At 43.1% G+C, this 72,089-nt stretch overlaps 1 protein-coding gene across 2 annotated transcripts; it reads right to left on the bottom strand.

Annotated features, from left to right (window-relative positions):
- Positions 1-14,862: 14,862 nt before the first annotated feature.
- Positions 14,863-62,092, bottom strand: LOC115472760 (cytochrome c-type heme lyase). 2 transcript variants are annotated; one of them, XM_030207156.1, is made up of 7 exons: positions 62,071-62,092; positions 50,809-50,943; positions 46,603-46,757; positions 43,619-43,767; positions 32,564-32,683; positions 29,684-29,770; positions 14,863-15,145 (listed from the first exon to the last, which is right to left on the bottom strand). In XM_030207156.1, exons 2-7 carry the CDS (start codon positions 50,921-50,923, stop codon positions 14,947-14,949), a joined length of 825 nt encoding a protein of 274 aa, XP_030063016.1. In that variant the 5' UTR covers positions 50,924-50,943; positions 62,071-62,092; the 3' UTR covers positions 14,863-14,946. The 2 variants fall into 2 exon arrangements, with proteins under 2 accessions (XP_030063016.1, XP_030063015.1); XM_030207155.1 differs by having other exon boundaries at positions 61,976-62,071.
- Between the last annotated feature and the right edge of the window lie 9,997 nt (positions 62,093-72,089).

Below are 72,089 nucleotides of genomic sequence, written 5' to 3'. Positions count from 1 at the left end.
TGAAAAAATGAACAGGTTTGCCCAGTATGTTATTTGATTGATAGATGATTGGACGTATAACAACTTTTTGAAATTAAATAATAAAAAAATCCAAATTGGCTTGTTTTGGGAATTCAGATGGGATTATCAGAAGGAAGATTGTGCTGAACTCTGGGGAGGTGCTTGATATAGAGGTCCAAAGTTTTGGGGTATCTCTTGATTCTAAATTATCTTTTGAGATACAGATAAATGAACTATTAAGGAAAACTTTTTTTCAATTGCATCAGTATGTTCATATTTCCGACAGTTTTTGGCAATCATTTTACCTCAATTAGATTATTGCAATTTTTTGTATGCTGGGATTACAACAAAACTGTGGGCTAGACTGCAGCTGCTCCAAAATACAGCAGCTCATCTAATTTTTGGAGCTAAACAAAATATGATCGGTTTACTCCACTTTTGCAACACTTGCATTGGCTCCCTATTAAGGAAAGAGTTGATTTTAAATTGGTAACATTAATATATAAAACTTTATATGGTATGAGTCCAGAAGGTTTGGTTCACTAGCTCTCATTTCCCAATTAACCGTACAAATTTCCGCTACCAATTTCCTTCAGTAAAATCTGTTCATTTAAAAATCATTAATTGATAATGCTTTTGGATATCAGGAACTAAGCAGTGGAATAATCTTTCAGTGGATTTAAGACAAATTTCATCTCATTTTCTTTTTCAAAAAGTTATTTTTGTTATTATGATGCAATTGCCTAAACTGTAATCGATGTTTGTTGTAAATGTCTATATCTGGTTGGATGTCTATAGTTTATCATCTGCCTAGAATCTATTGATGAGATTAGTGCGGACTATAAATCACAAGAATAGAATAGCTTTTTATTTTTCCATTCACGTTGGTTCCATTCTCTTCTGTTTTCCTGTTTCTCTTTTCCTCATTCTCTTTCCAAGATCCATTTGCCATTTCACCTCTCTCTCCCATTTTGTTCTGCTTCCAGCATTTATCTTTTCCTTTCAACTTTTCCCTTGTTTCTTTCTGCCTATCCACGCAAATTTTACCCCTTCTTCTCACCCTTCAATTCTTAGTCTCCCTCTTTTTATCTTTCACCTATCAACTTTCCATCTCCCCACTCATACACTCACCTTAGCTCTCCAATTCCTTCTTCAGCTCATTCCTTTCTTTCACCCACTCCACATTACCATATTTCCACCTGCTTTATTCACTCTCTCCCAAACTCTTATCTACTTTCCTCTGTCTCATTCCTGGGAGTTTGATGGGGATACTGCATGAGATTTCTCTCTGTGCACAAAGTAATGTAGTGAATTTGGGGTAAACAGCCATGAGGTAGGAGTGGTAGTATATTTTTATTTATTTAGATTTTGCTCACACCTTTTCAGTAGTAGTTCAAGGTGAGTTACATTCAGGTACACTGGGTGTTTCTCTGGAGGGCTCACAATCTAATTTTGTACCTGAGGCAATGGAGGGATAAGTGACTTGCCCAAGATCACAAGAAGCAGCAGTGGGATTCGAACCGGCCACCGCTGGATGGCAAGACCAGTGCTCTAACCTCTAGGCCACTCTTCCATTGTTGGATAAGTGGCAAGCACAAGCAGTTAAGAGGGGGGGAGAGGAGGAGTTTCTGGAGAGGAGGGGGAATATAATGCAGGAAGAAGTGTGGGGCAGAACTATATGGGCTAGGAATGAAGAGGAACTGTGGTGGGGAAGGGAGGATGAGATAGCCAGAAAAGAAAAAATTGGTAGAATTCTGTGACAGTAAATGCTCCCACATTAACTTTTTGCAAGTCCCACATCCTAATGGAAAAAAATAACATGGGGCCTGCAAAACAAAAACAAAAATCCTTAAAATACCTGGCACCTTAAATATGGGCTTAGCAGATGGGATAGTCCCGCATTAAAATGTGCTAAGCCCATATTTTACCAAGTTTTATTAGTTATTTATGATCTTTTATTTTTGTGTATCTAATATATGATTGAGTCTTTCATGGATTTTTATTATTCATTGTTTAGTGGGCAGTATCGTCTGTTTCATTTTTATATATTTTAAGTAATTTATATGAATTATATTTTAGATACTATTATATGCCCCTGATACAAATGTACACTGTCAAGCAGTTTATCAATAAAGGAAAGCCAGGGCTACCACAGGGCCTGTGAGAATGCACTAAATCACATCCATACTAATGATGCCATTGCAGTTTGAAGATTTCTACCACAGTAGTGGTTCTTATCAGCTGTTTGAGCTCTACTGGTTGACTAGCCCAGTCCCCCACCCCACTGTGAAGGAGCCACTTGGGTGCTTATGCCACTATTACAAACACATCTCATTACATTACAGTACAGCTGTTCATCTCATAATATATTCCATTAAAAAATTAACTGGAACATTTGTACTAAAAATAACATATAGGAAAAAATAGGAGATATGATTTTTTATTATTTGTTATAGCTGTAAAAATTTCAGCCTGAGGCTGTAGCTGAAATGACTCTATAAATAAAGGTGAATCACTATTTCAGTGCCTCCAGGTATGGATAAAACAATATTTTATATTCAGAATGAATATCTGGAATCATGATTGCTATTTTGGTAATCAACTATGGCATCCTGCATAGAACAAGCATTCTCAGAGCCTCCATGTACACCCGCCCTAGGCTTAAATCCAGCTGGAATACATTTATCTAAATCAAGGGTACAAAACTGAGATTTCCATCCAAGATCAGTGGCAGCATTCCAGGAGCTGAACCAGTCATCCCATGTTTTGAAGCAGATATATTAAGACCCTGACTATACTGCAGATCAAAAATGCCCATTTCTTCTCTCAAAGTGCCACTTATGGGTCTCAGTGCAAGTCTTGGTACAGGCAAACACAGTATCTTCCAAACAATTTTGTAGCAACATAATTGAACTTAAAAGATTTATAAATTTTAAGTACATATATTGGATTTACATTCCTGTTTGCAATTGAAGCATTCTGCATGCACACAGCTCTAGCTGAGAATACATCATTCATGCATTTTCAGCTCTAGGCTTAAATCCTAAAATGCATGTTGGAATTCACAAAAATAGTAGAAAAACACCCCTAATTTCAGTAGTATCAGTATCAACATGCTACCCAAGCCAAAATTACAGTACAGTAAAATTTCAGTGAAAGAATTAGTGTTTACATTTAACAAAAGTGAGAACAGGTGGCAACAGTAGTGGTTTTCCCATATCAGTATGCCCTACCCCAAAGGAATGTAAGTACCAAAACATATCCAACTGATTTCAAGGTAAGTCTTTTATCTTTAATAGGGGATACAAGCAGAGGAGGGGCAGAAGTTGGATACTTAAAACCTTGCAGTTGAACTGAAAATCATGGAGACTGTGCTAAGACTAAAAGTGCTCTTATTTGACATTGTAACTTCTCATAATTATGTTGCATTCCATGCCTATACATTATCAATATGTTATGTTCCTAAATTTTTAATAGTATTTTTTTTATTGCCTGGAAGTTATGATTATCCATTATTAAAAATTTGCTCACATTTCTTTAGCAAAACTTCTTCTGTATGTTCTCTGCTACATGTTCAAATGGGGTAAAAAAAAATAAAACTAAGTCAATTATAAAGCCATTTAACTAGACACTGTCACAGGGCAATGAAACCCCGTGAATGCTGGCATTTGGAAAGCCATTAAGACATTATAATGTCACAATGATATTTGTCACACTAGGAAAATAGCAGCTTTCTGTCAAAGATCTAAATTTCATCTCACGCACATACATTTCCATGTACTCTAAGACTATTGAAAATGTAAAATATTTACATTTGAAATAAACTACTCTAGTTACAGCTTGACCTTTGCCATTCATCATTAAATGGGTATTCGGACTTTTCACACATTTCATCAAATGCTACATCTCAGTGTTTGATGGGGTGGACTAAACTATCGTGCTCCTTGGAGTGCCTTGCACAGAGGAACGAGATAGTCACCTGAGGTTTCCTGAAAGGATGTGTCAAAATAATTTTAAACTTTGAAAGTGAAAACATGGCTTTTCCCCCAAAAAGTATATATTTGACTTCCAAGTATGGCTGGAAAATCATATTTTAATGGGCAAACAGAACTGTACTACTAAACCCAGTGACCCCACACAAACATTTAAACTGTCACATTGATTTACATATATTTATAGCACCTGCCATTAAGTATAGTAACAGATAAAGGACAAAGCCTACCACGAGAACACATAACCAACTATAACACAACACCTAGCCACCTTCATTTAGAATGTATCTCTCTAAAACTCCTGACCAAAACTTCTTCTTGTCTTCCTTGACATCTTTGCAACATCAACTGTATTCTTTATCCTGGCATGTCTACGCCATAACAGGTTTTTGTAAGCCACACTGAGCCTGCAAATAGGTGGGAAAATGTGGGATACAAGTGCAATAAATAAATAAATAAAAGTTAACATACCCAAAACTAACTCACTTGGAGAAATTGCTCCCATTCACTCTGCCCAGTAAAGTGGTCAGTGTTGTAGCTGCCGCTGTGAGGTTACCCCCAATGTCTCACAGCAAATGTGTAGCCATTAGTTAAACCATCTACACGGCAGAATTTAGTTACCTGGGCTCCAAATGGTGGAACTTGATACCAAAAGCCACAAGAAGCATCACTATCTTCAGTTCAGAAAAGAACTGAAAACCTACCTCTTCAAAAAATTCTACAACTAACCACATAAACTATCATTGTCACTTCCTCTTCCCAACTGTAAAACATTATTATAACTTCACCTAACTGTAGATTGTAAGCCACTTTGAACCAAAACTTGCTTTTGGAAAACAGTGGGATACAAGAATAAGCATTAATATTTAATTGTAATGCACAAGTGGCCGAGAATATAATCAAAATAAAATTTGCCAAAGGTTGAAAACGAGCCTCTTTATCTGCTATTTTGAGGCTCTAATCTAGGGCTCACTTTCTAAAGAGAAAAAAACATCCAAAAAGTGCCATAAAGAACCATTTGGATGAATTTCTTCTCAAAATGTCGAAATTGGTATTTTCAAAACCTGTTTTGCAGTCATCTATCTATGCATTTCATCTGCGGGTGTGTCCAAATCACAAGTGTGTGTGTGTGGGGGGGGGGGGGGGGGGCAGGAGCATTTCAAAGGTGGGAGTAGGGCGGGCTTAGGGTATGCCTAACACTTGGACATTTTAGAGCCATAATAGAACAAAACTAAAACATCTAGGATGAAAACTTCCAACATTTTGGAAAACGTTTTTGAAACAGATATAAAAAGGTGCCCTAAATACCCAGATGATCACGGGAGGGATTCAGGGATGACCCCCCCCCCCCCCTTACTTCCCCATTGATCACTGACCCCCTCCCACCCCCAAAAATGTTAATAAAAATAGTACTCACCAGCCTCAGATGTTATAGCCAGTCCATTAGAGCAGCATGCAGGTCCCTGAGTAGCGGTGGGTACAGTGCACTGTAAACCCAGGCCCATACCTCCCCCTATCTTTTACATTTGTAGTGGAAACTGTGAGCCAGAAACCCACTGTACCACATATAGGTGCTCCCTTCATGCATAAGGACTGTTGTAGTGGTGTACAGTTGAGGGTAGTCGGTTTTGGGGTGCTCAGCGGACAAGGTAAGGGAGCAATGGTGAGATGTGTACCTGGGAATATTTATATGAAGTCCATAGCAGTGCCCCCTAGCGTGCCCCACTGCTCTCCTGAGATGTCTAGGGGACCAGTCTGCTAAAAATGCTGGCCCCCCTCCTACATCCCAATGGCTTGATTTTCTATGTTTTTCACTTGTGCGGGGATTTTGTTTTCCAAAAATGGCCTGAAAAGAAATACACAGAGCACAAAGCCTTGTTACAAATGGCATTAAAAAAAAAAAAAAAAGACATTTTGCTTTTTTGAAAATGATCACATTTGCTATTCGGATTTGGGATGTTTAGTGCAAAATGTCCAAAGTCTGACTTAGATGTCATACCAGAAATGTCCCTCCATGGAACTTTTTAATTTTCTGTGCTTTGAAAATGAACACCAAGCCACCAAGAATATGGCTGCCAGACCTCCAGTGTCATTCAAGTTTATTTTATTCTTGATATACCGCCCTAGAGCACACTATCTGAGCAGTTTACAATATAATAAAATCAAAGGGAAAAAAATTAAAAGAAATACAAATGTTGATAGGAAAGAAATAGACAAGAACATGAGAAAAGGATAGAGGAGGAGGAGCAGCATTTACAAATTTACAATAGTAGACTACTGGTGGCAAGTGCCTTCATCCCTAGCGAAGGGGGAACCCAAACTGCTTTAAGTCATTTCAAATAGAGAAAGCATCTTGAAATAGGAACGTTTGTAAAACGATTCCGACTTAAATGAGGAATGAGAGAGCTCTGTTCTTTGAGATAAAGGCAGTGAATTCCATAAGGTGGGGTGTCACACTGAAAATCTGAGCATGGATAGCACCTGGTCATATGTAGTGAAAAGAAAGGAATCATTAGGCAATGCTGTTGCGATGACCAGAGAGATTGTGTAGGAGTGTAGGGCGTCAAGAGTCGTGAGAGATACACTGGTTGTGCAGAGCGGTGAATTTTATGGGTAAGGGCTAAGATTTTGTAAATTATCCAACCGATGAGCTACAGGCAGCCAGTGTTCCTGATATAGTAAAGGGATTACATGATCATATTTATGGGAATTGGTGGCTATCTTGACCGCCATATTTTGTACAATGTGTAAGAGTCAAATTTCAGATAAGCAACTGCCATGTAGGAGTGTGTTATGGTAGTCAAATTTGCTAATGACAAAGGCATGTCAAAGAGCTTCTTGTGAAAATAAGTGTCTAACAGAGTAATGCATACATAGTTTAAGAAAGCAGGAGCTTATGACTGCAGAGATTTGTGGCCTAAAGTTTAGGTGTTGATCTAAGACAACACCTAAAACTTCAACAGTGGGCTGAAGTTCTACAGCGGACCCCAAGATACTAACAGTAGTTATAGGTTTAGGATCACGTTTCCATGAAACTAAGACACGGTGGGTTTCACTCATGTCCCAGACCACTTATTGGTTGCTTCTGAAGTAGCTTCCAATTAGATTCTGGGCATGACAAACAAAAAACCCCAAATCAAAATTCAACCAGATCTCAGCCTCTGACTTTGATTCACTGTTACAAACATAAAACATTTCACATTAGGAAGGCTACCCTCTTCACAACTGGGTTTGAGTCTCAAGTCAACCAATGCTGAGGCTGCAACAAGAGCAGAAATGTGTCCTATCACCTCCACACCTACTAGTCAAAGAGATTCACACACAAGCAGCAGACACCTCTCAGTTTGAAAGCAGAGCACTTTACTCTCCCCACTGTTGCTCAATTACAGAAAAATATCCAACAGTTTTAATTCTTGCATACACTGTCACCTATTAGTCTTCCCTGAAATATCAGAATGATCACACTGGCTGCCCAGGCACAAAGGTCTCACCGAATACCTGACCAGAATTTTACCTGAAAAGGGCAGGTCAGTGGTAGATGTGGTGAGGCCTAGGATATAAAATCAGAAAGGGGCCACAAAGCCTGCTTGTAGGGCAGAGGTTTTCCACCCAGTCTTCGGGGCACATCCAGCCAGTCTGGGTTTTCAGGATATCAATTCAATGGGGATATCCTGAAAACCCTGACTGGCTGGATGCTCTGAGGACTGGGTTGAAAACCTCTATTGTTGGGTAGGACTCCAAAAGCTTCAGGCTGGCTTGGAGCCTGTTGTGATATGGTTGCTCAGGGAAGTTGCCCCTCCACCCCCTCAAACACCAGCTCTGCAACAGCATTTAAGCCTGCCAGGTCCCACAGGGAACCCAGTCAATAGCCCAAAAATTACACTAAATACCAAACAAAAACAAGTTCCTGTCTGTATTTAGTCAGAAAGCTGAATCTAACTTAACAGAAAATATTTCTAAAATAAAAGTCATACTAAGTGCACATTTATCATCAATAAATAATTCAAAATTGAGCCACACCTTACACACTGTATGGCTCAATCTGAGTGATCCAAGGGTTTTTGGTTTTTTTTTAATCAGGTAGAATCTCCTCTACCTGTGCCCATTTTACTTTTGAAGCACTCAGAAGAAACATAAGAACAGAGAAAATGAAGGCAGATATAGATGAGCAGACTGGATAGGCCATATCCTTTCCTCTCCCTTAGAGCTCTATGTACTTTACCTAAATTCAAGAAAGCTTGGGTCGTGTCTTGGTCTCCACCAACTCCAGTAAGAGGCCATTCCATGAATTCACCACTCTTGTCATGAAGAAGTATTTCTTTAGGTAACTCTGTCCTTTTTCACCTTCATCCTATGCCCTTACTTTCAATTGAATGAGACTCACCTGCTCTGTATTTATGGACCAACTCCATCCTGTTTGTATCTTTTAAAGGTGCAGTCATCAGTACGCTAAATGACATCTCATCAGAAACTTATACTGAAGCATTATCACCTCCTTTGTCCTCTCCTTATGTATCCAAGCATCCTTCTGGCTTTTGCTGTCACCTTTTCTACCTGTTGGCCACCTTAAGATCATCATATATGATCACCCAAGTCCCACTCCTCTTTGAAGCAGAGCAGTACTTCACCCCCTACACTATACTGCTCTCTCACGTTTTTGTAGCCCAGATGTATGACCCTGCATTTTTTAGCATTAAATCTTAGCTGCCAAATTCTGGACCAAGCTTCACCAGGTCTTTCCTCATATTATCCACATCATCAGGGGTGTCTACCCTACTGCAGATTTTAGTGTCATCTGCAAAGAGGCAAACCTTACTAAATGGCCCATCAACAAAATCGCTTACAAAAATGTTAAAGAACCAGCCCAAGAACTGAACCTTGTAGCACCCCACTGGTGAGCTCCATTACCACTATCCTTTGTCACCTTCTGCTCAACCAGTTCCTAATCCAGCCAGTCACTCACTTAAGGACCCATATCAAGAGCACTCAGTTTGTGTATGACAATATTGTATGTGATATATTTGTCAAGTATTGTGTATGTTTTTTCTGTAACCCACCCAGAACTGTGGATGAAGTGGGATATAAATTTGTTAAAATAAATAGAAAGTTACCTATGTGGAACTGTGTCAAAGACTTTGTTAAAATCTAAGTACACCACCTCTAGCACTCTCCCTGGTCACCCAGACAAAGAAGTCAATCAAATTTATCTGACAAGACCTGCCTCTAGTATAGCCATGCTGTCTCAAGTCCTGCAATCCATTGGATTCCAGAAATCTTCCTATTCTGTTTTTGAGGCATTTGCTTACTACAGAGGACAAACTAAACAGACTGTAGTTCCCAACCCTCCTCCTCCTGCTTTTGTGGAGTGGGACCACATCTGCCCTTCTCCATTCCTTTGGGACCACTCCTGACTCTAGAGAAGTATTGAAAAGGTCAGCCAGCGTTGCCACCAAAACTTCCCTCAGTTCCTTCAATACCCTTGGATGAAAGTCATCTGGACCCATTGATTTGTCTAGCCTTAGTTTAACTAGTTCCTCGCAAACAAAAGCCTCTGACAATTTTTCCAAGGTCTACCGCACTTCCATTCCTATTTGTTAAGCAATACCGCCCTATTCATATCAGCTTCTACACATTCTTTTTGCCACTGCTTTTCTACTTCTCTCTGATGGTCTCATCCAGCTAGCAGCTCCTTGAGGTATTCCCCTCTGTCAAAAAAAAATTAGTTTTTTTTTTTTTAGTCTAGAGCCTTTACTTGTGAATCAATCTTCTCTACATCTATCTTAATATTGAACCACACCATCCAGTGATCACTGGATACAAGATAATCACCTACTATAACATCAGAAACACACTCCCCATTCGTAAGAACTAGGTCAGGTATGACTCCACCCCACATGGGTTCCAGATCCCACATAAAGGCTGCCCCAATCAACATCTGGTATATTAAGATCACCTATTAGTAGTACTTCCCCTTTCATAGCTATACTTTGAAAGTTTTATGCTGTCTACTTCTGTCTGTGAAGGAGGCCTGTATATTATACCAATGTAAATTAAATTTCCATTCCCTGTTCCCAGATTAATCAACAGTGCCTCTTCCTTAGCCTACAAGTCCTGCAATTCTGTCACTTTAATGGCGTCTTTAACATATAATGCCACTCCTATTCCCTTTCTTCCACCCTGTCCTTCCTGTATAGATTGTAGCCCGGTATAACTATATCCCAAGTCACGGTTCCCAGTAAACCACATCTCTGTGACTGCCACTAAATTAAAGTCAGCCTCTTCCATATCGGTCTCTAGATCCAGAGCCTTGAGGCTGTGAGCCATGAGCATCCAAATGGCATTTTAAAAAAATGTTTTAATGTTTTATTTTTTAACTTGTTTCTCCCCTGAACTCAACAACCTCAGCCCTGTACTACATAAATTACATTATGTATGTTCCTCTTCTGACATGTATTATGTATTTTCCTATCTAATCCAGACTAAAATGTCAAAGGAAAAAAAATCATGCTGCTCAAACAAAAACTAAAAAACGAATTTGAGCAATACATATTTTTGCATACTTTCTCGAGAAAACTGTAGAAAAGCAGGCAAGATGCTATAGTCTGCTTCTGTAGGTATGTTAAAAGGCAGATTTTAAAAAGAAAGTACCAACATATATCCCAGCAGTATTTTACAAAAGGATCTACCTAAAGGCTTTTCTAAAATACATGTAGGAATGCTCATGTATGTAATTTCCAGCGGCAGCAGCAGCACTCATTCTGCAACTGTCAATCTCTATGTTATCAATGGAGGCAACAGCAACATACATGTCTGAGTATTGAAACATACACGTGTTGGTATGTCAGGCCCTACTCTAGGAGCAAAGCAAGCACTATGAGGCACTATATACAAATCTGTATGTTTCTAAATGGCAAAATATATGGATTCCTGAATACATGGCACTACTGACTTGACATTCATCTGCAGCCTCAGACTTTCCATCACTAAAGCATGTATTTGATGACGCCTCAACCTTGTATGTAGACAAAAACTGCTGACACAAGATTTTCAGAATTGACATCATGACTCTTGGAATTATTCTTGTAGGTGGAGAGACGCTGTGGCTGGCACAACCGCACATTATTTATGAAATATTGGCTCTTAGTCAAAGTGCCCCTGAAAGTGGTGTCAATGAGACAATCATGCCACTCCTGAAGTCACAACAATGTTATGTGTATGTCAACCACAAGGCCACAAACTGTGTTAACAGTACAGCTGCAGCTTGTGATTTCTCTATAAAAAGGGGCTCTTATCAGAGATAGGGGGCTGATGTGTTTACATTCCATCTGAGAAGACATGCATCAGAATACACTTATCTGCATCAGGTCGTATGTGCCATGTACCTTTGTAGTAGTGCTTTGTGGGAATAGGGTAGTCTGACTGATTAGAATTCAGGGTAAAGTGCATTTACTCAAAGCCATTTCTGTAATGAAATTGGCTTTATCTTCATTCCTGCCTTTCTTATATTTGCTGCCATTATAAATAAAAAAAATTGCCCTATTTATACTTGGGTCTGGAGTTAGTTCTTTCTATTATTTTGGCACAGTGGACTTGGATCTAAGGACACGGGGGAACACATTTACTTCTGACACTTCACTCACTAATGTTAGTATAAATTCTGAAAGAAATGTGTCCCAAATGAGACTGTCAGGTACCCCCAATAACACTCAAAAGTGTGTTATCTGTATTGCACCTACATTACATGAGCGAGTGCCAATACTTACAATATGTATGTCTGCCATTTTAGAAATCTACATGCTTATGTTTTCCCAGTAGTTACAGGACCCACAATCATTTTGCTCTATCAATTTTGGGGGGAGAATTTAAAACAATGGGAGATTATGCGATGATTTCCCCTAATCCTTTCTGTAGAGTGACACCCCATGGAGATCACAGACATGCATTATCCTTCTAAAATAGGAACTACACATTTAGTTTTTGGATATTCACTAGACCAAGCCAAATCACAGCACCTTGCCATATGCATGTACTTCGGATTTACACATGCAAAAATCAGCTTTTCTATGCATATTTGACAAATGTGTATATGGCAGTATTGCAAATTTAAGTCAAAAACAGGGCTTCTAAAATAAACTACCTTAATCTAACCAGCAAGAATTTTTAGCACAGAGACCACAATTGTTTTATACATCTCTATCAATGAAATAGTGGGAAGCCAAGATGCTAATTTTACAAGGATTTAAACTTCCTTTGTCTAATAAAAGGGAGATAGCCTTTATGAAGGTTTCAACATTATCTTCCACCACAGTTAGTTATTTTACTTATCACTTGTTGAAAAATATCCTGTTGTGAAGAGAACCATCTAACCTCTACTTAATCTCTCTCATTTAACCTAACAGAGACCACTTCAGACAAACCAAGCCTTCCCAAAGTGTCTCAGAATTTAAAGTCTTACTTCTCTCATCAGTGCCAAACCACCAGAAAAGGACTCCAGCAGAACATGAGTAAATCCGTCTGCAACAGTCTCCTAACATCTACCTCCTAGTAATAAATCCTGATGTGCCATCTCCAAAATCTCCACCTCACCCTTGCATTGTCAAAATCTTCCTCTTGGATAGGAGGGAGAGTGCAGAGTCAGCGCTCCTACCATTGTTACGTCTGGTTTCCTTGCAGTCGCTCCAGAGGTCATCACCACTCTGGGCTGAAGATGTCATCACGCTCCAGAGATGCCAGAGAGCCAAGAAAGGTATCCACTGGCCCAGACATAGGAGCTGGCTTCAAGGAGGTACTCTGTATTTTTGCTTATATAGGATATGAACACCAAGGGGAAAATCAACAGGTGTGCTGCATAGCCTGATCTCTCTATGCCACCATCTTGGATTAAAGCTCTGTTTTTAATGATAATATCTGCAGTAACTACAACATTTATGATGCAATAAGAGAATGGATGTGGCATTTTAAAAAGCTGAATCCTTCTAGAGTTTAAGACACCTGAAATTTTCAAGACTTAATTGAACCATGCAGTTTGTCAATGAGTTCTTCTCAATCAGACACAGCAAGATCTTAGCAGTGCTGATCTCTATTACAAAATTCACTCCAAGTATAATCACATACTTAGTTGGAATGAATAGGCAGACTGAATAGGAAGTATGGTCTTTATCTGCTGTCAGTTTCTTATATTTCTGTGTGTTTCGGACAAGGCCAGCTTAAGTGAAGAGGCACTGGCTCAGGGCACCAGAGCTTAAGAGTACCAAAAGCCTGCCTCACCAGCTCACTCTTCGCAGCAGTAAGAGCACCCACTGCAGTGCCCTTCATCTGCAGCACTGCTAAAGGCATGTTTGACCCTGCTTGCCTGGCAGTGAGACTCAAGAAATGGTACACTTATGGGAGCAAAGAACAAGCTCCTGCCATTCTGTTTATGATTCATGTTAAGTGCTGGTACATAGAAGAGGACTAGGAGAAAGGTGCTAATGCTTTGGGCTGATGCTGGGACAATGAAGAGGAGGACAGATGCTATGGAAGTATGGCAGGGATCAATGAATAGTGGAGAAGTAGACAAATGCAGGGAAAAGGGGAGAAAGACACAGGAGGGTAACTACTGGGGGGGGGGGGGGGGGGGGGGGGCGGAGAGCATTGGGATGCATGAAAGCAGGGACTCTAGACACTGGGTGGGAAGTGAAAAACCAAAACGACAAATGTTAATGATGTGCTGGGTACTGGGAATGCAAGTAGGGGGACTCAGGGCTTGGGTAGGATTGTGAAACTGGGTAAGGAAGAAGAACATGAACAAAAGCTGAGCAGAGATTGGGAAGATAACAGGAACTAGGTGCTTGGGTGAAAGGTATGAGTGGGGCTGTGCGACAAGAGCAAAAAGGTGGGGCAGGGAGATTATATGAAGGGCCTAGAAAGTTTGGTAAGCTGTTGAAAGGAAAAGAGGGCCATGGAGGTGGTGAGAGAAAGTAAGGGGACAAGTCTTTAAAGGAGGTGAGAAGTGATGAAAATGGGAGAGGGGAAAAAGAGGGACTAGAATCCTGGACTGGGAGTAAAACATATGAAAGTAACTAGAGGTGGAAAAGGGGTATGAGGCAGAAGTACCTAGATGAGGATGGGAATAAAGTTTGGGAAAGAAATGAGAAGATGAGGGATGGGAGGACTACTGATGTAAGAGTAGGAAATGGAAACCTGGTAAGGCAATGAAAGGTGAAAAAGGGGAGACTGAAGACTAGAGGGGAAAGAGGAGGAATGAAATCTAGTGACATAAATAAAAAGCTAGATGACAAAAATGGAGGGAAAAAAGATGAAACAATCAATGTCAGATATATATAGGGGAGGAAGAGAAGAGAAGAAAAGGATCACAAAGAAACAAAACATGGAAATGAGATCTTGGAAAAGAGCTTAGGAGCAAACCAACAAGAGGAAGTGGTAGAGAGAGGACCAGGAACAAGCCGACTGTTCAAATAAAATGATTAGACAAAAGTTATCTTCTGGTGTAGAGCTATTCTCATGGTATGAGACCTAACATGTACGTGGTTCATACCACAAGACTGGTCCCACGATAGAAGTGCAAAAGCAAAAGTTGGCTCAGGACATCAGGGCATCACAGTCCTTCGAGCTGGTCCTGATTTCTGAATTTGTATGTCTGTCCCCTTAATTTAGCCTCCAAAGAGGCATATCAATTCAGTATTGGAAGTTGCCTAAAATCAAAAGAAAAAACATATTGCTTCCCTTATTTTGAGATAATAAAACAAGATACACATTAAAAAAAATAAAAAAAAAAAGCATATACAGAATGTCAGACTTACAACATTCAGCCTATTAGGAGAAGCAAAGCAAAAAAAAAAAAAGAAGAAGAAACCCACTTACAATGCAATGGCTTATTGGGAACTTTATTTGCATCCCCAGCTTACATCTCAAATAAAAAATTATTTTATAACACAAGAATGAATGTAGTCAGTTATGACGTCCAACGCCACCAGGCAACTTTCATTCTATCCCAGACAGCAGTTAAAGAATCAAATGCAGGACGGACATCCAGGATGGCAAACTGAAAGTCTTCATTTATTTTTCCTCCATCATAATAATCAATAACATAGCGTACTTGTGTTCCACAGCGATCAACAATCCAATCGTGCCTGTCAAAAGGTAACTCATACCTGCAAAAAAAAATATTGAACAGTAAATCTGTGCCTTTTCTAATGACAAAGCTTGACATCTTTGACAGAAGCATACAAGGGATGAATATGTGGTATGATTAAAAACTGTTGACAGCAAAGAGCTTTCATCTCCTGATCAGAAAATGTCCCCAGGGAAGGCGCATACTGTATGACAGTGCTTTGCAACTGACTTCAATGCCCTCCTTCCCTGTTATAAGACTTCCTCTGGCCCTTCCTCTCATACCATAACATGAATCATTCTTTCTGCATATAAATTAGCTGATTCAAACACACGTTTCTGTCTTCTTTTTCATTAGACATTATCAGATTTGGCAGACCTCAGTTAAGGACCCTTGACATAAGAGCTGTGTTAGCTGACTTGATACTAAAAATTCTACTAGGAAAGGATCTGGGGACTTAAGAGTGCTGCCACAGTCGTGAGTAAAAGTAATGATTATAACAAAATGCTAGGATCTATTCAGAGCTCAGTCTAGAACTCTGCTTCTAAAATTCCACTTTACTATGTCAAGCTGACATTTTGCTGTGATTGTGTAGTTTCAATAGCAATGACAGTGAAATAAGGAAATAAGGATAGCAGCAGATCGGGGCTTACCGTTTTTTTCAAAAGGAACAGCATTTGTAAATCTTCAAAAAGTATAGACAATGCCTTCTTTTTATATGTAATACTTGCACTGTGTTCTGTAGCTGGGTGTCCAGTTCAGGTCATTGCTTTGAATATCCTACAGGCATCATATGTTTTATTCTGTAGCATTCAAATGTAGTAAGTCCTATGTCTGAGGTTGACTTGTAAATAAATTAGCAAACACTTAAAATCAATCCTGTACTTGGCATTACTGGACAGCTAATGCTAAAAAGCTTCTAATACCTAGTGTAAGAGAAATTCCTACCTGCCCATGAAAATATCAGCATTATGGTCGATTTGACAATGGCTTATATGAAAATTACAGAACTCCTCTGAAGTAGAATGGCATTCTCAAAAGTCTAATTCTCCAGACTTGTTAGGCTTGTGTGAATTTTGAGCTAATGATGTGATACGTCTACTATTCCTGAAAGCAACCATTTTATATAAGAAGCAGGCCATCATTTTCACCAGCAACCTCTTTGTGATACTGTTAAGACTATAGCAGTGGAAAGCTTTTCAGGATAAGGTAGCTCACAATCCACTTTTGTCCAGAATGGCGCATTTCAGTATGTGGGGATGGAGTCCTTACACCTGGATAACAATAAGCTACCTTGAATTTCCCCTTTAAGGAAGGAATCATTTGGTGTTTCCTGTACAAACTGTATGAATATTTTGAGAAAAAAAATCCACATGTGCTAAAAAACTGGCAGAAGTATATCACCACACTTTTAGGTTCAATAAGGAAAAGAAACAAGTTCCAGACAGAATCAAAAGAAATGCACACTTTCCAGGATGTGTATGCATACATTTGCATGCCATACATTCATTCCCTTGTAAAATTCTTCTCACACCGATATGTTTTTCACATTCTGTTGTCTACAAAATTAAATTCAAAACACAGTAAGCAGAAATGAGATCTTACTAATTTTCTTTCCTTTGTGTCCAAACTTGGCCCTCTCTCAGTTAGGTTTTTAGGATTTCTACAATGAATATGCATAAGATCTATTTAGGGAAATCCTAAAAACCCAACTGGGTTGCAACCCTCGAGAACCGAGGTTGGACACCCCTGCTTTAACCTGTGGATTACATCCGTTGACCAGTGAAATAGGTTACCGTGCAGCCTTAGATACTATTTCGACTGACAAAGTAATTGTGTAGCTTTGGCTTTCTTCACTTCAGATGTCACACTTAAAAGTCCCTTGTTACCAGGCTGATTAAAAACAATTTGGAAAGGCAAAACACTGTCGGAGACAACTGAACCTGAGAAGAAACCTGACAGCATATAACTTCACTGAGACGATTAAATTAGAAAAGGCAAAGCAGTCTAATAACCATAGAAATTTTTAACGTGGATTACTGGACTGGTGTGGTAAGATTATAGGAAAGAAAGTTAGCAGGTAAGATCTAATTTCTCCTTCCTTAGCATCCTCATCAAACCTGTCCAGTCCAGAACCTGTGGGATATAGCAAAACAGTCCTCAAATGGGAGGAAGATGCAAATCCTTGCTAGGATAATGTTAAATGTGAGCATAATGAACACTCACTGTGCCAAAAGATAGCCAAAAAGTCCATCGGATGGAAAAGAAACTACCACATGCCATTCTGATGCAATGAATGGAAGGTAGAGGCCGACCAAATTTTGATTTCTTTGCTGAAAAGTGCCCAAAATCTGGATTCAGCCACGCTTTAGTTTTGGCCAAAAATGCATGACCACTCTGTCTCCCCAAGCCAGCTCCCCCCCAGTAGAAAACTCGTCCCCTTAGGCCACCCACCAACTCTGCCCTCTTCCCACCTGTAAGCCCTCTCTGGCCTACATTTGGAAAGCCCTGGTGGTGATCTAGTGGCCTCTTCGGATCAGGAACAATCCCAAGTTGCTCATGGCCCCTCTGGCTCAATAGTCAAAATGGCTGCTGCTTCGAGTATCTCAAGAGTTCGGATCATGTGACCAACCCGAATTTCCTGTACTGTGCAACTCAAACTCGCAAAAAGCCAGAGTTGCAGTGGGAAAGTCGGAATTGTGCTTTTCTGATGTAGAGGTGTGGGCCAGATAACAGCATTTGGCAGGCCAGGTTCTGACCTCCGGACCAAAGGTAGGATAAGCCTGCTCTAAGGGTACCTAGAAGGTTTCAGCAGATTATTGCTCACAGCGAGAAATCCAGAGCTGTGTGTTTTGATGCAGCTGAAGTAAGATAAATTGGGGGGGGGGGGGGGCAGGAGTAGCGTACATCATAGAGGTACAAAGACAGCAACAGACACTGGGTGAAGGCTGGGAAGGATGCAATGTGGTATTCTGCCACTATTCAATGAAGCATGTGTTAAAACACAACAGTGTATGTTTTGGCCCTCCAGTATAATGTGACCCCTGATAGAAAAAGGCTGGGCAAGCCTCCCTTAGAGCAAGGTGGAACTACATATGATAGATAGTGAAGGAGTAGACTGCAGTAGTATGTTAAGATCTTTAAAACAAGGCTACTTTCGTCAACAAGGAAGACTGAACTGGCACTCGATATCTAAGAGATCCATAAGAAAACTGTTAAGAGCCTGAAAAGAACAGGTTACCTTCCTCAGGATGATATGTCTGACGAGAAAAAAGGTTAAGCATGCAGAACACTAGCAACAAATGCTACTGATAAAGCTAGAGAGGGCTCTCTTCCTAAATAGAAGCACTTGCCTGTGATGCTGCCCCAAGAGAGGAAGAGAGCTTAAAAACTTGGAAAAGGACCAACTCTTCTTAGTTCCGAAAGCTGAAAAGCTGGAAGGATGACCATAAACCCTACAATAATCAGCAGTAGAGTAGGGAAGCTTCACTTGTACAGAGGGAGACTACTAGTTTAGTAGGCTGTTCCCACTATTGCTACCTTAGCTGTGAAGGATTGGAGCCAGAGCAAGAAGATAAAATAATAATGGATTAATACAGATTAATACAGATCTTACTTCCACACAAAGGAGATGCACTGCCCTGGAATGAGAACAGTAACTAGAGCAGAATACTTATAATAAGCTTCAGGGACTAAGATGTGGACTGGGAACTGGTTAAAAGACAGAAAACAAAAGACTTAAAAAGGACAATTCTCTCAATGGAGAAGAGAGAACAGTGGAGTGCCACAGGGAACTATACCAGGAGCGTGGCTTTTTAACATACCTGAAAATGATCTGGAAATGAGAACCACAAGCAAGGTGATCAAATTTGCAGATAACAAAAAATCAAAACTGTTAAAATCACATGCAGACTGAGAAATAGCAGAACCCTGTGAGTCTAGAAAACTCAGCATCAAAGTGGCAGATAAAATTTAATGTGGACAAGTGCAAAATTATGAACATTGGGAAAAATAACCCAAATTATAGCTATACAAAGCTAGGTTCTGCATTAGAAAAAGTTTAGATGTCACCAACCAAGAAAAGGTGTCACATTGACAATATGTTGAAATTTTCGGTTAAGTGTGTGACAGTGGCCAAAAAAGCAGTGTTAGGAATTATTAGAAAAGGAATAGAGAACAAAACAAAGAATATCATAATGCCTCTCATTATTTATTTATTACATTTGCATCCCGCGCTTTCCCGCTCATCGCAGGCTCAATGTGGCTTACATAGTAACAAGAGAATACAATCTGTAGTATCTGAATCAACAAAGGAGGTATGTGGTAGGACAAATGAACAAGGGTAAATGGGATAAAAGAGGTATGAGAGAAAGGATAGGGATAGGTAAGGAAGTGGAGCGATGAAGAAGAGGTAGGGGAAGAGCATGGAGGGTAAGAAGATTGGTAGGAGGTAATTTCTGAGCCATTGTTGTTAATGATTAGATGAACCGGTAAATGGATGGGTTGCTTATGTTTGCTTATGGTAGGTCAAGTCATTAGGCATAGTACAATCACATTGGAAAAAAGAAATTGTCAAACCAATACTTAAAAATCCTTCATTTGACCCCAAGGTCCCAGCTCATTATAGACCTATTTTTAATCTCTGCATTGCGTCATAAATCACAGAGACAATAGTCTTTGAGCAACTTCTAATGCACGTTGAGAAACTTTAGGTACTTCATCCAGGGTGAACAGGATTTAGATTTAGATCCATTCATAGAACTGAACCCACCGTTGCAGCTCTTATGAACTTGAAACATTCTATATTAGATAAAGGAAATACCACTTTCCTTGTCTTATTAGATCTTTCCGCAGCCTTCAATCTCTGTTAAGAGAGAACCTTCACTGGCTACCACTCAAAGAATGCATCGAATTCAAGATATGCACGATCGTACACAAGATCATTCACGCAGATGCCCCTCTTTACATGTCTAACCTAGTGGACCTACCGCCCAGAAATGCCAAGAGATCAGCCCGCAAATTCCTCAACTTGAACTTCCCTAGCTGTAAAGGGCTTAAATACAAGCAAGCACACGCCACCACCTTCTCGTATAGAAGCACACAGCTATGGAATGCGCTACCCCCAACCTTAAAAACCATGGACAATCTAAATAACTTTCGCAAATCCTTGAAGACACATCTCTTCAACAGAGCCTACAAAAAGAACCTCTAAAAACACAAATCACTATACAACCCACCCACACAACCAATTACACCTCCTACATCACCCTACTTAACACCCTCTTCTCTTTCTCTAAATATCTTCATCCTACCACTGACTATATCTACTATTCTCTCATGAATATGTCATAACAACACTCTGTAAGCCACATTGAGCCTGCAAATAGGTGGGATAATGTGGGGTACAAATGTAACAAATAAATAAATAAATAAATCTACAAGCTTCAGGCTTGGTTGATACAATTTTGGATTGATTTGTTTCTTTTTTGTCTGCACATTCCTTCCGTATATCCTCCACTACCTCTTCCTCTGCTGAATTCCTTCTTAACTGCGGAATCCCACAGGGCTTGATTCTTTCCCCTCTTTTATTCAATATTCTTCTGAGCCCATTAGCAATACTCCTACAAGATTATAACATCCATTTCTTTTTTTACAATACTATTCTCATAATATTTCCAATCTCTCCTTATTCACCAGACTAAGATCTCTTTCAAGATGCCCTTGAAACCCTATCCAACTGGCTTTTGGCTCATAAATTAATTCTAAATAAATCAAAAACAGACTGTTGGATTACTGGATTTCATCAAAAGCCAGTACTGATCCCAATTCTGTTTAACGTTTCATTGCCTACTGTAGAGTCTTTTCGATACTTGGGTATAATAATACATTCTCAACTTTCCTTTGATCTCTAAGTCTCACAGGTTGTCAAAAAAGGTTTTTTTTTGCTCCTCTGTCTCCGTTCTATTAGAAGATTTCTGGATTTTGCATCTCATCATACCTTGATTCATGCATTTATTATTTCTAGCTTAGACTATCGTAAAATGTTGCATATTCTGGTTATTTCTCAATATCATTTTCATCATTTACAAACCCTCCAGAATTCAGCAGCATGTTTATTATTTGGAGCAAAGAAATACAACCATGTTATTCCTTTGCTAATTCAGTTCCATTTGTTACCAATAAAACACCAATTCCAGTTCAAATTTTTACATGTTAGAAACCCCCTTCACCTGGATTCCTTAGTTATTCCATAGTCACCAACATTTATTTATTTATTTTAGGGCTGTTCATTCAACGTGATTAATCGAGGGGGGAAATGTGTTTTTTTTTAATTAACTCGTACTAATAATTTTAACTCGATTAAGCGCATCATGCTGCTCTCTCCTATAAGGAGGAAGAAAAATGCCATAAAGTTGAATGTGAAAGATGTTATAGAGGAAGAAGTGAAGAAGAGAGGAGGAGAAAAAAGAAATAGTGAGGAGACAGCAAGCCCTGAAAATAGAGTTCAGAGCACAGACAGAGGAACAGAACCAGATACAGGGAAAAAAGATGATTAGAAAAATAATATCACAGGACAACAAAGGTAACAAAAATGATTTTATTTTCAGTTTAGTAACTGAAGTACAATATGTCAGTTTTGAGAATTGACATCTGCAGTCTATATTTTGCACTATACAGGTGAAAACGTGAGGGGGACACTTAATGCAATCAATCACACGATTTTAATAGTAGCTCAAGGACAGTTACATTCAGGTACAATGGGTATTTCTCTGTCACTGGAGGGCTAACAATCTAAGTTTGTACCTGAGGCAAGGCATGTACCCTTACATCTCTCAACGCTAATCATCTGGTTCTGCCAGCTCCAAAGAATGCTCATTATGAGTCTACTAGACCTTTTTTTTACTTGTCACCTTGCCTCTGGAAGACTTTCCCCCTAACATTAGCTTTCCCTGCCCAAATTAAAGACATTACTAAAAACATGGATTGTTGTTATTGTTTGATTTTTCCTTTCTGTTTTGTGCTTGAAAAACCTTAATAAAAATATGAAACAAAAAAAAAACCCATATTAATTTCAGCTTGCTTTTAATCTCTCATTTACTTCGATGTGCTGTGCACAGCCTGTAAAGTTTCCTAGAGCCACCGTATCTTCATTGTATGTTGTTGTTGTTATATCCTTAGAATGAATGCGTTCTTCCCTATTTTAATGGATTTTGAAAACCACCTTGGACTTTTATTAGAAAAGGCGGTATATCAAGTTTTAAATAAACAAATGTATTGCTCTATGGTGCAACTGCACCTTGAGTATTGTGTGCAATTCTGGTTAAAAAAGGTATAGTGGAATTAATAAAAGGTACAGAGAAGAACAACCAAAATGATTAAAATGAGGAAAGGCTAAGAGATTAGGGCTCTTCAGCTTAGAGAAGGATGAGGGGAGATATAATAGAGGTCTATATCCATTCAATCCACTCAGGATTTTAAATGCAAAGCGACTGTTTGCTATTCTAAAAATTACAAAAAGACAAGGGGACATGCCATGAGGTTACATAATACATCCAAAACATGTAGAAGAAAATACATTTCATTTAGAACTCATTGCCAGAGAATGTGGTAAAAACAGTTACATGTAGCTGTGTTTAAAAACAGATCTGGACAAATTTATGGAGGTAAAGGCTATCCATTAAGACAGACCCGGGGAAAGTCAATGCTTATCCTGGGGGTTAGTAACATGGAATCTTGCTACTTTTTGAGATTCTGACAGGCACTTTTGACCTTAATTGGCCACTATTAGAAACAGGATACTGGGCTAGATGGACCTCTGGTCTGACCCAATATGACATTTCTCATGTTCTTAATAGAAAGTTTTGTTCTTCATTCAGGAATATTCAAATCAGCTCAGCTTCTTGACTGGACACAGACGAGCTCTAGCTTGTTATGGGCTTTTTTTTGAAGAAGTTTTTGGAAACAGAGCTAATTAGAGCTGGCTATGAAAAAAAGAATCCAACTTATGCAATCAACTTATTCTTGTTTTTTTTTTATATGAAAGTTTCTATACAGCGAATGCTACATACCTGTAGAAGGTATTCTCCGAGGACAGCAGGCTGATTGTTCTCACTGATGGGTTGACGTCCTCGGCAGCCCCCTCCATCGGAAAGTTTACTAGCAAAGGCCTTTGCTAGTCCTCGCGCGCCCATGCGCACCGCGCATGCGCGGCCGTCTTCCCGCCCGAAACCGGCTCGAGCCGGCCAGTCCAGTATGTAGCAAGACAATACACTTCAAGGGAAGACTCAACTCCAAAGGGGAGGCAGGCGGGTTTGTGAGAACAATCAGCCTGCTGTCCTCGGAGAATACCTTCTACAGGTATGTAGCATTCGCTTTCTCCGAGGACAAGCAGGCTGCTTGTTCTCACTGATGGGGTATCCCTAGCCCCCAGGCTCACTCAAAACAACAACCATGGTCAATTGGGCCTCGCAACGGCGAGGACAAACTGAGATTGACCTAAAAAATTTACCAACTAACTGAGAGTGCAGCCTGGAACAGAACAAACAGGGCCCTCGGGGGGTGGAGTTGGATCCTAAAGCCCAAACAGGTTCTGAAGAACTGACTGCCCGAACCGACTGTCGCGTCGGGTATCCTGCTGCAGGCAGTAATGAGATGTGAATGTGTGGACAGATGACCACGTCGCAGCTTTGCAAATTTCTTCAATGGAGGCTGACTTCAAGTGGGCTACCGACGCAGCCATGGCTCTAACATTATGAGCCGTGACATGACCCTCAAGAGCCAGCCCCGCCTGGGCGTAAGTGAAGGAAATGCAATCTGCTAGCCAATTGGATATGGTGCGTTTCCCTACAGCCACTCCCCTCCTATTGGGATCAAAAGAAACAAACAATTGGGCGGACTGTCTGTGGGGCTGTGTCCGCTCCAGGTAGAAGGCCAATGCTCTCTTGCAGTCCAATGTGTGCAGCTGACGTTCAGCAGGGCAGGAATGAGGACGGGGAAAGAATGTTGGCAAGACAATTGACTGGTTCAGATGGAACTCCGACACGACCTTTGGCAGGAACTTAGGGTGAGTGCGGAGGACTACTCTGTTATGATGAAATTTGGTGTAAGGAGCCTGGGCTACCGGGGCCTGAAGCTCACTGACTACGAGCTGAAGTAACTGCCACCAAGAAAATGACCTTCCAAGTCAAGTACTTCAGATGGCAGGAATTCAGTGGCTCAAAAGGAGGTTTCATCAGCTGGGTGAGAACGACATTGAGATCCCATGACACTGTAGGAGGCTTGACAGGGGGCTTTGACAAAAGCAAGCCTCTCATGAAGCGAACAACTAAAGGCTGTCCTGAGATCGGCTTACCTTCCACATGATAATGGTAAGCACTAATTGCACTAAGGTGACCCCTTACAGAGTTGGTCTTGAGACCAGACTCAGACAAGTGCAGAAGGTATTCAAGCAGGGTCTGTGTAGGACAAGAGCGAGGATCTAGGGCCTTGCTGTCACACCAGACGGCAAACCTCCTCCAATGGAAGAAGTAACTTCTCTTAGTGGAATCTTTCCTGGAAGCAAGCAAGATGCGGGAGACACCCTCTGACAGACCCAAAGAGGCAAAGTCTACGCCCTCAACATCCAGGCCGTAAGAGCCAGCGACTGGAGGCTGGGATGCAGAAGTGCCCCTTCGTCCTGTGTGATGAGGGTCGGAAAACACTCCAATCTCCACGGTTCTTCGGAGGACAACTCCAGAAGAAGAGGGAACCAGATCTGACGCGGCCAAAAAGGAGCAATCAGAATCATGGTGCCTTGGTCTTGCTTGAGTTTCAACAAAGTCTTCCCCACCAGAGGTATGGGAGGATAAGCATACAGCAGACCCTCCCCCCAGTCCAGGAGGAAGGCATCCGATGCCAGTCTGCCGTGGGCCTGAAGCCTGGAACAGAACTGAGGGACTTTGTGGTTCACTCGAGATGCGAAGAGATCTACCAAGGGGGTGCCCCACACCTGGAAGATCTGTCGTACCACACGGGAATTGAGCGACCACTCGTGAGGTTGCATAATCCTGCTCAACCTGTCGGCCAGACTGTTGTTTACGCCTGCCAGATATGTGGCTTGGAGCACCATGTCGTGACGGCGAGCCCAGAGCCACATGCTGACGGCTTCCTGACACAGGGGGCGAGATCCGGTGCCCCCCTGCTTGTTGACATAGTACATGGCAACCTGGTTGTCTGTCTGAATTTGAATAATTTGGTGGGACAGCCGATCTCTGAAAGCCTTCAGAGCGTTCCAGATCGCTCGTAACTCCAGAAGATTGATCTGCAGATCGCGTTCCTGGAGGGACCAGCTTCCTTGGGTGTGAAGCCCATCGACATGAGCTCCCCATCCCAGGAGGGACGCATCCGTGGTCAGCACCTTTTGTGGCTGAAGAATTTGGAAGGGACGTCCCAGAGTCAAATTGGAGCAAATCGTCCACCAATATAGGGATTTGAGAAAACTCGTGGACAGGTGGATCACGTCCTCTAGACCCCAGGCGGCCTGATACCACTGGGAGGCTAGGGTCCATTGAGCAGATCTCATGTGAAGGCGGGCCATGGGAGTCACATGAACTGTGGAGGCCATGTGGCCCAGCAATCTCAACATCTGCCGAGCTGTGATCTGCTGGGACGCTCGCACCCGCGAGACGAGGGACAAGTTGTTGGCCCTCGTCTCTGGGAGATAGGCGCGAGCCGTCCGAGAATCCAGCAGAGCTCCTATGAATTCGAGTCTCTGCATTGGGAGAAGATGGGACTTTGGATAATTTATCACAAACCCCAGTAGCTCCAGTAGGCGAATAGTCATCTGCATGGACTGCAGGGCTCCTGCCTCGGATGTGTTCTTCACCAGCCAATCGTCGAGATATGGGAACACATGCACCCCCAGCCTGCGAAGTGCCGCTGCTACCACAGCTAGGCACTTTGTGAACACCCTGGGCGCAGAGGCGAGCCCAAAGGGTAGCACACAGTACTGGAAGTGGCGTGTGCCCAGCTGAAATCGCAGATACTGTCTGTGAGCTGGCAGTATCGGGATGTGAGTGTAGGCATCCTTCAAGTCCAGAGAGCATAGCCAATCGTTTTGCTGAATCATGGGGAGGAGGGTGCCCAGGGAAAGCATCCTGAACTTTTCTTTTACGAGATATTTGTTCATGGCCCTTAGGTCTAGGATGGGACGCATCCCCCCTGTTTTCTTTTCCACAAGGAAGTACCTGGAATAGAATCCCAGCCCTTCCTGCCCGGAAGGCACGGGCTCGACCGCATTGGCGCTGAGAAGGGCGGAGAGTTCCTCTGCAAGTACCTGCTTGTGCTGGAAGCTGTAAGACTGAGCTCCCGGTGGACAATTTGGAGGTTTTGAGGCCAAATTGAGGGTGTATCCCTGCCGGACTATTTGCAGAACCCACTGATCGGAGGTTATGAGAGGCCACCTTTGGTGAAAAGCTATCAACCTCCCTCCAACCGGCAGGTCGCCCGGCACTGACACTGGGATGTCGGCTATGCTCTGCTGGAGCCAGTCAAAAGCTCGCCCCTTGCTTTTGCTGGGGAGCCGCGGGGCCTTGCTGAGGCGCACGCTGCTGACGAGAGCGAGCGCGCTGGGGCTTAGCCTGGGCCGCAGGCTGTCGGGAAGGAGGATTGTACCTACGCTTACCAGAAGCATAGGGACCAGTCTTCCTTCCCCCGAAAAATCTTCTACCTGTAGAGGTAGAGGCTGAAGGCTGCCGGCAGGAGAACTTGTCGAATGCGGTGTCCCGCTGGTGGAGAGACTCTACCACCTGCTCGACTTTTTCCCCAAAAATGTTGTCCGCACGGCAAGGCGAGTCCGCAATCCGCTGCTGGAGTCTATTCTCCAGGTCGGCGGCACGCAGCCATGAGAGCCTGCGCATCACCACACCTTGAGCAGCGGCCCTGGACGCAACATCAAAAGTGTCATAAACTCCTCTGGCCAGGAATTTTCTGCACGCCTTCAGCTGCCTGACCACCTCCTGAAAAGGCTTGGCTTGCTCAGGGGGAAGAGCATCAACCAAGCCCGCCAACTGCCGCACATTGTTCCGCATGTGTATGCTCGTGTAGAGCTGGTAAGACTGGATCTTGGCCACGAGCATAGAAGAATGGTAGGCCTGCCTCCCAAAGGAGTCTAAGGTTCTAGGGTCTTTGCCCGGGGGCGCCGAAGCATGCTCCCTAGAACTCTTAGCCTTCTTTAGGGCCAAATCCACAACTCCAGAGTCATGAGGCAACTGAGTGCGCATCAGCTCTGGGTCCCCATGGATCCGGTACTGGGACTCGATCTTCTTGGGAATGTGGGGATTACTTAATGGCTTGGTCCAGTTCGCAAGCAATGTCTTTTTCAGGACATGGTGCAAGGGAACAGTGGACGCTTCCTTAGGTGGAGAAGGATAGTCCAGGAGCTCAAACATTTCAGCCCTGGGCTCGTCCTCCACAACCACCGGGAAGGGGATGGCCGTAGACATCTCCCGGACAAAGGAAGCGAAAGACAGACTCTCAGGAGGAGAAAGCTGCCTTTCAGGAGAGGGAGTGGGATCAGAAGGAAGACCCTCAGACTCCTCGTCAGAGAAATATCTGGGGTCTTCTTCGTCCTCCCACGAGGCCTCACCCTCGGTGTCAGACACAAGTTCACGGACCTGTGTCTGCAACCTCGCCCGGCTCGACTCCGTGGAGCCACGTCCACGATGGGGGCGTCGAGAGGTAGACTCCCTCGCCCGCATCGGCGAAGCTCCCTCCGCCGACGTAGTCGGGGAGCCTTCCTGGGAGGTGGCCGCGGTCGGCACCGCACGCGGTACCGACGTCGGGGACCTCAACCTGGGCGATGGACCAGCCGGCGCCACGCTCGACGGTACCGGAGGCGCAAGCACCGCCGGTACCGGAGGGGTAGGGCGCAACAGCTCTCCCAGAATCTCTGGGAGAACGGCCCGGAGGCTCTCGTTCAGAGTGGCTGCAGAAAAAGGCTGAGAGGTCGATGCAGGCGTCGACGTCAGAACCTGTTCCGGGCGAGGAGGCTGTTCCGGGCTGTCCAGAGTGGAGCACATCGACACCTCCTGAACAGAGGGTGAGCGGTCCTCTCGGTGCCGATGCCTGCTGGGTGCCGAATCCCTCGGCGACCCAGAGCTCTCGGTGCCGACATGGGGAGGAGACCGGTGTCGATGCTTCTTCGACTTCTTCCGAAGCATGTCACCGGAGCTCCCCGGCACCGACGAGGAGGACGTAGAATCCATCCGTCGCTTCCTCGGGGCCGAGACCGAAGAGGGTCGATCCCGGGGGGGCTGTACCGCAGGAGCCCTCAGGGTAGGAGGAGACCCACCCGAAGGCTCACCGCCACCAGCAGGGGAATGGACAGCCCTCACCTGCACTCCTGACGATGCACCTCCGTCCGACGACATCAGCAGACGAAGTCTCGGTACCACCGACGTCGATGCAGTCGCCCGATGCCTCGGCGCCGATGCAGAGGTCCGATGCCTCGATGCAGTCGATGGAGCGGCAGCCAAGGAAGATGGTCCGGACGCTGACGACGTCGATGCACTCGATGCCTCCGGTGCCGATGTCGACGAAGAGCCCGAGAACAAAACGTTCCACTGGGCTAATCTCGCTACCTGAGTCCGCCTTTGTAACAGGGAACACAGACTGCAGTTCTGAGGGCGGTGCTGGGCCCCTAGACACTGAAGACACGCAGAGTGCCTATCAGTGAGCGAGATTACCCGGGCGCACTGGGTGCACTTCTTGAAGCCGCTGGAAGGCTTCGATGTCATGGGCGGAAAAATCACGCCGGCGAAATCAAAGGCCGAAATGGCGAAAATTGAAGCACCAAAATTTAAAGGGAGAAAAATCTCGACCGAGGCCAAACTAGGCCTACCCCGACAACGAAAGAAAACTTACGGGGCAAAAGCTGTGAAAACTACGGGAAGGGCAGAAAACCCGAAAGGGTCTTCCGGAACACTTCCGGAGCGCTTCCCGAACTTTTTTAAGAAAAACAAGGAAAAAAATACGTCGAAAAGGACGCGCGAGGTTGACTCTCTGGGGCACGAACGGCGTAACACGACCGTACCGAGCGCGGACGAAAGAAGACTGGCCGGCTCGAGCCGGTTTCGGGCGGGAAGACGGCCGCGCATGCGCGGTGCGCATGGGCGCGCGAGGACTAGCAAAGGCCTTTGCTAGTAAACTTTCCGATGGAGGGGGCTGCCGAGGACGTCAACCCATCAGTGAGAACAAGCAGCCTGCTTGTCCTCGGAGAATTGTACATTATATTGCTTAGACCAGTGAAACATGTCCAGTATGAAAGAACAAATTCCTACTTAAACATATTTTGAATTGTATTTTTAAACAGCAGAATGTGAGTGTGAAAATTTCTATAAGGCACTGTGTATGCCTGCAACACAAAAAAATCCTCACCTGTTAGAGGGGTTTCATAATACCCCTGACATGTCCTGAAATTTGATGCAGACAGGACACCAAAACAAAAGCTTTTAGAAATCCACACACAGACACATAGCAATCTCATCAGCCTCCTTTTCATTCTGAAAATAGTCTAAAAATACAAAAATTTCACACCTACCCCATCCAAGAGCGAATTCTGGCCCTGGGAGAATACTCTTTAGCTTTACCTCCAAAGCGGATCAATGTTGGCCCACAAGGACATTCTCTAGACGAATTATCAAAAATTATCAATTAAAACCTATTTCACTGTTCAAGGAAGAATAATTACTAAAGAAATGGGAAAACTCTTATATCATGGAAAATACATAAAACATTTACTTTGGTAACAGACACTTCAACTTTGGCAGGCTCAAACTGGCCAACTAGAAGATCCCTTCTACTACACACTACCAAAATATGTAACCAATATATTGTATTAAATAATTACAGGCCCTTTCAACAGTGTGCGCTATATGCCATTGCAACCATAGGAATATAACGGGCAGTGGCAGCAGCATACTACTACTACTACTATTTAGCATTTCTATAGTGCTACAAGGCGTACGCAGCGCTGCACAAACATAGAAGAAAGACAGTCCCTGCTCAAAGAGCTTACAATCTAATAGACAAAAAATAAATAAAGTAAGCAAATCAAATCAATTAATGTGAACGGGAAGGAAGAGAGGAGGGTAGGTGGAGGTGAGTGGTTACAAGTGGTTACGAGTCAAAAGCAATGTTAAAGAGGTGGGCTTTCAGTCTAGATTTAAAGGTGGCCAAGGATGGGGCAAGACGTAGGGGCTCAGGAACTTTATTCCAGGCGTAGGGTGCAGCGAGACAGAAGGCGCGAAGTCTAGAGTTGGCAGTAGTGGAGAAGGGAACAGATAAGAAGGATTTATCCATGGAGCGGAGTGCACGGGAAGGGGTGTAGGGAAGGATGAGTGTGGAGAGATACTGGGGAGCAGCAGAGTGAATACATTTATAGGTTAGTAGAAGAAGTTTGAACAGGATGCGAAAACGGATAGGGAGCCAGTGAAGGGTCTTGAGGAGGGGGTAGTATGAGTAAAGCGACCCTGGCGGAAGATGAGACGGGCAGCAGAGTTTTGAACCGACTGGAGAGGGGAGAGGTGACTAAGTGGGAGGCCAGCAAGAAGCAGATTGCAGTAGTCTAAACGAGAGGTGACATGTTAGCACATGTTAAATATTAGTAAAAGGGGTCTTAAGTTATCCTTCTCCATATCTTAACAGTTTCTTCCAGGTGTGCAATGGCCGCTTTTGCCCCACCAGCTGGGTCCATCATACAGGCAGTACAAGCGCACAGGTTGACTGAATATTGCTAGAGATGATACTAACACCTATCTAACAGGTAAATAACTAATTTTTTTAAAAGCCAATTGTCTCCATTAAGGTAAGTATAATGGTGCTTTTTCAGCATTATCCCCTGGATTCTGTATAAGTTGCCCAAATTTGGGCACGGAACCCAGATCTGCGCATAAACTAGTCAATTAAGTGCTAACAATTATTGGCATTAATAAGCACTTAATGGGCAGTAATTACAAGTTACACATGGATGTGCCCTACACCTATTCTATAACATGTGTACCGAAATTTCATAACACACAACTCAAAAGGGGCATGAGCAGGTCTGGGTGTTCCCAGAAATTAGGTACGTTATAGAATACCTGCATTTGATGTTAAAGAATACCTGCATTTGTGTACCTATGCCATCAGCTGAGCACAAAAACCAAAACCAGGAAAAAGACATAAAATGTGAGAGTGATGACCTCAGATAACTAACACACCCATAAGGTGGTCATAATAAACAACCGCTAATCGGATGAAGTAGTGCACTTCACTAGGCAAAACTCCTAGCAGTAGTAGTGCAACTATATATATTGAACTACTACCACTAGGAGTGGTAGTAGTGCAATATGTATAGTTGTGCAGTAGTACTAAGCACTCAGGGGGTCCTTTTACTAAGCCGTGTAAGGCTCTACACACGCCAAAATGGAGATACCACCTGGCTACCGCATGACTCTTGCGGTAATTTCATTTTTGGCGCGCATCCGATATGCGCGGCCGAAAAATAATTTTTTATTTTCGGATGCGCGTATTGGACAAATGCCCAAGTGGCATTTGGCGCATGTAGGTCATTACCGCCCGGTTACCACGTGAGACTTTACCGCTAGGTCAATGGCTGGCAGTAAGGTCGTAGACCCAAAACGGACGCGCAGCAATTTTGATTTTGCCGCACGTCCATTTTCGGCAAACAATTTCGAAAAAACCTAAAAACTCACCTGTTCATGAAGGCATACCCCACAGTATCTGACAAACACAGAATAATGAAATATAGCATTTTAATCAGGAAACAGACAGTTTTCAACCCCGAGGCATGATCACACCCTAACATTTTGTTTGAATCACCCCAACCCATTTACCGATACTTCTTTAATGTACTTGTCACTGTAATAATATCCCTATACTGTATTTGTTCACACCGGAGTCTGTAACCACCTCTACGGAACTATGTAAGCCACTTTAAACCTACTAATAAGTGGGAAAAGGTGGGATACAAATGTAACAAATAAATACTATGTGTTTAGTACTAAGCACATAGCATTAATTACAATTATTACTAAGCACATAGTATTAATTACTATATGCTTAGTACATCTGAGGGCATCACTCTCACATTTTATATATGTCTTTTTTTTCCTGGTTTTTTGTTTTTGTGATTTTGAGCTTATTTACCAGAGAATTGTGGGATTTTTTTTGCATTAAGTAATCATTTGGACGTAAGCATTTACACCAGCTTTTGGCAAGTGTAAGTGCTTGCAACCAAAGTCAGGCGTGAGAAGTGTGTCAAGCTAGTATTCTAGCGCGGATCATAATGGTGCCTAAGTTTGGATGCCATTTACTGAATCTGGCATGGAGTACAAATTGTTTTGCAAACTCCCCCCACATTGTTATCTACAAAAAAAAAATCTTTCCACACGTGAAGGGCTAGTTCTACTACACTTACTTAACATGAAGAGCTTCCCACTTTAAAATCTCTTTCCAAGCCTGTTCATTATTTTCATTATGAATCTTGATAATGTTGCTCATATCATCTTGTGTTATGTCCTCATCCTTCCACCTCCACCTTAGAAAACAAATAAAAACATCCCAAGTTTTCAGTTTTGTACAAATGAGCTTTGTAACAATAAAATACATTTCGGTGACACAAAGTGCTTAGTTAAGACTCTGAAGAGAGTAACAGGATGATAGGTAGGAAAAAGTCAAGAGGGTGTTTGCACCTTACAGACTAACCCATTTATTGAGGCATGAACTTTTGAGAATCCACTTCATTAGATATACATATTATACTTTGAAAGGACGACAGATAGATAAGACAATGCTGGGGCCAATAATTCTGTCTAAGGTAAAAATTAAGGACAAACCATTCACATGCATGGATCTGGAGCACTTTTAACTGCAATGAACCCTACCAGATAAAGGGCATTTTCAATAAGGTAAAGGTAAGGGAGCCAGAACCATACATCAAATTCCTTCAAATTTAGATCTTGATTTGTCCACGAATGCGCAATTAACAAGCCTGCAAATGGAAACAGTTTATTTACAAACACAAAATTCTTTTTGAGGAATGTTTCATTATGGTGGGAACGTTTATTATGGAAACGCAGAAAATGACAGCAGAAAGCCCATTCAGCCTATCCATTCAAACCAACAGCCCAGTCTCTACAATTCCTTCCTCTCCTGTGCTTGTCCCACATTTTCTTGAATTCTGATATTGTCCTCATCTCCACCAACTCTAGTGTGAGACTGTTCCACGCATCCATCATTTTTTCTGAAAAGAAAATTCCTTAGCTTACTCTCCTATGACCTTAGTTCCAGAATCTCCTTTCTACAGAAAGGATGTGTCTGCCTGTATTGAAGTTACATATTTTTATTTTAAAATTTGCCATTTTTAATGTGCTTATACACAGGAAAGGTTCTAAGAAGAATATGCTCAAATCATTATACAAAAGACATTGCATCAACAATTCACTAAATTAAGTAGCTTAACGTACAAAAATGAAAAACAGATTAAAAAAACAAGCATGTACATGCATAAACCAGAAAAAGTGTGAAGTCACAAAGTAGCAGCAACAGAATCAATCTAAAATTGTTTGAAAAGACAGTTTTGGGGGCCCTTTTACTAAGGTGTATTGAAAAACGGCCTGCACTGGTGTAGGCAAGTCCATTTTTTAACGCACCTGCAAAAAAGGCCTTTTTTTTGGCTGAAAATGGGCGTGCGGCAAAATAAAAATTGGAGCACGTCCATTTTGGGCCTGAGACCTTACCGCCACCCGCTGACTTAGCGGTAAGGTCTCACGTGTTAACCGGGCGGTAATGGTCAGCACGCTGCTGATTACCGCCTGGTTAGCGCCACGCAGTAGAAAATAAAAAATATTTTGTCACGCGTATCAGACGCATGTAAAAATTAGAATTACCAACTGGGGCACGCGGTAGCCGGGCGGTAGTTCTAATTTGACATGTGTTCTATGCACGTAGGCACCTATGCACCTTAGTAAAAGGGCCCCTTAAAGTTTTCTGAAATGCATACAATTTCTTGTTGAAGAAAAGATTAGATGAAAGTCCAAGGTGATGCTCCTGTACCCCACGTAGATAATATTCTGAAAGCACCGAATTCTGTGCTGTAGCCCATCCGAAAACCAGACTGCGATGGATTTAAACAGTGTATTACAACAAGTACTCCTACAACTGCAATTTGACCACTGCCTCCAGTAAGGTAGAGAAGAAAAGATTCGCTGTGGGCCAAAAGCTTTCATGTAGATGTGATTCTTTACAAGGTTTGTTTGTTTTTTCCCAGTAAAATAGATAAATCAGCTGTCCAGTTTTGTGATATCATTCAGGATCCAAAACCGCTGAATATTTAGTTTGCCTATACCAACTAGAACCTCTTTGCTGATCTTTGAACATGTATAAGAACTCATCCCTGGTCATTCAACCACCACAAACTCCTTCATAGTGCTATTCCCTCTGCCAAACACGTTGCATAATCGACTACTAGAATCTCCTTCTCAGCACCATTTCACATGTAATTTCTACTTGATTTTTACTTCATGTACACATGTATAATGCCAAGATCTCTAGCTTTCTACAATTCAAAAATTTTTAAGGAGTCAATAAACCAAGGAGAAACTTTCTGGCAATGTCATTCTCCTTATTGAAGAGGGATAGATTCAAAACTGAAGCAAGGGCTAAATCCCACTCCTGAATCAGTTCAGCTAGACTGGCTCCATTGGGGGGGGGAGGGGGGGGGTGGAGGCTGTGACCTCCTCTAACAGCTCCAGTACAATTCTGCTCAGTACAAGTGCTTTTCTAAGACCTATACATCCCAAGGAGCAGATATAAATCTCTATTTGGACACAGACATGCGTCCCCTTTCTGAAATGTCAAATACACAATTGTTGGCCCTAACCAAAACATATCGAAATTGTGTCCCCTTGTCATATACACTTTTTGTTTGTTTGTTTGGGGTTTTTTTTTTTTTTAGTTCCAGATGTAATATCCTGGTTTGATAAAATGGGGATTTAGACATGTATGCAACATACACCATTAAATGCCAGTTGACGCACATCCAAAATGCAAATAGGTCTTCTAGAATGACTGACATGGAGGGGAATTTTCGAAAGGGACATCCAAGTTGCGATTTGGATGTCCTGGCAAAACAGCAAAATCCAGGGACAGGGAAACCCGTATTATGAAAACATGGACGTCCATCCTTCGTTTCAAAAATACCGTCAGGGACGTCCAAATCCTTAAATTTGGTCGTCCCTAGATGTGGTCGTCCCTAGACATGGACGTTTCTGATTTTCGGCGATTTTCAAAACCAAGGACGTCCATCTCAGAAACGACCAAATGCAAGCCTTTTGGTCATAGGAGGAGCCAGCATTTGTAGTGCACTGGTCCCCCTGACATGCCAGGACACCAACCGGGCACCCTAGGGGGCACTGCAGTGGACTTCATAAATTGCTCCCAGGAATATAGCTTCCTTACCTTGTGTGCTGAGCCGCCCGAAACCCAATACCCCCAACTGTACACCACTACCATAGCCCTTACGGGTGAAGGGGGGCACCTAGATGTAGGTACAGTGGGTTTCTGGTGGGTTTTTGAGAGCTCAGTGTTTCCTCCACAAGTGTAACACGTAGGGGGGGCATGGGCCTGGGTCCGCCTGTCTAAAGTGCACTGCAGTACCCACTAAAACTGCTCCAGGGACCTGCATGAGCTGTCATGGACCTGAGTATGACATCTGAGGCTGGCACGACATATTTTGAAAGATGTTTTTTTGAGGGTGGGAGGGGGTTAGTGACCACTAGGGGAGAAACGGGAGGTCATCCCCGATTCTCTCCGGTGGTCATGTGGTTATTTCGGGCACCTTTCTGTGCCTTAGTCATAAGAAAAATAGGTCCGGGTGAAAACATTCAAGTGTTCGTCAGGGACGTCCTTGTTTTTTTTGATTATGGGTCAAGGATGTCCAAGTGTTAGGCACGCCCAAGTCCCGCCTTCACTACGCCTCCGGCACGTCCCCTTGAACTCTGGCTGTCCTTGCAAAAGAGTGCTGTTGGAGATGTCCTAAATCAAGTTTCGATTATACCGATTTGGACGTCACTGGGAGAAGGACGTCCATCTTCCGATTTATGTCGAAAGATGGACGTCCTTCTCTTTCGAAAATGAGCCTCTTAATGTCTGAAATTAAATCATGAATAAACGGGCCATTGAAATATAGGAATTTTAAAGAGGTCTACAATCTGGGCTCAAACAAACTTTGGAAGAACCACCCTCTGTGTAAGCATGACTATAAGACTGTATCTACAGAGATAAAAACCCAGTCGTGTACTTTCATTCACCACCCAACACCCATCCTTCAATAACAGTCCTTCATAAACACCTCTAACCCCCAATACACTTAATACTAGCGGACAGCAACAATGTTTTAGTTGCATAATTGTTGGCAAAGTTGGAAATATTTGTTTTACTTCAGTTAAGAATTTTAAAAGTCACACCAGGCTGCACAAAGAACACCAAGGAGCATGATCCTTCCGTGTCCTCTTTTGGCAGCATGTCACTAGAGCAACTCTTTCATGCCCAAGTCCCTGACTGCAAGGGCTAGATAACTGTAGGGCTGAAGGGCTAGGTCTATGCTCCTACACTGGAGGCAGTCACTGCTGCTAAGACACACTTACACTGCATTGAGAGAGAGATGAGATAAGAAAACAAAGCTGCTGCAGCACGCCACACAGAGTGCAGTCAAGTAGCTAGGAAAGGAGAGCAGAACTGTACCAAATGCTGGCCCAATTAACTGAAGAAGCAGTAATGTCAATAGTGGCTAAACTGGCTGGCATGAGCAGGAAGATGAGCCAGAGGGAGAAGGCAAGGTCAAAAAAATGGAAGGTGAGAGAACAGGCATTTCCATATCATCAAGCTGATCAATCCATAGACTGGTGGGTTGTGTCCATCTACCAGCAGGTGGAGATAGAGAGCAAACTTTTGCCTCCCTATATGTGGTCATGTGCTGCCGGAAACTCCTCAGTATGTTCTCTATCTCAGCAGGTGGTGGTCACACACAGCAGCAGCTCTGGCTAGGCCTCCAAGCCTAATCCTTAGGTTTTGTTGAGGCCTGGGGTTGAGGGCTCTTTTGAGCAAGTGCAAACCTGGTGGTGCCAGGTCCCTCCTTTTCTCCCCCCTCCCGCTGGCTCCGTTTAAAAAAAAAAAAAAAAAAAATTTTTAAACGTCTTTAAAGGCGTTTAATTCGACGTTTCTTTAAACGTTCATTGCAGCTACTCACTGGGACACCAGTTCGTTACAGCTCGGAGCGGCAAGCAGGTAATTTTACCTTTTTATAGCGGGCAGGGGGTTCCCCGATTCTTCTCCTCGTGGCAATGGCGTCGGAGGGCGAGGGCGCAAAGGGTCGCTCCCCGGATCGCTGGAGCGCTTCTAGAGGGGATGCGGGGGTTTTACAACCTGATTCGCCCTTGATGGGTGATAGTTTAGTGACCGATGAATGTCCCGGTCGTTCCTCCGGCGTGGCGGTTTTTTCCCGCCATAAACGCCCATCCCCCGCTCCTCGCCTCCGCCATCTTGGCCGGCCACGCGGCTCGGACGGCTTCTTCGGGGCCGCCCTTGAGGTTGGAGACATTAATGCCATGAACGCCCTTAATTTGGGCGACGGCACAAAAGCGGCTAAAGTTAAGCGCCGTTCTTCCCGCGCGGCTCCTTCACGGAGTTTCGCGCCGGACGCCATTTTGGATGCGCAGCATGTCTCTCCCCCGCTATTGCGAGCGCCGGTTGAGAGTGCGTCTAGGGCTGTTGCCCAGGCTGCGGAAGTGCACAGTCTGGGGGGTTTCTCCCCCGAGTTTGTTTTGCTGCTGCATCAGGCTTTCCTCATGCAAAACGCTGCCCCTGCTCCCTCTTCTGATAAAGAGGTTGAGGTTCCCAGAGGTAAACGCCCTCGGGTTGATTTCCAGGCCTTGGAGGACTTTTGTCTCCTCCGATGTAGATGAGGGCAGCGTGTCTGAGGTCTCCCAACGATCCTTTGCGGATTCCTTGGAGGAGATAGATCCCCGCTCGGATGGAGCGGATGACCCCTCTGCAGCGCGGCTTTTTAGCCCAGAGGATTTGCCCAACCTGTTGTTACAGGCCATGGACACTTTGAAGATTTCCTCTCCGGCGGACGTCTCTCCCTCAGCCCCTGTTGGCTCTGCCATTATGCTGGGGACGAAGCGCCCGCCTAGAACCTTCCACGTGCATGATGCCATGCACACCTTAATTGCGGCTCAATGGGATGTCCCGGAAACGAGCCTTAAAGTGGCTAGGGCTATGTCCCGCCTCTATCCTTTGGCTGTGAGTGAACGTGAGGCCTATCTGTGGCCTACCGTGGATTCTTTAATCACTGCGGTGACTAAGAAAACGGCGTTGCCGGTGGAAGGTGGCACGGCTCTAAAGGACGCCCAAGACAGAAGATTGGAGGCGGCCTTAAGGTCGTCCTTTGAGGCAGCTGCTTTAAGTTTGCAGGCCTCAGTTTGCGGCTCCTATGTGGCCAGGGCGTGCCGGACTATGGTGCAGCGGGCTTCCCCCTCGGATCTTTCCTTGAGGGCTGATTGGCCGGCCCTGGAATCGGGCTTAGCCTATTTGGCAGACTTGCTGTATGATGTCTGGAGAGCCTCAGCTAAAGGCCTGGCTCAGACAGTCTCTGCGCGGCGGTGGCTTTGGCTGAAACATTGGTCTGCTGACCACGCCTCTAAATCCCGCCTGGCTAGATTGCCTTTTAAAGGCAAGCTGCTCTTTGGGGTCGAGCTGGACAAAATCGTGACCGATCTCGGCACGTCTAAGGGCAAGAAATTACCAGAGGTCAGGGCTCGGGTTAGTACTCGTCCCGATACCTCCAGAGGACGGTTGCAGGAAGCCCATCGGTACCGCCCGGGCAAGTCGGGTTCCTCTGCCCCCTCTTCCTTCAAGAGGAATTTCTCCCCCAAGCAGCATTCCTTTCGCAGAGACCGCCGTCCCGGAGGTGCTCCCTCCGGTCCTCCCCCAGGGTCTCGTACCCAATGACGGGGCCTTGGTCCATGCCCCAGTGCAGATTGGAGGACGGCTGTCCTCGTTTCTGGGCGAGTGGACCACTATAACTTCAGACGCGTGGGTGCTGGAAGTCATCAGAGACGGCTACAAGCTAGAGTTCTGCCAACCCTTAAGAGACGGGTTTGTACTCTCTCCCTGCAAGTCTCCGGTCAAGCTGTGGTAGTGCAGCAGACCTTGGACAACCTGATCCGCCTGGGTGCGGTCGTTCCGGTGCCAAAAAATCAGATTGGCAAGGGACGTTACTCCATTTACTTTGTGGTTCCAAAGAAAGGAGGTTCTGTCCGGCCTATCCTCGACCTCAAAGGGGTCAATCGGGCCTGGAAAGTGAGGCACTTTCGCATGGAGACTCTCCGCTCTGTTATAGCGGCAGTGAAGGCAGGAGAGTTCTTGGCTTCCTTGGACATCAAGGAAGCGTACCTGCATATTCCCATCTGGCCTCCTCTCCAACGCTTTCTGCGTTTTACAGTCCTGAGACGACACTTCCAGTTCAGAGCCCTCCCTTTCGGGTTGGCTACTGCTCCGCGGACCTTTTCCAAAGTAATGGGGGTCATAGCGGCCTTCCTGCTAAAGGAAGGAGTACAAGTCCATCCTTATCTGGACGACTGGTTGATCCGAGCCCCCTCTTATGCAGAGTGCGGCAAAGCTATGGACCGGGTAGTTGCTCTTTTGAGCTCCCTGGGATGGATCATCAACTGGAAGAAGAGCCAGCTGCGCCCGACTCAGTCCCTGGTGTATCTGGGAGTTCGATTCGACACCCAAGTGGGCAGAGTGTTCCTGCCAGACAATCGGATTGTCAAGCTTCAGGCTCAGGTGGACTAGTTCCTAGTAGCCTCTCCTATTCGGGCTTGGGACTACGTGCAGCTGTTGGGCTCTATGACGGCCACGATGGAAGTAGTGCCCTGGGCCAGGGCTCATATGAGACCACTACAGCTATCTCTGCTGCTGCGCTGGACTCCGATGTCGGAGGATTATGCTGTGCGCCTTCCCGTGGACCCAGCAGTGCGCAAGGCGCTGAGCTGGTGGACGCAGATAGACAAGTTGTCTGCAGGATTGCCTCTGGTGACCCCGGAGTGGATTGTCGTCACGACAGACGCCTCTTTGATGGGCTGGGGAGCCCACTGCTTGGGAAGGACAGCGCAGGGGCTCTAGTCTCCTGCAGAGGCAAGTGGTCTATCAACCTCCTGGAACTCAGAGCCATTCGGTTGGTGTTATTGGAGTTCATCCCGGTACTGGTGTTGAAGCCTGTACGGGTCCTGTCGGACAATGCCACGGCTGTGGCCTATATCAACCGCCAGGGAGGTACCAAGAGCGCCCCTCTAGCCAGGAGGCGATGAGTCTTTGCCAGTGGGCGGAAGCGAACCTGGAGCAGCTTTCAGCGGCCCACATTGCCGGAGTCATGAATGTCAAGGCGGACTTTCTCAGTCGCCATACCTTGGAGCCCGGAGAGTGGCAACTATCTGCTCAGGCGTTCTTGGACATCACGAAACGCTGGGGCCAGCCGAGCCTAGATCTGATGGCGTCATCGGCCAATGGCCAAGTGCCGCGCTTTTTCAGCAGAGGACGGGACCCTCGATCCCTGGGAGTAGATGCTCTTCTCCAACAGTGGCCGACACAAGAGCTCCTCTATGTGTTCCCGCCCTGGCCCATGTTGGGCAGGGTGCTAGACCGGGTGGCAAAGCATCCCGGCAGGGTAATCCTGGTGGGTCCGGATTGGCCCAGACGTCCCTGGTATGCGGACTTGTTCAGGCTCTCAGTCGACGATCCTCTGCGGCTGTCAGTGGAGCAGGGCCTGTTACATCAGGGTCCCGTGGTGATGGAGTATCCCTCTCCCTTTGGTCTTACGGCCTGGCTATTGAGCGGCAGCGTCTGAGGAAGAAGGGCTTCTCAGACAAGGTCATCGCCACTATGCTGAGAGCGAGGAAGCGCTCTACTTCTACTGCTTACGCCAGGGTTTGGCGTATCTTTGCAGCATGGTGTGAAGCAGGCTCACTTTCTCCCTTCACTGCTCCAATTTCTTCAGTGTTGGCGTTCCTGCAAGAAGGTCTGGAGAAAGGCCTGTCACTCAGTTCCCTTAAAGTCCAGGTAGCGGCTCTGGCTTGCTTCAGGGGCCGCCTGAAGGGTGCTTCCCTGGCTTCGCAGCCAGATGTGGTGCGCTTTCTCAAGGGAGTTAATCACCTGCGCCCTCCTCTGCACTCAGTGGTGCCTGCGTGGAATCTCAACCTGGTGCTAAGAGCATTGCAGAAGCCGCCTTTGGAACCCTTGTCGAGGGCATCTCTGAAAGACCTGACGTTGAAAGCAGTCTTTTTGGTGGCTATCACTTCAGCCAGAAGAGTTTCCGAGCTCCAGGCGCTCTCATGTCGAGAGCCTTTTCTGCAGTTCACTGAGGCAGGAGTGACTATTCGCACAGTGCCTGCCTTCCTGCCCAAGATTGGTTCTCGCTTCCATGTGAATCAGCAGCTCTGTCTCCCTTCCTTTCGTAGGGAGGACTACCCAGAGGAGTACTCCACTCTTGAATATCTGGATGTGACACGAGTCATCATCAGATACTTGGAAGTGACCAATGATTTCCGGAAATCGGATCATCTGTTTGTCCTGTTTGCAGGTCCTCGTAAGGGTCTGCAGGCTGCTAAGCCTACAGTGGCAAGATGGGTCAAGGAAGCCATTGCAGCGGCTTATGTGGCCGCGGGGAAGGTGCCGCCTATCCAGCTGAAGGCTCACTCCACGAGAGCTCAGGCGGCCTCGATGGCAGAGGCCAGATCCGTCTCCTTGGAAGAGATATGCAAGGCGGCAACGTGGGCTTCGGCTCATACATTCTCCAAGCATTACCGTTTGACTGTGGCTGCACGGGCGGAGGCCCGGTTTGGAGCTTCAGTGTTGAGGTCAGGGATTTCTATGTCCCGCCCTGGGTGAGTACTGCTTCGGTACATCCCACCAGTCTATGGATTGATCAGCTTGATGATATGGAAGGTAAAATTATGTATAATCATACCTGATAATTTTCTTTCCATTAATCATAGCTGATCAATCCATAGCCCCTCCCAGATATCTGTACTGTTTATATTCTGGTTGAATTTAGGTTCAAGTTTAGCCTTCAGTTACTTCAGGAGGACTTCGTGTTCAAGTTCTTCTTTCACTTGGATTCTTCAAGAGTTGAGACGAGTTTGTGTTACAGTGAGCTGCTGCATTCCTCTCCCCTCCGTTTTACGGGGCTGGATTGAGACATAAATTCTGCCGGCACTCCCTCCCGCTTCGTGCGGCTGTAGGGCAGCTTTGTACCCCTCCCGCTTCGGCGGTGTTAGGGTCAGTCAGCTCCTCCCGCGGTTGCGGTTGCAGGATAAGCCAGATCCCCCCGCATCGGCGGGTGTGGTGTCCCTCCCCCGCTCCGCGGGGATGAGCTGGACGGATTCCCCTCCCCCACTTGTGTGGGGATGAGCTGGGTTAATTCCCCTCCCCCCGTTTCGGCGGTGGTGAGCTGGGCAGAGTGTCCCTTCGTGGGTGTAATTCTCTAAGTGCTGAGTCCTGCGGATGGAGCTTTGATATCGACATACTGAGGAGTTTCCGGCAGCACATGACCACATATAGGGAGGCAAAAGTTTGCTCTCTATCTCCACCTGCTGGTAGATGGACACAACCCACCAGTCTATGGATTGATCAGCTATGATTAATGGAAAGAAAATTATCAGGTATGATTATACATAATTTTACCATACACATCTCACATATAGCCCTTCCCTCTTTATATACACACCCCCTGCACTCAACATTCCCCAAACCCCTTATGCCACTCCCTCCTCCACACCAACAAGTCCCCGTTACTCACAAACACTCCACATACACTACCCACCCCCCTCATGCACAACCCAAATATAAAAGCCAAACATGTGCCCAAGTATGCCAACAGAACGAGAAAAAATATGCAGCTGTGTCAAATTAAGAGTTCATTTTCAACTTGTTTTATTCCAACATTGATAAACCATTCAAAAATGTATTGCATTTTTGTTTTCCATTATCATCATCATAATAATAAAAGTTCTGACCCAGAAGTTTCCTCCTACTCCTTTGGTCTTCCAGCTTAGTTGGGACCAGGGCTCCTCATTCCCCCCTCCCCCCCCCTTCTCATTTTATGCTCCTTTTTAACATACATTAATATGGTCATTGCAGCAATTGGCGTCAGCTAGGAGTCCCTCACCAGGGCCCCTCCTGTAACCCTGCAGTCATAGGCCCTAAAAATAACCACTAAACCCCTAGATTTCACTGCTGTACGATGAATGACTCCTTCCACTTACCTGGGGCAGCGATCACTGCCTCTACAGAATTTGTAGCCCTGGCCACCCTAGGGAGTTAAAGATGTGAACAGAAGATGAACCCCAGCACTTTCACATGACAGCATGCAGCACTGCCACCAAGTCAGTCTAGTATAAATTTCTTTACTCACCCTTTCCTTAGCATTGCATTCCAAAACATTTGCTCTGATGGATAAACCCAGTTTTTTTCTGAAAATGTCCTGGGAATTGTGGATTCTTTTCTGGCAGTGGAAAGCGAGAATGGCTGATCTGGAGCCGGTAACTGATTAGGTGGTGGCATCTAAAAATCATTTAGGAAAATACATTTCAGTAGAACTTATTTGCTAGTCAGTTTAAAATAAATTGTCAACCCAATTTACAGATAAGCTGATGGGGGAGAAAAACCATTTATAAAATAGGCAAAGCTAAGTCTGGCACTTTGAATAAATGCTGTAATTCCAGCAAAGAAAGGTTTGTAATAGTAGTAACAAATGATCTTGAACTCCCTCAAAGAACAGTATTAGAGAATGATACAGGGATGAGGACACGCTGTTAGCCACAGCAACAAAATTTGTCCCCATGTCATTCTCTAAAAGCTTGAGACTAGCCTTAAACAGGCTGTTCCAACTAGATGGAACAGCATCTATAAAATGCTAGTAACAATATATAAAAACTATCACATCTTAGACAACTGAATTCAATTATAAACTGCAGAAGCTGTGGAAACAAGCTATCATCTGGCCCATTCTTAAAAATCCTGCCCTTGATTCCTCTCTTCCAGAACATTTACGTCCAGTTTCAAATCCTCATGATTACTGAAAAGATTGTGTTAATCAGTTAACTCAATTCACTGATAGTCATTTGATACGCCATCCCAGACAAACAGGGTTTTGAGCACTACAAAGTACCGAAACTATTATTACTGCCTTGAATAGTGAACATTCATTTTGACTCTGGGCTCATGGTTCTTCTTGTGTCACTAGATCTTTTGGCTGCTTTTGGTCTTGTGGATCACACACTTCTCCTGTCTAGCCTTCATTCACTAGGGTTAGCAGTACAGTCTGTAGCTGGTTCTCTTCTTTCAGGAAGAAGTTTCTTGGTTGCTTCGGACACATCGATTTCTTCTTCTAAAGCTCTGCACTGTGGTGTTTCTCAGGGTTCAGTACTCTCTCCTCACTTTCTCAGTCCCCACATTTTTCTCAGTCCTTGAGCATTTCTCATCCAAACATTCAATATCAAGTTCTTTATATATGTAGATGATATTCTCTTACTATATCTGTTAAAATATCTAGTTTGCCCCTCAGCTCCAGATTTATCACAACTACAAGCATGTCAATAGCTACAGCAACATAAGATGGTACTTAACTCTGCCAAAATGACAGCCTGCTAGGTTACTGGTCAATTTCCTGTTCCATCCATTCCTCTCTTTTTAATATTCTTATTACCCCAGTGGATACATTTTGCTATTTAGGAGTGTATTTTGATTCTAACCTGTCTTTTTCTCATCAGATCTCAAGTCAGAAAAAGGGATTTTTCTGGTTGTGTCAACTCAGATCTATTAGAAGATATCTTGATTGCATTTCCCTACACACTTATCCAGGCTTTTATTATCACCTGGATTATTGCAATTCCGTTTATTGTGGCGCCCCTTCTTATCTACTGCGTTGCCTTCAGACCCTCTACAATTCAACTGCCCGTTTCTTATGTTATGTTAAAAGCCAGGATCATGTTGCGCCACTTCTTATTCAATTGCACTGGTTACCTGATCGCTTTAGGTGTTGGTTTAAAATCCTACTTCTTATTCACAGGTCCTTACACTTGGGTTCCCCTCTTATTACTCCTCTGCAACGATTCATCAGCTCCGTTCTTTGGATTCTAATCCCTTGGTTGTCTCTTCACCTAAATTTGTCCACTATAAATCTACTTGTCACTCAGCTTATTTTTTTCCTAGCACCTTTTCTTTGGAATAATTTGCTCCCTTTACCTGCAGGCTAAGCGGCGATCAGAAGAAAACGCAGGCGCTAGAGGCTTTTAGCGGCATACTAGTGCCTGCATTTACTCCCACCCATGGTCAGAGCCAGCAAGAATGTGAAACAGCACACTTGCTGGCTCTGACCACAAGTAGCATGCAAATGCATGCTAAACAGGGCATTAACTATTCCTCCCCAATGCTCAGCCGGCAGTGCGCCAAACAAGGGTACTGCAGCGGCAAACCCTAAGCCAGCTCGGAGCTGGCGTTACAGTTTGCAGAGCATTGGGGAGGAATGGGGAGCTCTGTCCAGCATACATTTGGTTTAGGTTTCTATCAATCTGATATTCCACCTCTATCGAGTTACGAATCGAAGCGGTTTACATATACTATACAGGTACTTGCACTGTCCCTGATGGGCTCACAATCTAAGTATATTGTACCGGGGCAATGGAGGGCTAAGTGACTTGTAAAGGGTCACACGGAGCTGCAGAGGAAATTTAACCTGGTTCCCTGGGATCTTAACCCACTGCTGACCGTTAGGCAGTAGTGGGAATTGAACCCAGTTCCCCAGGATCAAAGTCCACTGCACTAACCATTAGGCCACTCCTCCACTGCCCCCCCCCCTCCACCGGACACAGGAGCTGAAGATCCGATGGACCTCCTGCCCCCTTAACCCCCCCCCAGACAAGTGTCCCTGGTGGCCCAGTGGCCTTCTCTCCCCCCCCCCCAACACAAGGGCATGAGGGGGAGGGGGGGGGAGGCTGGAGCTCCCTGCTCCGTGGGACTTCAATACCCCACATAAGGGAAAAACTCCCTTATATGATACTGAAGCCCCGCACAGTGCATCCCAGGATGCACCATGCAAGGCAGGGCACCGCCATTTTGAAGGCAGCGCCCCAGCAGGAGGGAGTGCTACTCCCTCCTCCCTTCTAAAGGTATGGAGGGTTTGGGAGGGGGCACTAGGCCACCAGGGACACATTTTTATGGTGTTGGGGAGGGGGCTAGAGGTCCACTGGACCTCCAGTCCCCTTATGCCCTTGTGTTAGGGGGGGGGAGGCGGCGGCCACTGGGCCACCAGGGAACCTTGCGGCTCGCAATGCTTGGAAGCTATGACCTTAGGCTGTTATCTCTTTTCTTGTGTGTACAGTCCTAACAATAAATTACCATATTTCTTGGATCAATGTCATTACTCCTTGACGATGTGGAAGAGGTAACAGGACACTCTACATACTCATAAGCTTTTTCTTGATGTGCAGGAACAAAATCATTTTGCCTCTCAATATCTTTGTTTGGTTCAGACTGCTTGTGCATAGGACAACCTAAAAGAAAAGACAAAAACAATGATATAAGAAATTCAGTGTGTAAATATTTTGGGATACACTTATGAACATCAAATCATCATGGGCTGGCTAAGAGGGGGTACTGTGGAAGCAGCATTCATAGCCCCCAGGGACAGGTTATAATCACTATTTTATTTTCTTGGATTTGATTTTCCAAGCTTGTTGAAATGTAATAACACTGTACAATACTATCATACAAATTGCTGCAATTAAACCAAACAATCCCTGACCCTTACCTTACTCCCGACCATCCCTATCTACTTTAGTTCATATCTTCCTGTCAGCTTCCGTATCCAACCAAATCCAAATGAGCAGAAGAAAACTATGGGGGTCAAACAATGCCAATCAACATCCTACTGTAATATGTCAAAAGATAACACCTATCCATCCAATTAAAACTTCACCAATGCCCATGTTTGGGCAATTGTTTGTGGCGATCGAGTGGAAGGCAAAAAGTACCCAATTAGGTTCCTCAGCAGTCAGGTCACAGGGCAGAAAACTTGCATCCTGGAGATGAATGCATAGCTCCACAGATGACGTCAGAGGGAGTTTTCACTTCCTGGACCATGGGATGATTTTCCAAAGGCTGCTGAACAGAGATGGTGACCATCTATCAAAGAAGGGAAGGCGTGTCTTCAGCAGCAGACTGGCTAACCTACTAAAGAGGGCTTTAAACTAGAATCATTGGGGCTGGGTGATCAAAGCCCCCAGGTAACTGAAATATTACATACCTCTAACACAAATGGGAAAGAGGCAACATCTGAAAAGAGACATATACTAATGCCCATATTATGAGAAATGAATCTAGAAGCTGTGATGGAAGAGGCCGATTTGGATTTAGTGGCAGTCACGGAGACATGGCTCAGACAGACCCATGACAGGAATATAGCTATACAGGGCTATAATTTGTTCAGGGAAGAAAGGGAAGAAAGGGAGGGGGAGTAGCATTATATATTACACATAATATTAAAGCCACACAATTGCAGGATTTACAGGTTAAGGAAGAGGCACTGTGGGTCAATCTGAAAAGAGGGAATGGTAAATGTATTTACGTTGGTATGATATACAGGACTTCTTCACAGACAGAAAAAGTGGACAGAGAGTTAATTGAAGACATTCAAAATATAGCTGTGAAAGGGGAAGTACTAGTAACCGGTGCATTTGCCAGATGTTGACTGGGGTATCCCTACTGTGGGGTCTTCCAGAAGTAGGAAGATCCTTGGATGTTCTACAGGGAGAACTGTTCAAGCAGTTGGTAATAGAACCCAAACGGGATGGGGTCATACTGGACTTAGTGCTTATGAATGGGGAGAGTATTTTGATTGTTATAGTGGATGATCATCTGGCATCCAGTGATCATCGGATGGTGTGGTTTAATATTAAGACAGGTGTGGAGATGGTTCATTCAAAAGTGAAGGTTCTAGACTAAAAAAAAAAAATACTAAAAACTTTGTTGATAAGGGAGATTACCTCAAGGAGTTGTTAGCTGTATGGGAACATCTGGAAGTAAGAAGACAGTGGGCAAAAATGAAAGGAACTATTTTAAGGGCAACAAACCTTTTTGTAAAGAAAGTAAATAAAAGTAAGAGGAAAAGGAGACTGTTTTTGTTATCCAAAGTAGTAGCTGAAAAGGTAAAGAAAAAGAGATTAGCCTTCATAAAAACTACAAGAGATCACAGAATGAGGAAGACAGGCAACAATATCTGGAAAAGCTAAGAGAAGCTGGTAAAAGTAGTTAGGAATGAAAAGATGCAAATGTAAGAAAAAGATAGCCAATACACTAAAATGGGGGGGACAAGACAATTTTTAGATATGTAGTGATAGAAGGAAGTGCAAAAGTGGCATTGGGAGACTCAAAAGTAAAGGGGAGGAATATGTAGATGTGGCTAAAGATAAGGCAGACTTGCTTAACAAATATTTCTGTTCTGTGTTCACAGTTGAAGGGCCAGGAACAGGACCACTGAAGAGGTGTGGTAGACCCTGAACGATTTTCAAAAGACTGTCTGTGATGACCAAGCTAAACCAATGTTGGACAAAGCGATGGGGCCGGATAGCAAACATCCGAGGATACTGAAGGAACTTAGGAAAATTCTGGCGGCTCTGCTGGTTGACATTTTCAATGTTTCTCTAGAGTTGGGAGTGGAACCAGAAGGCAAGAAAGGGCAGATGCAGTCCCTCTCCACAAAAGTGGAAGAGGTTGGGAACCACAGGCTAGTAAGTCTGACTTCTGTGGGAAGTAAATTAATGGAAATGCCTTTAAAAACAGAGAATAGTGAAGTTCCTGGAATCCAATGGATTACAGGATGCGAGGCAGCATGGTTTCAACAGAGTTAGGTCTTGTCAGACAAATCTGATAAAAGTTTCTTTGACTGGGTGACCAGAGTGCTGGCTTGAGGGAGAGAGCTAGATGTGGTGTACTGAGATTTTAGTAGGCCTGAATGTTAATCGCGATTGACACTGTAACGCGTTATTAATTGTGATTTAAAATTTTAAATTGCAATTAATAATTAAATCGCTCACTGCCCACCAGTTAGGAACTGGTTGAGTGGAAGGCAACAGAGGGTAGTCGTAAATGGAGCTCATTCTGAGGAAAAGGATATTACCAGTGGTGTGCCACATTTTTGTACGCAATACTGCTGAAAAGGTGTCTAGGTTTGCCTCTTTGCGGATGATACCAAAATTCGCAATAGGGTAGACATCCCTGATGGTGAGGAATGACATGGGGAAAGATCTAGCAAAGCTTGAAGAATGGTCCAAAATTTGGCAGCTAAGACTTAATGCTACAAAATGCATTTGGGGTGCAAAAACCTGAGGGAACAGTACAGTATAGAGGGTGAAGAATTTTTCTGCATGAAAGTGGAGAGGGACTTGGGTGTAATGGTATATCTTGATGTTAAGGTGGCCAAATAGGTAGAAAAGGTGACAGCGAAAGCTAGAAGGATGCTTGGGTGTACAGGGAGAGGAACGGTCAGAAGGAAAAAGGAGGTGATGATGCCCCCGTATAAAACTCTGGTGAGACCTCATTTAGAATATCTGTACAATTCTAAAGACCACACCTTCAAAAAGATATACACAGGATGGAGTTGGTCCGGATGGCAGCTACTAAAACGGCAGTGGTCTTCTTCACAAAACAATGTGACAGACAAAGATCTCAATATGTATATTTTGGAAGAAAGGCAGAAGGGAGATATAATAGAGACATTTAAATACCTCCATGGGATAAATGCACAGGAGGTGAGTCTCTTTCATTTGAAAGGAAGCTTTGGAATGAAGGTGAAGGGGAAAGACTCAGAAGAAACCTAAGGAAATTTTTCTTCACAGAAAAGGTGGTGAACTCATGTAAGAGCCTCCTATTGGTAGTGGCAGAGATGAAGACTATATCAGAATTCAAAAAAGTTTGGGACAAGTGCATAGGATCTCTAAGGGAGAGGAAGGAATAGTAGATGGTATGGATGAACAGACTGGATAGGCCATATGGTCTTTATCTGGGGAGGGGGTGGGCAATACTGAGGCATCCCCCTTTTCAATGGTACAGGTAAGGTGGGAGTGGAATTCCCCCATTGATGATATAGCTGCAAGTGGTCCTCTTTGGGCTACACAAAAGCAGCTGTACAGGAAGTAAGTACTGCCAGTGGCATAATGACAACAGCAGCATGGCATGGCACCCGTTCCACCCATCTCTGTTCCTCAGGTCACCTCTTAATTCGAAAGAAGGCAAATTGAACAGATCCCTGGCTCAATGTGAATCTTAAATACATCTGCCAAGTGATATTCTTATTTTCTAAAGTATACAGAATTTAAAGAGCTTATACTGAAGGATAGTCAATATGGAAGTATATTATCTTATATGGCCTCATTTAATTATTTCTACTCCATAAATGAAGTCAATTCCAACTTTTCTTAATTGTTCAGACACTTGCATATATAATGATCACATCCCTTCAGAAGGGAGCATTTAATGTCATCTCCAAAAATGCTTTAAAGTAACTTTTAGGAGGAAGTTTCTGTTCTGTGGCAGCTTGATTATTACCTTCTGTCTGCATCTGATGCATAGGACATCCTGAAGGAGGAGATGCTGCTGGATGCTGGCCCGACACATTTGGTGATTGATCGACAAGAGATGGAGAAGATGTGGATGCACCCATGCCAACCCCCTGCACAGTTCCTGTAAAATGTTTGGGAAACATGTTTAGAACTTATAGAACCACTGATTATTTATTTTTCATCCTTATGACTGCCTTTCTTTGAACAGCACTCAACATCACATATCTTAAAACATCTATAACCCATAATTCTTTTATACTGCTACTTCATACCGGTGCTCACTACAGCAATAGTAATAATCTGATGGCCTCAGCTAATGGCAAGATAATCTAATCAGAAAGCAGGAGCAGTCATTTGATAATGCATCTGCCAAGACAATCACCATTTCCAAGAATATAAAATTAGAAAAACAATATGTTATTTTAATTGCTCTATAAGCAAAATCCAACAGGCATCCACTAGATTTTTTTTTTTTTAAGTATTTTAGATTTGATTACTCACTTTTCCAAATCTGAGTTTAAGGCAAGTTACATACAGATACATTAGGTAGTTCCCTTTCCAAAAGGGCTTACAATCTAAGAGCTGGACTTACACACTTGCACTTTGCACACTGTCAATAAGGCCTATTTACTAATTACACTCATGACTCAGGGTAACATGCATTAACACATGTTAGTAAATCTAGTTCTAAGATCTTTATCTGAGGCAAAGAAAGGTTTGGTGACTTGGTCAAGGCCACAAGGCATGTCAGTGGAAGAAACGAGATATGATCCCTGGTTCTCACCCTCCACTCATCAATCTGATCACTGACTGGCTGATGGAACATTATAACATGCAAATAGCAAGTGTCAGCTGAATCACCCATCAGCCTGTGGAAGCAGACATTATGATTAGATGTTCTTCAACAAGGTGCATTTAACTGTCAACAGATGTATCCTATAATGCCCACTGCCATGGACACAGTAAAACAAAAAGTCAACTTTGATACAAGAATCAGCTTATTTTTTTTTTAACCACTTCTGCTGTCCTTTAAGAAGTTGTATTTATCCAATGAGGTTTCACATAAAATGTAAATTTCAAAAAAAGTCCCGATACATATGTGAGCACCAAGTAAAAACACGGAAGAACAACGCCTCATGGGTAAATGAACAGCAGAAAATAGAGCGAGGTCCAAACGATGCAGAATTCAAGAGTAAAATATGCACTAACATTTACTTCAATTGCGGATTAAACCAGTCACTGAGATGGGACAAACTGCACCTGGAGAAGTGGCCTTGACATGGCTGTGTTTCGGCTAGTGTGCCTGCATCAGGAGTTCTGATAGAACTATAATAAATCAAAATACAGCATTCAAATCAGTCTGGTATCATGAGACAATGAAAGTAATGGAGAACGTATTGTGAATTGAGTACAGTATAATAAAAGATAATGAAAGGAATATGTGTGTGCGTGTCATCGAGACAACCATATTGAACACAGGTCTGAAACAAGTCTTTCTGGAACGTCATATCTACAAGTCTGTAGATCCAATGTACTACAAACAGATCCTCGACATGACAAACAATTAGGTGTCTAGAAATTGGAGGGACAGACAACATTAACACTTGCATTCAAAGAATCTCAAACAAAAGCGATAAAATGCCATCTGCTATCCACTTTACACCGTTTTAGTATAGTTTGGTTTGTTTAAGTCTTGATGCTGGGCCTGATGGACCTTTGGACTTTCCCAGTATGGCAATACTTATGTACTTGTTTACCCTTCCCAAATAAAAACAGAGCAGTGCATTAAAAAAAACAAAACCGAATAAAATGTTAAAACAGCTCCAAATTTTGTAAAAGAGATAGAACTCCCAAGCTCGTTCTTGATATATTTATTTACAAGGCGGATTTCATACATTTTATATTCAATTTTTATTCCAAATTTTCCCTATAAGTGGTTTTTAATTTTTATACAAAATGCCACACCTGTCAATCAAATCCTGGCACGCAAAAGTACCTTTTTTAGCTTTCAGTGAGCATGCGTCATGTTTTACTCAGTTCCTACTGAACTGTCATTGCTTGAGACTTAGACATCGATAACACGTAAGTTTACATTATTTATTACTTTTGGCATATCAATATTGGCTGTACATGCATGCATTTCTTGAACTTTAGCCTGTCCAGTACACTTAGCCACACCTCTCAACAAGCAGCCACTTTAGTGGTTAACTTTTAATAACTGGTTATTTCCACCAACATCATGTACCCTTTTTCAAGTGTTAGATTCCTTATAAGCCATGGGCTGTATGTTTTTACATCCACATAACCTATCAGCTGCCTTCGACCTTGTCAACCATTCACTACTGTTAGCGCACCTTTCATCACTTGGCTTTGCAGGCACTTTATATGCCTAGTTCTCTTCTTTTCTATCAAATCGTTCTTACATGGTTGTCACTGCTTCTTCTGTTGCTGCACCTTGTCCTCATCTGTGGAGTCCACCATGGTTCAGTTCTGTCTCCCTTACTTTTTAACCTACTCCTTAGTCCTCTTGCCACTTTAATTCAATCTACTGGTATCTCATTTCACTTCTATGCTGAAGATATCTTACTGCTTTCTCCTACTAATCCATTTGCCCTATACATTGCACCTTTACAAGCTTGTCTTGATCATGTATTAGGATGACTGTCTGCTCATCAACTAGTTTTAAATAAACAGAAAACAGTGGTTTGCTGGTTCACTGGCAGTCTCCCTAGCCCAACACTAACATGAAAACTTTCAGGAACTACAATAACACCTGTAGATTCTTTCCGTTATTAAGGGATCTTTCTGGATTCCCGACTTACTTTCTCTCCCCAAGTATCACATCTTTGTAAAACCAGTTGTCTTGTCTTTCACCAACTTTGGTCCATAAAGCCTTAATTTGATCACAATACCTTTCACTCCCTTATTCTCTCTACTAACTACCTGCCTAGAGACTACAGTGATATTGGCTACTTAGGTTATTCCAATGCTAATCTGAAACAAAACAAAAACTCCAGACTATCCAAAATGCCGCTCATCACTGGCTTCCTGTCGAACAGTAAGTTGTATTTAAACTACTGTACCTTACCTTTAAAGCCCATAGGGTAGGGCTCCCTCAATATTTAGTGACTCTCACTATCCAATATACACCTACCTGCCTTCTTCGATCACTAAATGATCACTGCCTGGTACTTCCCAATCCCAGATCTGCTCAACTCAAATTTATGACACACCATGCATTCCATTTTATGGCTTCTTTTATTTGGAATGCCCTTCCTTTGCATACCTGTACCAAAAAGTTTTAAAGCAGCCATAAAAATCTGGCTATTTCAACACGTTTTCAATATTACTTAATTACTCTGATTGTCATGGCTGTCAGTCAAACAGTTAGCACCCAGGTGCCTCTCCCCTCCATGTTTGTTCTTCCTTCTCTTTCTCTCTCCTAACCCTCCCTTTTACCTATTACATGTAATCAGAACTCCTTCTACATATGACTGTGCTAGAAAATATGCCTTAATCTCTCCTTTCAATTTTGTAGTTCCTTTCCTACCCATTAAAACCTTTTTGTAATTAGTCTGTACACCGCTTAAATCTGCTAGTTAGCCCAGGCGGTATAGAAAGTGATAAACTATACTTGCTTTTCTATTTTTACATTTCATGGTTTAGCTGGTTTTAGAGATTGAACTTTTGCCCTTACTATTCTCGGCAGTCTATTTTTGCAGTCTTTTTTTTCACATTTATTATCATGGGAAAAAAAGACAGATGACATTTTTATCCCTTTTGTTTGAGATTCTTTGAAGACAAGTGTCAATGTTGTCCCTTCCTCCATTTTGCAGACACCTACTTGTTTGTCATGTCAAGGATCTGTTTGTAGTACATTAGATCTACAGACTTATAGGTATGATATTCCAAAAAGACTTGTTTCAGACCGACCTATGTTCAATATGGTTGTGTCAATGACACATTCCTTTATATTACCTTTTATTGTACTATACTCAATTTACAATACAATGTTCTCTATTTCTTTCATTGTCTCATGATATCAGGCTGATCTGAGTGCTGCATTTTGACTTATTACAGTGCTTCAGGACTCCTGATGCAGGCACACTAGCAGAAACAATCAATAAAGATTCTGAAGTTCAGTAAGCAGGGGAGAATAATTTTTAGTGAAGCAACTCAGCCTATGATTTGGATTTCACATTTATGGCTCAAAGCTGCCTGTTAATGGAGTAACATAGGAACATTTGTATCTTGATGTGACTGGGCATTTGACAATTGACTTGCATTTACTGCTCATTTTGGAGGAAAGTTTCAAACAGCCCATGTAGTTGGAAAGTCTGAGTAGAAGCATCTATCATATGGTCTCCTTTGAAAATTGCCTACAAGGTATGAATGTTTAAAAAACAAGACTGCATGCAGCTACCCATGCTTTCTGAACACTGTGAAACAATGCTAAAAATATGCATGCTGTGGAAGCCCATGTAAGCAAAATAAGGCAGAAAAGCAATATTCAGACCAAGGAGTTGTTTAATAAGACAGGAACCAGCATGATATCAAAAAGTTGAAGCCGTCCCCCTTGGCAGCCTCCATATTGGTCAGAACAAAACTATTAGCTAATGTATCCACCTTGATGCTGTTCATTGTTATTTTATCTCAGTTTAGTTAGAAACACACTGGCATATGGATGTACAGAGGAAGTATCACAATGGAATAACCTTTTATAGGTTAGAATAGTAATTTGTTCTAAATTGTAATCAGTGTGTCATTTGGAGGAGCTGGTTATAGGGGCAGCCTAGCAGGCGTTGTATTGGTGCTGAGATTTTATCACCTAGTAAAGGTCCACCAAAACAGACATGTTATGAGAATCAGGTGCTCAACGTTCAGACTTTTTATTTTTAACTACAAAGGTTGTTTTTTTCATATCTTAATTAGGTTGAAACCTGGGAACATTTAAAATAATTTTTTCCTGTGCATAGATCAAAAGAGATAGATGGTATGTGGGAACATGCTCCTTTTATTTTGTGGAATGCAGTGGTATATTACCAAAACGCAATTGATTTTTTATTACTACTATTTAAAAGAGAGGTATTGAATAATGAGGGAAGCACTACCTTCTTGCAGAAGTCCAGAGTCAGTCTAAAATGTGCTAGTTCTGTTGTATATATGTATTTCTACCTAGAAGTCTAGATGTAAATGCAAGCAGCACACTATTAGCCGCCAAGTTATCTTGTTGGGCAGACTGGATGGGCCGTGCAGGTCTTTTTCTGCCGTCATCTACTACGTTAGTTCATAAAAGGGCCCCATTTATTAAGCTGCGCTGTAGGCATGCTAGCGTTTTTAGCACATGCTAAAAATTAGCATGTGCCAATGCTAAAGAAACCCATATATTCCTGTGGTTGTTAGAGACACCTATATGTTCCTATGGGTGTCTCTAGCATTAGCGTGCACTAAAAATGCTACAGCATAGTAAACAGGGCCCAAAGTTAATTATTTTCAGTGGAAAATAAATCTGTTGGCTGTCTGCTATGAATATTTTATTATTTATATCATTTATACCCCACAATTTCCCACCGCTGGCAGGCTCAATGTGGCTTACAACATTTAAGTAACAAACAGGCAAGTACAATAAATATTCCATCACTGTTTCATTATTGCTACCAAGTTTACATATTTGGAGCATCTGCTTAAAACTTTGATGGTTTTAATTCATTTATATAGACCTTACATGCACATGATATATTGTTTTCTAAACCCAAAGGTGAAACCTAAGGGTGGCTCAACAATTAGGTATAAACTGTGTTTCTGACTTTTCTTGTTTTGGACTGCTGTGGGTCCTACTGATATTTTGGAAGATGAACTAAGAAGAAAGAAAAATATAAATTTTGGATATACACTGTTAAAGTTGTTGTTTACTTTTGCAATTGTGTATAGATGCCTGTTCTGATGTGTGCATGTGATAATGTTTGAATAACTGTCTATACTTATGGCTATGAATTCTGAACAATGCAGAATAATTAAAAGGACAGACTTTTAAATGCCCAGTTCGGTATATATGCTAGTCTCTACACTGTTAAATGTTTCAGACATAACCATCAACTTGCTCCCATGATGTTATTATCATCCATAACAAAAGACATAACAGTTTTTAGTTTTGGCACAGTATAAGTCATCACAAGAACAAAATATCAGAAAACCAATGGACTGCATTATACAGTTATGTTTCAACAAATGAGAGATCTGCATAAAAACAAATATTTATTTGTATTATTTTGACTTAGAAAACCACTTGTCCCTGAAACATGCTCAAAACAGAAAAATCCATTTTTGTATCTAAAATGTAAACCTCTACAAAAGAGATGACTTGGAGATGTAATTCCCCCAATGAAATGAGAGTTTAATTTTACTTCCATTTCATTTTAATAACATCAGGCTTCCCAAGGCAGATTATAACAATAGTTGAGATGAACCCATCAGGAAACAGGATATCCTTACTGAGATTTGGCATAGTATTACTGTATTGTATAGAACAGTTTAGAAAAATAAGCATAAAATACAGAGAATTTATTACTGCTGTTTCTACCAGCTACAATAATTTTAATGCAGTTTTAGTGACTTTTATTTCATGATATATATCTATATACAGGAAGCTTTCGAATAAATAAAAAAGCTGTCAAATAAAAAAAAAACACAAGCGTTTGCTATCATTTTTATATAGAAATATCTCTATTGTCATCATAAGCAAAAATAAAGGCATATACCACAGAACTCAAATCCACAATTCAGCACTGCAAATAACAAAGCAAGCTCTGGAGCACTGACAAATACATTTTGAATATAATCCTCCCCCTTCACAGACCCCTCAAAAATTCCCTTACACCTCTTTCCCCAATCCCCTCCTAAACAGAGAATGCAAAACCTAGGAGGTTTAATAGAACAATATAAATCTCACAAGTTTACTATTGTTTTCAATAGCAATTGCTATTATTTTGTTCTCACCAATATGGCAGCATGCTGTGCCCCCTTCCGTCAGCCCAGATAGGCTCATGTCGTCTTCTGCCATTAAACCTCCTTGGTTCAGGCAAGCCAATCTGAACATGAATTGCTATTTGCTTTCATTATATATTACGGAACGCATTGCCTTTGGCGATGCGCACAGAAGGGTCAATGAAGCACTTTAAACATCTCCTTAAGGCCCATTTTTTAATGGCTACGTTTGGTTTTCCTCTTCCCGATAGCCAGGGATTGGTACCTGGGTTTTTTTATGGTTTTTATTTTGTGTTTGATAATGCGTTCTTTCCTTTTGTGCGTATGGATTAGATGGTTTGCTCCTGAAAGTTTGTGCTTTCCTATCGATATTGTAGTTCTTTTCTGGTTTGTTTTTTTAGCATTGTTCATCTCTGTGTTCTTGTATAAGACAAACAGTATAGTAAATGGGATAAACTATAAACTAAACCTATATACACCAGGGTATTACTACTGTGTTTTCCAAAAAGAGAGAGCATAACAGCAAAGGTTTCCAAGGAGGGTAAAGTGAACTTACATTAATCTAAATTTAAGTGGGGTAATACCATTATTCCATTTCCCCTCTGCATTTCAGGATCCATCATATAGATCCGATGCCAAAGACAGTAAACACACTTGCCTCAAACCATTAAACTGAAGTATTAAGTTGCCATCGTTTCACAAAGCACTTTACAAATGTTTATACAGATCTCAAATACTGTATAAGGGCAGGGGACTGGATAAATAAATAGATGCGCCAGATTAGAGACCTGCACAGGAACGGGATTTGCGGGAATCCCAGGGACGGAAGCAGTTTTGCAGGGATCCCGTGGGGACGGAAGTAGTTCCTGTGGGGTTCCCGTGGGGACGGAAGCAGTTGTTGTGGTGTTCTCATGGAAGTGTATGCTGCACTAGCGCCAGCCTCTCACCTACAGAGTACCAAGTTCTTTGAGTGCTGTCTCCTCCTCCTCCTTGCTTTAACAGCACAGATGCGGAAAGTTGCCATTAAGGAGGTGGTAGAGATACAAATGGTGATGAAATTCAAAAAGGCATGGGATGAACACAGAGAATTTCTAATTAGAAAATGGAAGTTATAAAAAACCTAAACTTAAATGGCTGCTTGTGTGTGGATGTGTCGAGTGACAGATGGCGACTCTGGCTGTGATAAACTAGGGCTGATACCGAGAGACCTGTACGGTCTGTATCTCATATATGGCAATCTGGTTTAGGATGGGCTGGAAAGGGTTTAGACAGCAACTTTAGTGGCTGGAACATGAGGACAGTGCTGGACAGACTTTTACGGTCTGTGTCCCGCAAATGAGAAGATGAATAGGCTGGAGTGGGCTTCGAGAGCAACTCCAGCAGTTGGAACATAAGGATAGGGCCAAGCGGACTTCTATGGTCTATGTCCCAGAAACGCCACAGAAAGACCATAATCAAGTATATATCACATTCATTGTTGATTTATGCATGAATTGATAATGATTGTGACTACTAGGCAGACTGGATGGACCGATCCGTTTTTTATCTGTTGTCATTTACTGTTACTATTAATCCTCTCTGCTCCTAGGCTGATGCACAGACCTCAGCTCTGACATAGGCACGAGAATCAGATGTCACCTGACCTACTGGCACGTGCATTTGGCAATCTCTTAGCACACAGTGCCACTGAATCAAAGAAGTCTTACATGTGCGCACCAGAGCGTTCCAACTTCCGTTCCTTCCTTGCCTGCAGTGCTGTGGCTCAAACCCAGAGAGAGACTGAAAGAGCCGACAGCAATTTTTTTAAATGTACCATTAAATTCTTGCGTGACTGGGTGAGGACAGGTTAAATTCTTGCGGGGATGGGTTAGATTCCCCTAAGGGGATGGGTTAGATTCCCTATGTGGCCGAATGGGGATGGGTTAGATTCCAGTGGGGACGGGCGGGGATGGGTTGGATATCTGTCCCCGTGAAACTCTCTACTCCAGATCTAGTGTACATCACCACTCTTACTAAAGCTGCATATTGTGAAGTTGTTGTAGAGTTGTGCCATCGTTGGAAACCACGGAGCTTTGATTGTCGCCAGTTCCCCTGTCTTCGGGCATTTCCCTTCTCGCCACTGGCGTCTGGCGGAGGTTTGGCGCGATTGCATCGGGGGCGTGGTGGCGGCTGCGGGTGGGTGCGGACCAGCTCTGGATCACCCAGTGGGGTCCAGCACATGGCAGGTGGCTGGTTTGGCCCACCAACTGCAGGCATCTGTCTGTTCCTCCGGACCACTGGCTTCTTCAGCGCTGCGGGTCTCCCCCCCGGCGTCGGCCTGCTGCTCGGTCGATTGCTGGCTGTTGGACGTTGTGGCAGCACCATTGGGTCTTCTTGGAAAGTGCTGTCCTGCCGATTCCAACTGCAAAAACAGCCTGATTTGACAGTTTGTTGGCTTCCACTTTTCATTCAGCTGTTTTTATCGTTGAAAATGTCAGGGAGTGAGCGGGTCGTTGTGCCGGATGCCATGGGAGCAGGAATGGACGGATAAAAGAGCGGATTTCAACTCCATTTCCATCATTCAAGGTCATCTTGGTGTGCCCGGTCCATTTACATCTCTTCCAGCCAAAAGAGGTTCAGCCTACTCCAAGGATTCAATATATAACCTGAAGTCCATCCTAACAACATATCTACGGACCATTTTAGACTCTCTTATCCTTTCCCTATTTTTTTCCTTCTTTCCCTGTTTTTTCTATTCTATCTAATTAAATTGTAACCTTATCACCACCTATCAGTACATTGTAAGCCACTTTGAGCCTGCAAAACTGTGGGAAAAACGTGGGGTATAAATGTGCTAAATAAATACAACTGAGTGAGTCCTTGAAATGAAATTAAGACTCCCTTTGGCACCAATTCCATGACTCTGAGCAAATCCTGTTCAGAAGGAATGGATCCTAAGGAGCTTAGCCGAGATTGGGTGGCAGAGCCGGTGGCGGGAGGCGGGGATAGTGCTGGGCAGACTTGTACGGTCTGTGCCAGAGCCGGTGGTGGGAAGCAGGGCTGGTGGTTGGGAGGCGGGGATAGTGCTGGGCAGACTTACACGGTCTGTGCCCTGAAAAGGACAGGTACAAATCAAGGTAAGGTACACACAAAAAGTAGCACATATGAGTTTATCTTGTAGGGCAGACTGGATGGACCATGCAGGTCTTTTTCTGCCGTCATTTACTATGTTCACATCCTTGTCTTTCCCTAATACCCTCCCTGGGTTTCTCTCATATACTTTTCCCTTTCTGCCTCTCAAACACCCCATTACTCTACCTGCTTCACACTGTCCCAACTGCAACTCACTAACAAGAAACGTCTTCCCTTTTACATAATACCAGTAACCAGACCAGTGTTACCAGCAGCCATCAACCAAAAAATGCAGAACTGCCAAGTTATCCATTTCAGAAGGGAGACTTTTTGGCGGGTTCTGGTCTTAATCTTACATCCCAAAGCAACACAGTACTTGTAGCCCATGATTCTACTCATTAAAATCAGTGGTGCATATCCCATAATGCACTAGGATGAGGTTGGAGGAAATCCTGGACTGGCCAAAAAGTCTCCCTCCTGGAATGGGTTAACTTGTCAGCTCTGAAAATGGATGTGTGGACAATTAAGTATTAAAGTAAAGTACTGCAATTCTGGAAGTGTGAAAGATGCCAACGACCACACATTGAACTGCAATCAGCCTCTATAATCAGACGTTAAAAGGGGCCACAGCAGAAAAAAATATATACCAGTATGCAAAAAGTACACTGCAACAAACATGAGCTTAAGTCAAACTCAGGGCTGGCCTAATAGCCAGGCTAGACTGTAGCCTGGAGTGGCAACTTCTGAAGGGCTGAAAAGAACAGCAACCCCCCCCCCCCCCCCCAAAAAAAAAAAAAACCCCTACAGAGGCAGCAGGCAATTGGCATAAATAGCTTTGAAAATTGCCTTCATTTCATCTGAATGGAGTGATCGCAAAGGTACCAAGTCACACGCATTCGGCTGTACTCACACTCTCGCACGCCGCGTACCCATCCTCACCCGCATTGGACTCGTCCTCCCCTCCGCATTATCTGCCATCTCTCCCTCTATCTTCCACTCTCCTCCTTGTCCGCGATACGGCACCTGTCCCTCAAACACCCCCCGCATCAAACTCATACCTGACTGTGAGGTCGCCTACTAGCAAATTAATCCCACAGCTTTCCTTCTCCGGACGGTACCCCGTGACCGTCCCCTATCATGATACACTACACACCTCACACAACCCAAGAGGAAGGATGAAGAAAGCAAAAGGGATGACGTAAAAAAGTTGAAGCCAATTTGGTTAATCATTGTTTCCCATTCCCCGCGCGCACGTCGTCATCTACTACACTCAAAACAAAGCAAGCAAACCCCTGAGCTGCTGCATCCTCTTTGTTGCTCTATATTTTTGGTAGCATTTTTATTTAATCTCACTTATATTTTCAATCATGCTGGCTTGTGCAGCATACGATGTACACAGAGGAAGTGTTGGTTTCATCGGTTAGAGTACTAATGTGCTCTACATTTTAAATCATTGTGTCATTAGGAGGGCTGGCTTTAGGGACTCCCTGTATTCGTGCAGAGATGTTTTCACCTAGTAACGGGCCACCAAAACAGACATCGTGTTATGAGAATCAGACTTACTATTTATAGGTACAATTAAAAAAAAAACATTAGCTAGGTTGAAAATGGGAGCATTTAACATTTTTTACCTGGCCTACATCAAAAGAAAAAGATGGCATGTGGGAACTTGCTCCTTTTTGATTTGTGGAATGCAGTGGTATATTATAAAAATGCACTTGCTTTTTTTTTTATTACTACTATTTCACAGATATGTATTGAATAATGAGGTAGGGGCTTCCTTCATGCAGAAGTTCTGTCCAGAGGCAGTCTAAATGTGCCAACATTGTCCATTTCAATTACTTCCAAAAAATGTATGGCTATATACTCCCACTTCAACATACACTCCAAAACAACAGTTTTATATACCACCACGGACTCTGTATTTACTAGAAGGGGAACAGTCTCATAATGTCAACTCGCTTCTGTCCTCAAATTTATCGCGGGACTTTTAAGCTTACGTGACTACTTGTAATCACTGACTTGAACCCCCACCACCTTTGTATCTTAGAAAAAGGTGGTATTATACAAATTCTATGACTCGTTTTACAGTTTTATATCAATTGTACAGCGCTGCGTAACCCTAGTAGCGCTTTAGAAATGTCAAGTAGTAGTAATTTTTAGTTTTTCTTTTATGTTTTTTGTTGTTGTTTTTTTTCTTTCTTTGTTATTATACAAGCACAATCCTTATATTTGAATCACAGTCATATGCTGAAAGACAATCGAACAAGTATCTACAAATTTTAATTCATCCACCGGACCCTGACAGGTTCCTGTTTCGCCTCGGCTTCATGGAGGAGTCTGGATTTATCTGCAGGTCTGAATCATAAGGAAAATAGATTAATTCTTTCAGCCTCTTAACCAAGTGGTATATATAACCGTACAATCATGCTCTGGCGCTTACTCGCGTCTATCTCTCCTTGAATGCCAACCGTAACTGTTCAACATGGCGCCCATACCTTTTAACAGCTCCGTTCCCGGATATCTACTGGGACTCACCGGAAACTGTCATTTGTTTATAAATAACATCCCCAGTGCTCTGCTACAGATAACTTGAGCTAAGCTTTAGTAAAAGACCCCCTTAGTGACTTGCCCAGAGTCACAAGGAGCTGCAGTGGAAATTCAGCCCAGTTCCCAAGGATCAAAGACCGCTGCACTAACCACTAGGGTACTCCTCCACCAATGGAAAATCAAAGAAAACCAATGGACTGTATTAGGGGCTTATAGCCCATTTAGTTATGTTTAAACAAGAAATCTGCATGAAACAAAATATTTATTTTTACTTTGACTTAAAACCACTTGACTCAGAAACATGCCTAAAAATAGAATCATTGATTTGTGTATCTACTACTACTACTACTACTACTATTTAGCATTTCTATCGCTACAAGGCGTACGCAGCGCTGCACAAACATAGAAGAAAGACAGTCCCTGCTCAAAGAGCTTACAATCTAATAGACAAAAAATAAATAAAGTAAGCAAATCAAATCTAAAATGTAAACTTCTACATAACAGATTAGGTGAAGATATGATTTCATGTGCCCCAATGAAAGGAGAGTTTAATTTTACTTCCTTGAAGTCTATTTCATCTTTATAACATAAGGTTTCCCAGTGCAGATTACAACAACATTTAAGATGAACCAATCAGGAAACAGGATATCCTCACTGAAATTTGGCCATCTGTATTTGTGTAGAAAAAAGAGCACAAAATACAGAGTTTATAACTGCCGTTTCTACCAGCTACAATAATTTTTAAGCTGTTTCAGTGATATTCCATTTTTATTTCAGGATATATCTACATATGGGAAGCTGTCAAATATGTAAAAAATGAAAACGCATCTTTTGTCCTCCACCTTTTAAGGCACTGCCTATTCAATTGCATCAGATTTAGACTTTTTACAGATGGACCACGCATAAGCAGTCCGTTATTTCTAATAACCTCTTGCTATTATTTTCAATAGCGTTTGACATTGTTTAGGAGAACTAAAACGGCGGCAAGCTCCGCCTACTGGCTTCAGCGCGTATAATGGACTAGATAGGAATACCCCGTCTCCTGTTTTCTTCAACCTCCTTGACACAACCTTACCGAAAACAGGAAGTTGCGTCACAGGAGAGCGCAGCGCAGTTGAAATTGGAGTCGGTTGGTTGGTTGACGATGACGAAGAGCAGTAACATTGATGCAGTTAGTGCTCTGTAAAAGTATGCAAGGCTACCCATGTGGCTACTTTACGAATCTCTATGGGGGAAGATCTGTGAAGATGCGCTTTTACTACTAGCTGTAGGCTAAAGACGATGAGCTGTGTCTTTACGAATCTGCATTTTCATGGTAGAAAAAGATACAAGCCGCTATCCATTGCAACAAAGTACGTTTTATGACTGGTTGACGCAGTTGCTCCCATAGAAAAAGGGCACGTGCGAGTTAAATAAATGGTATGGTCTCGCGCAGTGTGTCTCCCTCCCCTCCCACTCGCTGAGGGAAGGAAGAAAGAGAGATGCTAGAGCAGGAATACAGAATAGTGAAAGTATTACGGATTGATTTAAATAAAGTGGAGACAGACACCACCTTAGGAAGAAACGCTGGTGTGGTCAAAGACTTAGTGTACCAGCGCATGAAACTCACCAATACGGTGTACTGATGTGATTGTAATCAAAAAGAGCTTTTCCCATGTGATATAATCTGGGGCCAATGCAGCGATGCTTATACTAAGGAGATTTATAACTAAGAGAGTACGCTGTCATATTCGCATGTCAGGTCACCTGGTTACTGGCGCACGCTTGTAGCGATCTCCAGTCCACGTGCCGCCAGAACACTACGCTTCTCGTGTAGGTTGCCACCACATCCATGCGCCGGTCATCATTGGTCCTTCCTTGCGTCAGCTTGGGCAGAGTCAGACAGCGCTAGTGTGTTGTTTGCCGCCAAAGCCGTAAGCGTTAAATAATGCACCGGGAGGTTTTCTTTTTTTTTTCGTTTGTGCAGGTTGGGTAGTTAAGAGCAGACTAGGAGCCAACATAGAAATTAACTTACTTTGAGTATAACAAGCCAACTAAATAAAAGGTCTACCTTGTATGCATGAATGGTGACAGTTACTGCTTATATGGATTGTTAATTTGATTTTTTAAAAAGTGTCACTTTATACTTTTTATTTTTAAACATCTATTTCCATTTTTTTAAATAGACTAGTAGACAATCCCATCACTTTATCCATGTATAATGAGTAGCAATTTAAATGAATGGAACCACTGAATATGAACATATTGATGCAGAAAGAAATAACATAAAATAATAGTAGTAAAAAATAATAGTAGTAAAATGAATTTATAAAGGCAAAGACAGGATCTGTTGGCAGTAGTTATTGTTCCTGCTCAGATTATAGTTCATATCCTGATGGCAAGAGAGCGTGCTAACTGCAGTGTTATGACCTTAATGTACGTTAAAGGAATTAGCATGTGCTAAAAGTCCATAGATCGCAGGCTAAGTCCCTTAACGTGCGTTAAGGCCATAACACTTCTTGATGAATTTCCCCCTTGGTTTTCTGGTGGCTCATTCTGATACAGGTATGGTCTTAAGCAATTGCAATGGCTGACATTTTCTTCCACTTTTCTCTTTTAAATTCTTTTTATATATGATCTGCCTTGCTTGCATGAAGACTTCTATGTTTTGATGTAGTGAAGAATGAAGTCAAAAGTTTGAGTGAGCACAAATTCAGTATGTGGTTCAAACAAAGTAATGCAAACATTCTGCTTCAGGGAAAATTAGACTGAACCCTTATATGTACAGAATACATTAGAGGCTCTGGCAGACACTCTACGAAGTATGTATTCTTTCCAATTAATATTTTCAAATTAATAACATGCCTTTGCTTATTTGGAAATACTAATTGGGTAGAATACATACTTCAGTAACATAATTAAATGAAATAACTACTTCTGAAGGTTATGGGTACAGGTGGGGATGGGTGAAATTTCTGTTGCATGGCAATTTGGAAGGTGGGACGTGGGAGGGTGGGGAGTTTGAGAATGAGGGAGAGATGCTGTATTGGGGCTGGGGATTTGGGTTTGGGATAGATACCAATAGGGATGGAGGGGGAGGGTGTGGCATGTGAGTTGTTGAGTGTCTGCTTCTGGTTTGCCTCTTCCCGCTCTAGGCTGATGCTCAAAGCTGGGCGCTAAAGCCTGCAGCACAAAAGCCCATGCTATGCTCAGTAGATAGCCTCTCCTCCAGCAGAGGCCGAGGTTGTTCAGACTAGGGCTATACCAAATATATTTGACCGAAGTGATTTAAATTCAAGTATGAATAATCCTGGGCTCTAATGTGCTAAATACTACTGAAATAAACACTTGATCTGATTTCATGTTGCTTCTTTTATTATTTGTTAAAGCTCGGTGCTCCTTATTCATATTCGGCATTCAGCCGAAAAATAATTTTTCATTATTCGTATTCAGCTGAATAGTAAAATATGCTATTTGATACAGCTGTAGTTCAGACTGTTGCTCCTGGTCCCAGGCCTTTGCTTCACAGCTTGATTGAGCCTAACGGCTGGATCCCAAGTTCCTGAATCCATGGACCGGACTTGATTGAGCGTGGAGTGCTGCTAAACTGTCCCAAGGAGTGCATGATAGTAGCCACTGGGTGAGGTTTACGCGCCCCCCCCCCCCCCCACCCTTTGCACCCAAAGGAGCAAGCAAGGGGGTCAGTGGGAACGGCAGAGTTCTGAGCCTACAGTCGGCCCATATGGACAGGCAGGTCATAGTGCTCTGGCCATATGGCAGGACATGCTCAGTACAACTGTCAGTTCCCTGTGCCCATCCTGTGGCAGATCATTTCGGGGGAGGGGAGGGAAACGTCTGGGATTGGGTTACCATACATATAGATTTCCCTGGACATGCTCTCCTTTTCAGGGGATTGGTGGATGTCCAGGTGTTTTTTTCCAGCTAGCCCGTTAGTCCAGGTTTCTGGGCTGGCTGACCTCCCCCCACCCTAACCCCAAACCTACCACAGCACACCCTATGCATGGGGGTTTGAGAGGAGATAGTGGAAGAGTCAGTTTTCAGAGACTGCTCTCAGGCATGGTGTCTCCTACTGACTTTTTGGGGTTTTTATGTGATGGGGCAGGAGCCAGCACTGGTGCAAATTTGGCAAGTTTTCATATGTTTGTATATTTCAATGTTTATATGGCGTTAAGTCTTTGGGGGGGACATGAAACTTTTCTAGTTAAACCTTGAGCCAGGCATCTCCCTCCCCAAGGAGTGTGTCAAAGTACTTCCTTCCACCCCTCTCATGCATCTTCCCTAGCCCCCCCCCCCCTTGATATCCAGTGCATCACCTCTTCCTTTCTTCCTTTAGGTATGTATTATCTCCCTGTTTCTCACCCTACCTATGCAGTCACTGCTGCAGCCATCCTCCACCTAATCAGCCCTAAAGCAAAGTGAAAGTAGCTGTCATAGAACAGCACCACCAGCTTCAGATCTGTACTGCACTAGATGGACACCTAATGGTAGGGCTGATTCTGCATGAGAGTAAACTGGGTACCCTCTACTGTTTTTTTTTCCTTCATGTTGAATATTAACTATTTTTGTTCACATCTTTTTCAGTAGAACCATACATTAAAAAGTATATGCCAAGGTTGTGTACAGTACACAAGATCTGAATCTGAAGACTTGTTTGTTTTTTGATCAGTCTCAACTAACCTTTTGGCTTTTGTTAGTTGCAGTGATCTGGATTTCCTTCATTCACAGATAGTGAAAACAAGACTACAGTCACAGCCTGTTCAACATGTTATCTATCACTTCATAGATTAGAACACTTTGCCATTTTTTGTACAAATGCTAACAATGAATAAACCTTTTTCATAACGACAAAAAACTAGAGAAAATTGTACAGAGGTATTAACATTTCTAGCAAAGTGGAACGATCAAAAGCTGGAGAGTGCAAGTGAAAACTATAAGTGAATCCAGTAGATGGCACTGTTTCATGTACAAGAGCTAGAACTGCTAAACCTTTGTTTCTTGACTTCTTCAAGTCAAGTGCCCTTTGAAAGTCAAACAATTACCAACAAGTACTCCCAAGCTCCAATCAACAGAGATTTTGAAATAGCTATTCCAAAAACTGACATATTCTAATCATGAGATAGAAAATAAAGTTACATTTTCTTTCTTTGTTGCCTGGTTATTTTTTTTATTATTATGTTGGAGTTGCCTTCATCTTCTCTTATCACCTTTTCCTTTCAGCTGTCTTCAACTTATTTTTCTGCCTCTCTGTCCAGATTTAATTATTCTTGATATTCAGTCTTCAATTTCCCTCATTTTACTGTGTCTACCTATACTTTCCATCCTTTTCCCTCACCCTGGCTCTCCTCTTCCCATTCTACTACTACTACTACTACTACTAACTAACATTTCTAAAGCGCTACTAGGGTTACGTAGCGCTGTACAATTTAAACATAGAAGGACAGTCCCTGCTCAAAGAGCTTACAATCTAAAAGACAAGAGAACAATCTAAAGACAAGTGAACAATCTAGAGGACGAGTGAACAGTTAATCTGATAGGGTGGATAGATTGGGGCATTCTATATTTCTCGAGCGGTTAGGCGCCGGAGGCAGCATTGAAGAGGTGGGTTTTAAGCAGAGATTTGAAGATGGGTAGGGAGGGGGCATGGCGTATGGGTAAAGGAAGATTGTTCCAGGCATAGGGTGAGGCAAGGCAGAATGAGCGGAGCCTGGAGTTGGCAGTGGTGGAGAAGGGTACTGAGAAGGGCTTTGTCCTGTGAGCGGAGGTTACGGGCGGGAACATAGGGGGAGATGAGGGTGGAGAGGTAGTGAGGAGCCGCAGACTGAGTGCATTTGTAGGTAAGGAGGAGGAGCTTGAATTGTATGTGATATCTGATCGGAAGCCAATGAAGTGATTTGAGGAGAGGGGTGATATGAGTATATCGGTTTTGGCGGAATATAAGACGTGCAGCAGCGTTCTGAATGGATTGAAGGGGGGATAGATGGCTGAGTGGGAGGCCGGTGAGGAGTAAGTTGCAGTAATCAAGGCGAGAGGTAATGAGAGCGTGGCGAGAGTTCTGGTGGTGTGCTCAGAGAGGAAAGGGCGAATTTTGCTGATGTTGAAGAGCAAGAAGCGACAGGTCTTGGCAGTCTGTTGGATGTGCGCAGAGAAGGAGAGGGAGGAGTCAAAGATGACTCCGAGGTTGCGGGCAGATGGGACGGGGAGGATGAGGGTGTTATCAACAGAGATAGAGAGTGGAGGAAGAGGAGAAGTGGGTTTAGGAGGAAAGACGAGGAGCTCCTTTTATTCCCCAGTCTTTCACAAACTCCTATCCTCTTTCTCTGTTCCATCCATCATCATCATCCCTCTTTCCCTTTCCCTCCCCTTTCCATCCAGTGTCTCCCCTCTTCTTATCCTCCCTTGTCTACTGTGGTATCACTGTTCCCCTTAACTGCTGCTACTGCTTCTCCAGACCAGCAGCGGCAAAACAACCTGATGCAGTCTTGGGGCTGCAGTCTCTCTGTGTGTGAGCTGTCAGCTATGCTGGTCCACTGCCCTGGAACAAGAAGCAGATGTCAGAGGGAACTCTTTTCATATGAGGAAAGGCTAAAGCGGTTAGGGCTCTTCAGCTTGGAAAAGAGACGGATGAGGAAAGATATGATTGAGGTCTACAAAATTCTGAGTGGTGTAGAACGAGTAGAAGTAAATCGATTTTTTTTTTTACTCGTTCCAAAAGTACGAAGACTAGGGGACACTCAAGGGAAATAGGAGGAAATATTTTTTTCACTCAACGAGTAGTTAAGCTCTGGAACTCTTTGCCAGAGGATGTAACAGCAGTTAGCATATCTGGGTTTAAAAAAGGTTTGGACAAATTCCTGGAGAAAAAGACTAGTCTGCTATTGAGGCAGACATGGGGAAGCAACTGGACTAGATGGACCATCGATCTGGTCCAGTATGGCTACTTTTCTTATATATGTTCTTATGGGGTGGGACCCCATAAGAGTGAGTGCATGAAGACTGCAGCTGTGAGACTGAGTACCATTTTTGAAGAGGCTGGGTTCACGACAGCCTTGTTTCCCCCTGAAGAAGCCACTACAGTAGTGGATCTGAGTTGGGTTTTGTGCATTTTTGTTTATCAATCGGCAAGCACTGAAGAGGACTATAACTTAACTTATCTCAAAGTTCAATCTCTATGTTAACAGATATGTTTTCCCATTTATTTTTTTTTTTTTGAAAGGATGTGTTTATGGACATAATGTGATTTATATTGACTGGCTGCATTTAGGGAAGAACTTGTATGTGCAATGATAGAAGCCAGTGACTGTGGTTTGTGGGGGTTTTTTTTTCACATGGTAGTCACATTTGAATTCTGAGCACATCACATTCACATATATATATTTTTTTTTAATTTAATGTTTGTATTTATCCCTGGGTGTATGTATGAGAATTTGCAAGTTTGTCCTGGGTGATTCTTATAAGAATACAACAATACCTAATGATTCCCAGTATGTTATTTATAGCATAGCACAGCCAATAAATAGGTGTAGCAGGATTGTGCCTGCTATATGGCATTCTATTTTTTAATCCCAACCCTATGGAATTCTCTCTGAATTATGTGCTAAACCATCTGTACCTAGTTTAAGACCTATTTATCCAATCTTGCCTTTTCCACTTGAGCTAACCAGTATGGAGGAGGATCGGTGAAGGAGGTGGATGATTACACTTACTGATCTCTGTGTGTCATACTGATTTTCTTCTTTGATGCACTCTGTTCTTACCTCTTCCTATAATTTCCTATTTATTTTAAGCTGTTCCTTTCATTGATTTTTTTTTTTTTACTTACATTTGTACCCCGCGCTTTCCCACTCATGGCAGGCTCAATGCGGCTTACATATGCAGGTACTTATTTGTACCTGGGGCAATGGAGGGTTAAGTGACTTGCCCAGAGTCACAAGGAGCTGTGCCTGAAGTGGGAATCGAACTCAGTTCCTGAATTCCCCAGGACCAGAGTCCATCACCCTAACCTCTAGGCCATTTTGTATGTAACCCACTAAAGGCGATATAGCAAGTACTGATAAACCTTAAACCATCACTTCCTACTTCAATGTCCAACATACATACTTGCCTATTTATTTCATTTTCGTTCACTAGCATTTCTTCTTTCGCTATTTCCTTGCACCTGGATATCTTTACTTTTTCTCCACCTCTCACCTTCCAGTTTCACCAGTCTGGAAACCAACTTCCAATTGCTGCCAAGTTACCCAGTAACAGGAGGAAGACTTTTTATTCAGGTTTTGTACTTAACATCCCAAAGTAGTGTTTCTTGCAGTCCCTGATACTACACATTGAAATCATAATGCAACAATTCTGTCCCCAAGGAATAATTTAAATACAGGCCAATTTTGATACAACCATCATTTCAAAGCCTTTATTTGTGCAAATATTAAACCTCCTGAAAGTACTGAATCAATGTTTTTACTTTGACTGTAGCACCCAAACCTGTCCTGAGATACTACAAACAGGTCAGATTTTCAGGATAGCCACAAAGAATATTCATGAGAGAAGGCAACTGGACCTCTCAGTTATTATCTTTGATAATCTGAAGGTCATCAGTCAGTATAGTAACATAGTAAATGACGGCAGAAA

The sequence above is a fragment of the Microcaecilia unicolor genome, chromosome 6, assembly GCF_901765095.1.
Source record: "Microcaecilia unicolor chromosome 6, aMicUni1.1, whole genome shotgun sequence".
NCBI classification, from domain to species: Eukaryota; Metazoa; Chordata; class Amphibia; order Gymnophiona; family Siphonopidae; genus Microcaecilia; species Microcaecilia unicolor.
The sequence above is the reverse complement of the archived record's forward strand: the minus strand, read 5'-3'. Positions and strand labels throughout refer to the sequence as shown.

Bases quoted from the DNA above. Each gene is read 5' to 3' on its own strand.
- LOC115472760 (XM_030207156.1), bottom strand. From the start codon at position 50,923: ATGGGTGCATCCACATCTTCTCCATCTCTTGTCGATCAATCACCAAAT. The intron at 46,758-50,808 runs GTAATAATCAAG...CTTTTCTTTTAG, and splicing joins GCATCAGATGCAGACAGAAG to GTTGTCCTATGCACAAGCAG. The intron at 15,146-29,683 runs GTAGGTGTGAAA...TTTTTTTTGCAG, and splicing joins AGAATTCGCTCTTGGATGGG to GTATGAGTTACCTTTTGACA.